General features: G+C 45.1%; 2 protein-coding genes and 1 non-coding gene across 6 annotated transcripts in view; 1 reads left to right on the top strand and 2 right to left on the bottom strand.

Annotated features, from left to right (window-relative positions):
• Positions 1-6,351: 6,351 nt before the first annotated feature.
• LOC142585122 (acetyl-CoA acetyltransferase A, mitochondrial-like) lies at positions 6,352-52,039 on the top strand. Of its 3 annotated transcripts, none has more exons than XM_075695639.1 (13): positions 6,352-6,482; positions 13,430-13,486; positions 13,990-14,107; positions 20,362-20,457; positions 24,278-24,378; positions 28,306-28,398; positions 29,039-29,089; positions 29,290-29,391; positions 34,290-34,437; positions 39,175-39,288; positions 41,222-41,286; positions 48,575-48,732; positions 51,677-52,039. In XM_075695639.1, the coding sequence occupies exons 1-13, from the start codon at positions 6,447-6,449 to the stop codon at positions 51,795-51,797; spliced, it is 1,260 nt and encodes a 419-aa protein (XP_075551754.1). In that variant the 5' UTR covers positions 6,352-6,446; the 3' UTR covers positions 51,798-52,039. The 3 variants fall into 3 exon arrangements, with proteins under 3 accessions (XP_075551754.1, XP_075551755.1, XP_075551756.1); XM_075695640.1 differs by having other exon boundaries at positions 34,290-34,434; XM_075695641.1 differs by lacking the exon at positions 6,352-6,482 and adding an exon at positions 11,501-11,705.
• A 4,585-nt stretch (positions 52,040-56,624) lies between these two features.
• Positions 56,625-56,697, bottom strand: TRNAS-UGA (transfer RNA serine (anticodon UGA)). Its single transcript has one exon. It is a non-coding gene; the product is annotated as a tRNA-Ser (tRNA).
• A 4,620-nt stretch (positions 56,698-61,317) lies between these two features.
• LOC142585124 (chitotriosidase-1-like) overlaps positions 61,318-71,901 on the bottom strand; it is a 139,737-nt gene continuing 129,153 nt past the window's right edge. For both annotated transcript variants that reach the window (XM_075695642.1, XM_075695643.1), the window contains 5 exons: positions 71,752-71,901; positions 68,635-68,990; positions 66,624-66,941; positions 65,151-65,326; positions 61,318-62,445 (listed from right to left, as the gene is read on the bottom strand). The exon at positions 71,752-71,901 is cut by the window's right edge and continues 103 nt beyond it. In XM_075695642.1, the coding sequence (XP_075551757.1) occupies positions 61,899-62,445; positions 65,151-65,326; positions 66,624-66,941; positions 68,635-68,990; positions 71,752-71,901 (1,547 nt within the window). In that variant the 3' untranslated portion in view covers positions 61,318-61,898. The remainder of the gene's footprint in view (positions 62,446-65,150; positions 65,327-66,623; positions 66,942-68,634; positions 68,991-71,751) is intronic.

Below are 71,901 nucleotides of genomic sequence, written 5' to 3' on the forward strand. Positions count from 1 at the left end.
CAGATTTGCCTAATTCAGGTCCTAGCGGGACGTCCAGACAAGTGAGTAGCTTGCAAATCAAAAATAACTGTGTTTTCAAGGTTGTCTGGTGCACCATGGCGATAACGCTGACTGAATAAGGAAATGTCGCTTTCACCAGATGCACGCATAGTAGTGTGTTCGTTGACAGAGAGAACCGTGACAATACAGTATCGCACTTTCTTTTGAGGAGATTCAAACACGGGGATACTAACCGAATAATAAATTGATACAAGAAATTCAAATCGAATCAAATATTTTATTTCCGTACGCTTGGCACAGACAGAGGATCCACGTATGAAGCCTAAAAGCGAGCCATTCTTATTGAATCTCTGAAAATTAGAAGTTACTTCCCCAGGGCGTTCGATGAGGAACTGGTGCCCCTGCTTGGCAACCGCAGTTCTTCTGCCATAGAATGATTCGGAAGAGTCCTCAATTCGATCGTTTCCTCTCCTTGGAGACTCCCAGTAATGGTTCTTGTATTAATACATTCGAAGGAAACAAATATTCAACAATGCTGAATAGTGACTTATTGAATCGATGATGAATCAAGTGGAAGAGGCAATTCGATTCGCATTACAAATTTCGAATATTTGCACACACCTTACATTATAGGTAGTGCTGTCTGAGTTTAGCATACGAGGGCATAATAATTTGCGCACTTTCTGCAAATATAGCTCTCAGTCTGATATATAAAACAAATGGAGCAAACTGCGTGAGATGACGGGGCACAAGGTAAAAGATGGGAATAGACGAGCGCAGACTGTTCCCATCGTCATACCGGTGTCACATGGGGCTCTTTCAGTCGCAATCGAGCCGGATAAGGATTGAACATCTCGAGCGCGATTGGTTCCCTTGACGCATCTCGTGCGAATGTTCGAGCCTGCCGCGACCGAGAAATGTTTTCCCAATCTAGTTAGATCGCGACCGAAAGTGTCACCGTGTGACACCCGCATTACCTTCGTGTCCCGTCTTGTCACACGGTTTATTATAACGCTTTAATTAGCTGATCCGCCACCTGCGCCTGGCGCGAGGTCATGGTAAATCCTCCGTACATGTGTCATCTGCAGAAGCTTCGTCCACGACTGACGAAGCTATGGATAGATGGTATGGATACCTGTCACATGTCTGCAGCGTGCGGTCGCCGCTAGCACGTTTGTGAAGTGAATGATATTGAACAAAAATAGGCCAAGTATATAATATATATCTATGTGCCAGTCCCAGCTAGGAAGAGGCGATCCCGCGCGCGCAGCAAGGGAGCCCGTATAGGCGAAGCTCTCCGGAAAGAACAAATAACAATTATTAAGCTGTGGTTCGAAACAGACACAAGTTTCAGCAACACGCCCGAACCTAAATATAATTGCGACGGTGGCCGCTAACGGAGCATCGTGACAGAGAAAATAAAGGAGAAAGAACCCAGCAGAAGGAGACCTCAGGACGTCGAGACAAAGGACATCCGGGGATAGAGCCCCTTTGAAAGTTTCTGGGGGCGGGGGCAGAGCTCCCGCCCCCTAAGGTGTCACTACCAGAGTGCTGTTACTCACATCATTTGAGGTTTGTTTTTGAGTTGCCTATGCCTTTTCACATAAAATTATGTTGTTTGTAGAGGCTTACTGCATCATTGTTGGCGCAGACGTGCACTGCCTTGAATTCATACTTTCGCTTTATATCTGCAAATTCTGGCAGCAGGAGTACAAACGCAACAGATGCACCAGTGGCGACTACTTCATTCATATTTTTCCACTTCAACATCTTGTTTAAATTCCCCCTGTGAACACCATGCACAGACACAATATATTTAAATATATACACAAGACAAAGTTATTACATTTTTTCAACAGGAGGTAGCCAACTAACGATTATTTCTCATGGTATGGATAGCCTATGCTTAGAGAATGAATATGTTGCTGTAGGTTCACCTTGCTTCAGATTGTTATGCGTGCTTGTTTGATCTTGAAAAAAAAAATTCCGAAGGGGCGACTTCAGTCAACCCTTCGTCACCCCCTCGGCAGAGTCTTTTATCAATGGCGTGTAAAAGGCTCGTGAATGAAATGGGTCTCAGTATTGCTTCTCTTTCCAGAAGATAATGCTGACAACTCACGAAAACAAAAATCCTCTAATAATTTACAACATTTATCAGGGTTGGAAACAATCGGCACTTGCGTGCAGAGGTCATAAATGTATATAATTCACTCAGTCACCGAAATGACGCATAGCCAGATTCACTCGAAATCAAAATCAATATCACCAATGCGCTGCAGTGATTATATTGGACTCAAATGTAAAAAGGAAAAAAAGAATAAATAAAGGCTCCAGTTTTGCCGGAAAGGCGAAGCAGTAGCAGTGATAGCGAAGTATAAGACAATTACACAAAAGAAGATTACACCACCGAGAGACGCCTGCAGATTTTCGGTGGTGCAAGAGGACTCGGACTGTGAAATTGAACTGTCGCCTACTATGAAGTCTTGTAAATACTCATTTAGGATCGTCACTTCAGTGAACATTCCTTCCAGGTCACACAAAGTACCTTTACGTGTGAATGTTATTAAAGCTTATTAAAGCCGGTCGCCGTATCTCACTCCCCCCCTCCTACCCCCTCCCCACCCGCCCCTCGGAAAAATGGCAACTTTCCGCCAATCCGTGCAAGGATATAAAAGCCTATACTGCAAAACCTTCAGAAATACTGTACGCTGTCTGGTACAGCAAAACAAATCAACTTAAATTATTACAGCATGCGTCACGCCAGTTTCGGTGCGTATTTGATGTCTACATACCGGTGACAGCGGGGAGACGTCGCTCAATATTGTCGCTCTTGTACGGTTTCACTAGTACAGGCGACGAGCCAACGATAGTCACCTTCATTGAGTCGCTTGCCGCCGTCGCGCGGAAGATTTCTTTCGTGGGGTTCATGGTTGAGGATGCAGCGGGATCAAATCCCGGCCGCAGAGGTCGCATTTCGATGTGGGCTAAGTGCAAAATCCTCCTTTTCCGGTGTACTCACTAGGGGGCATGTTAAACATCCCGAGGTGGTCCAAATTAATTCGGCGCCCCCCCTACGGCCTGCCTCATAACAAAATCGTAGTTTCGGAACGTAAAATCCCAGAATTCAATGTACTTCTCTCTACGGATGTCATTTTCATCTTTGGAGGGAACATGCATATTGGGACACGTCCTGGATGCCCCACAGACTGAGTAGGTGTTCGCGCAGAGAGCTCAGGGCACTAAGTGTTTCCGAAATTAGGCGTAATTTTCAAGGTTTAGGTTATGTCATTTTCCTCTCGGGGACATGGAAATTCGGGCATTCATTTATTGATCTCATTTTTATTCCGTTTCCTCGTCAGAAGGGGGCCGAGACAAAAAGTGAAGGTCTGCCGGAGAGGAAGGAATACCACGGCTCTATGAATTGAAAAGTGACCAAATGAGAACCCTATAATTTGTGTGTTTAATCTGTTTCGCTCTTTAAAATTAAGAAATCAAAAATTATGCAGATGAAACGCACGTGTTGGAATCTATGTGAAGTGAATCTTTTTTGAAGTAAATAATTAGACACCACACAACCAACGGCGATGCATACAATTATGTTTACTTTTAGCCTATGCAAGGTGTAACCTTATGCGATTATTTGCAGGATTTATGTGATTATTCATTGTTTGATTACGTAGGTGTGCTCACCGTCGGTCACTTTGTCGGTCAGTATAGAAAGATAATATAAGCCCGCTTGCTGGAGCTTGCATCAGGCGCACAAATAAAGTTTACGCATATCATCCACAAGTATATACGGCCAGATACGGACCGACACAGCTGCCAGCAGCATAGACACACCTAACCCTGAGATATTTAAAAAAAAAAAAACACATGTCCCTATAGTCGGATACAACTCAAGTCTGCAGTGAAGCGCCGCCCACGCCCTCATAACCGCCAGCCACTGTTCCAACGACAAAAAATAAAACTATAAGCGCGTAATTTTGTACGTTTTCATTCCTTTACTCTAGTGGAACGGTGAAAGCCTAATTGCTTATCGAACTGAAATAAAACGCTTGCTTCGCTGCAACTATTTATTGTCAAGTTTCACTTCAGTTGGAAGTGAAATTTCATGAGTAAAGCTGGTTCAGCAGTGAAGTGAACTGTACCGCGGACTTTTGTAGAGTGAAATGTTCCGACTCCACACACTTTGTCCATGTCTGTTGCACCTCAACGCTTCCGCCGATGAAAAGACTCTTCAAGAACAGAAGACGCTCTGGAGGTAGCAAGTACGACGCCATTTTGAAATGATCGCACGACGACGATGTTGTTTGCGTCCGTGATTGGCCAGCAGAGTAACAACCCCACGCGGTCCGTTTTGCCTTGGTTGCCAACTGCTATATTTTTTTATAGGGCAACTCCGGCGATTTTTCGATGTTCACTGATGTTCATAAAATTTTGCATATATGCTCTCTTTTGCATTCTGATTATTTGTACCAAACTATATGGCTGCAAGTCATTCAGTTTTCCGGAAAATGAATTTTAAAAATTGGTTGCGTTCCGGACTCGTGACTTTTTACACTCTTAAAAAAATGTACACCCGTTGGGGTGTCCATTTGCCACACAACGATACACTCTAAGAATAGTTTACACCCTTTGGCTTGCCCCTTCTGCCACACAAAAATAATCGTCATCTGCCTTGATGCGTTTCCTTTCTTTATCGCTACGAGCCCAGAACTTTCCAGTAACGAATGGCACGCGCGTTATCAGCACAGAACAGTTTACACCCTTTGGAGTGCCCCTTCTGATAACGCGCGTGCCGTTCGTCACTGGAAAGTTCCGGGCTTGCAGCGATAAAGAAAGGAAACGCATCAAGGCAGATGACGATTATCCTTGTGTGGCAGAAGGGGCAAGCCAAAGGGTGTAAACTGTTCTTAGAGGGTAATCGTTATCTGTCTTGCTTTCGTTTCCTTTCTTGAAAACGCTGCGCTAGCTGCTCTTGTCGAGAATGCTCTGTCGCGCTGACTACGCGGATGCCATTCGTGACTTGGAAGTACCGGGCTCGCAGCGATACGCAGCGATAAAGGAAATGCGGACAAGACAGATGACGATTATCGTTGTGTGGCAAGATACGACCCAAAGGATGTAATTTTGCTTAAGAGTGTACTGGCCACCCTGTCTTTGCGACGTCAGAGTCTGCACCCCACTCTCGCTGAGATCGTCGCTTAAATCGCCGCTGTTTAGTTCGGAAACTGTAAAAGCTCCCTGTGTCGTCAGGAAACATCATCAGCTTCGCTTCTTTGGTGTTAGCGCCACGTGTACTGCGTGTTCTGCACGCGTTCTACGTGGTTATACATTGTCGTAGTGTAGGACCTGACGTAATTCACTCCGTGACGTCACACGAAGCAGCTACCCGTTTCGGTGTCGTTGTCTCCGTTTATTGGTTACTTAGAATTATTGATGAAGTTCTAAGCAAATTGAACCACTATACAGGTTCTATCCTGGTGTTAACAGCGCAAAACGTAGACGGGACACGAGAAGAGAAGACGACACCACAAGCGCTGACTCGCGCCTCGTGTCCTGTCTATGTTTTGCGCAGTTAGCACAAGGATGGAAAACAAGCCTAAGCTGCTATTCTAGCGAAATACGCTGTACATGTGACAGGACCGTCAATACATTTAAAAATGACAATATCATAATATGGTTCAAAAAACGCCGGAGTTGCTTTTTAAGTTGTATCCTACTATAGCTATTGCTCTGCCCTTTATTTTTTACACCCTGCATGTAACCAAGGAGGTGTGCAACATGAGTGATAGACTCATCGACGAAAACGACACACACACGCACACACACACACACACACGCACGCACGCGCGAACCAACGTTTGCACGCTTGCACGCACACACAAATGTGTTTTCAAAATACGGCAGTAATTCATTGCAAATACAGAAATTTATGAATTTCGCGTTCGGCAAGATAGTGGGGGATATGCTCCGGACTAAATTATTGAAAAAAGTTAAACATGTACAATTTGTCTCGTACCCATAGCTTTAGCATGAAGGTTTGAAAAAAAAAAAAAGAAAAGGGGGAATATTTATTTTTGTAGTCACCATAAACGTATTCCGTGAGATCGGCATCTCATTGGTACTTTTGACCTTAAAAAAAATGTTCACGTACAATTTTTTTTGGCGGCTCTATCCAAATAGTTCGAAAATTAGCTCCTGATAAAATGCGTAGCCTACACAGCGTAGAGTTGATTACACGTTTTACACCACGGCTTTACACAGCCGCACCACTATCTTTGTATAATTGTGTTGGCTACTAGCGCCACAACGACAACACCCACCTATAATATAGTAGCGTGCTAGGCCTAGTGGAAAAGTGGCACCATCGGCTTATCGTCTTGCAGTGGCGAGTTCTTGTACATAATTGTGGCGTGATTTCTTTGTATTGTTTTGAATGCGTTATGGCTCTGTTCGTGACGGGGAGGTGTAGCAGAAAGGTGAGGAATTTGATGTTGTCTCTTGAGGTTTGCTTGCGTCTCTCAAATGAGATATCTCCATTTTTTTTTTCTTCTCCTGCACTTGCTCATCTCGGTCCATCGATGTCGGCATACGTTAGCTGCCTCTCCGCTACCGCCGTACATTTCGCCGTCGTTCTCGGCGTATGCCTGGGATCATTTGTCAACGACAAATTGTGCATCAGCATATGCATAGCGTATTACCTCCTCGTATGCGACAAACGTCTTCGCCGGCTGGCGTGGCCCTGCCGGGGAGCATGTGCTTCGTCGGGAGATCTGGGAGCACACGAGGAAACCGGTTTGCATCGGCGGTTGGGGTTTTGTATATCTTCCTCTCGCCCATGTGCCAGACAAACAAACATAAAAGAAATGCACAGTTTAGCTCTTCCTCGTTCCTTGGCTTTTTTTGCTCTCCACGCTTCTTCCTGTGTGCGACATCACTCGAACGGACGTCTCATCCTACCGCGCGCCGAAGAGAAAACGTTGCCTCTTTTTCAAGGTATGTCGGTGCCGTACTGTAGAGATAGAGCTAAGAAGAAAAAGAAAGGTTTCGTTGTGCGATTTCAGTGTCAAGTTCACCGGCGCTCGCGTCGTGCCAGGTCGGGGTCATTGGCATAATCAGAATGACCTCCTTGCAGAATATTCATGAATTTGCGACTGTATTTTGTGGAAATTCCAGGATACTTATGGTTCTGCGCAAGTCTTGCCATGCTGTGCGGACGAAACAGTTTCAATATTCTCTGTTGACGGTGCTCATTAGAAGGTGAGAGGACATTGACTTAAGGTGTGCGACCTGGTTAACTTGGTCGCTCGCTAGCGAAAATGTAAACGTCGTGATTTTATTTAGATCAGATAATGTAAGCTTCGGACACCGAGGCGACTTTGAGAGCATTGTTGAGAAACTGCGAATTACTACGTCAGCCTTGGTAGCTTATTGCTTGCCTCAGATGAGTCCTGCTACTTCTAGAGAAAACGTTCAGCACAAGCATTACTTTACTAACCTTACATGCAATGGAAGTTTTCTTTGCAATAGTGGGGCTTAGAAGCGTTTCGCGCAATATTAAAAAAAAATTTTGATGACATCACTTTCAGTTACTGTGCAACTTACAGGCACTTCAAAATATAGTTCTCTTTAATTGCTTATTTTAGGATATTATGACACCAGTTGCTTGGAATGCGTGGGACAGTTTAATTAATTAGCTGTGAAATGCATTAAAATCCGTAATAGGCTTTGACAAAGATAGGTCCTCCTATGGAAATGTTGGCCAGCTGTTCTGAGCCACTTCATCCCTGTTTAAGTAAACTTCTATCCCACAATAGGCTTCAACTTATTTCTATCTGGCGATAACACACCCGTGTGCTTTTACAGGTCATTTATGGATTGTTAAGATATAGGTTAGGTGACCCGCCGTGGTTGCTTAGTGGCTTTGGTGTTGCGCTGCTAAGCACGAGGTCACGCAGTGAAATCCCGACCACGGCAGTTGCATTTCAGTAGGGGCGAAATGCAAGAAACACCCATGTACTTAGATTTAGGTGCAATTTAAAGAACCCCAGGTGGTCAGAAATAATCCAGAATCCCCACTGCATAGTGCCTTATAATCCGATGGTGGTTTTGGTACATAAAGCCCCATAATCTAATTTTTTTTATATATGGTTAGGCAACACGGTGGTTGAAGGTTGCATTATACTAAAAAATAATTCTACTTTGCAATGCAAGTTCTGATTCGAAAATGGTAAAATCTTCAAATGGTATTTTTTTGTGCTAGAAAGACGGCGTTAGAGCATTTCACTCAGTGCCAACTGTTTGCTCTACTTCCAAAACCTTGGAAAAGAAAGGTATGAAGCATTTCAAAAGTCTGATGTATGTTCTTTGATTTAAGCAATGGTATTTGGATGGGAACGAACAAAAGAGAATAGCCAGTGCAGCTTGTGTGATCACTAAAGCGGCCATAGGGATTAAAAATAATATGTAGGTGGGCCATATCACTAAGTGCACACTGTGTGTTAGTTTTGTTGCATGCTAATGTAAGATTGAAAGCAAAAAGCAACTATGCTAACAGTTCAGATAATGGAAGTAAGGGTATTCGCCATACCATACATACATCAGTTTGGCCACATGAACGGGGCCAGCCAGGCTAGGAGAATAAAGCTTTTCTTGGTATTGTCAAAGAGGCCCTGAAATAGCTTGCTAACTAATCATAGAATGACATCACTATTAAATTACATCAGCTCACAAATCTCCTGCCATAAGAATTTTCTGAACCCTTCAAGGACAAGCGAAGTTAGACGTAGTTATTGAATGAATCAGTGGCTTTCTCTCTCCATTCATTTTCACTAACACATTGGAAGCTACACAGGGGAGATGGCAAGGGCACACAAGGGAGCAATGCCCTGCTGGCCCCACCCAAATACTGAGTGTGGGACTGTTCGCGCTGGCACCCCATAGCGACCACAGTATCTACACTATGCTTTTCATCTAGGAGACCACGTGCAGCAGATACCGCAATGCGTAACTGTCGCGTTTAGGCTGGCAGCGCAAAGATTAAATGGCTTTTTTGTCTTTTTGAGATCGCAGCCATATGTATTTCTCATTTAACTCAAGTGAGTGATAATTGTATTCTTGAGAATGTTCTTGCGATCACAAAATCAGCCATTAGCTGTTGTGGGTCCAGCTGCTTGCGATAACACTGCATGACGTCATTGCAGGAATGAGAGCAATTTTTCACAGCTTTTGACACCATATAGTAAATTTTCCCTGCTGGATGCAGTGCAGGAGTAGGTGGCTCACATTCACAGGATGGCAAAGTTTTATTGCTATGTTCAAAAATTGTTTCAGGGCCCCTTTATATCTGGGGAATCCTGAAATGAAGCATTCTTGTTTAATACCAGTGTCGCATGGCCACTTTCAATCGCAGTTGAGCCCAATGTGGACCAAAATGCTCAACCATGTTGGCTCCTTTGCGCAAGCTGCGGGAGGGAGCCAATCACGACTGGGAAATTTTATCGCGTTCGGGCTTCATTGCAATCAAAAGTGCACCGTGTGGCACTCGTAAAGTTGCCGCCAGTTATCGTTTTATGTACCAGTGCTTACTCCACATGTACACTCAGTAATTCGGGCCTTTCTGTAGAGACAATGCTTCTTGCAACAAATAATTTTTTGCTTAAGGAAAGATGGATTGCAGGCACAGTAAACTGTTTCTGGCTAGTTAAACATACAGTGCAGTTTATGGTTAAAGGGTACTCTCTGATGTTCATCTCCTACTTTTCTGACAGTTTAGCTGCAGTTTAGCTTAGCCATGTCAATGCACAAAGCTGGTGTGTAGAAAGGTGCCAGGGTCACCGTCTGAGAGTCATCTTCTGCGAAGTCTAACATTTTTACATTTTTTAAAGTAAAAGTTTACACATGCCCCACACTCATACCATAACAGGTGATCACACTGTATGTCACTCTTGCGGTAATTGTAAAACGATGGTACATTAAGGCAAAACTGTAGAATTGAACAGGAGAAGTGCAAACTTGTAATTGGTGCTTATTGGTGGTGCTTATTATTACTGGTGCTTAAGGCAGAAAAAGGTGAAGTGGAGGTAAGACCAAAGGCTAAGCTACAATTCTGATGACATGTCACTCCATATTCCGTGCATCCATAACATGTAGTACTGAAGGGGGCATTAATATAAGTAATGAAGTAATGATATAAGTAAGAAGTAATTAATAGAAGTAATGAAACATTCGATGCTGCATTACTGCAGCATCGAATGTTGCTCAGAAAATGCGCTTCTTTCTTTTTGTCTCGTTTGATCATGGTGCTCCCGTTAATTTTTAAGCAGCAGGTTAAGTGCTTTCCAGATTTACATGTTTAAGGATGAAGGTTCTAAAGCCATTTGAAATTCCAGTACTCGTTTCACCTTGCTCCCTGTTCACCATACCCCTTCTGAGCATGGCCACAGGGCAATCCCTCACTAAATAATATTTGTATTCATTCACTGCACCAACTGAAGAGAGTCGCGTGTGTGACCACGATTATAGCTTCATTACTGCTCTCGAGCTTTTCTGCCTTCGTTTTTCTAGACGGCCATAAATAGTATAGCACTAGTGACTTAGCCAGGGGGATCTAGTGTAAGAGAACTTTACCAGCACTTGCCCCACAGTTAGAATAGCAAAGGTTGTTAGAAATTGGGCACAAAAGTAACAAGAAAAATGGAGAAGCTGCTGAATTGTCAGCAACATTAATTTTTGTGACTCACATGATCTGCTACTGAAATAATTAATTCAACTAGAAAGTTGTATGTACTCTTGCAAGGTAGGCTTGCTCATTGTGAGTCTTGTTTAGCTAGGTGGCACAAGTCTATGCACATTAATGCCAATTTTTGGCAAACTCAGTGGTAGAGCAGTTTGACATCCTGTAAAATGAGCAATAATATGGGGAACCGAGGAGCTCAATTTTTTGTTAGTAAGAATCATACGAAATGTCAGTGAAGCCGTGGAAAGCATAGGGAAAGTTAATTGTTAGAATTAATTGAAATGTAGGATAAGGTAGATGGTCATTTACATTTCAATTAAACTATGAACTTCCATTATGCTTTATTAATTCATGTCAAATGTAAAAGTTGTTTTTGCTTTATTTATCTGGCGTTATTGTCATTTACTTTATTATTTATACATTTCAATTAAACATAATTGTTACCGTGCTTTTCCTGGCGTCACTGTCATTTCGTATGATTATGTCGACCGATTCACCTTTTATTTTCTCTTATTAAAGCCTTTCTTTGTTCCTGCTCTATTCAAGCGTAGGAGCCATTCTTGACAAATAAATGGTTTAATCTTTCATTAAAGCCCCATAAGTAATGTTCCAGTGCGCACTAGTACGGTGCGTACGGCCGTTAGCGGTTTCGAGGTCGCTGTCTGGCAACGGTAGACGGCGAACGCGAATCCAAAGCCACGAAAGAAGGCAGAGCGGAAGACGTCAAAAGACAGTTTGCGCTCAAATTTGGCTTGCGTTGCATTGCAAGGGATAGCACAGCGGGGAGTGGACGTCAGGCGGCGATTGTTTTTTTGGCTTTTTCCTAAATTTATGAATTGTAGGGAAATGCAGCTTGATGTGTCGGGGGCGGAAGGAGGTGCAGTACGTCGCTGTGTCTGCTTCAGACACGTGGCGTTTCCATTACCGAAAAATCTTGCTGAAGGTCCACTAGGTGCACCACGTGGTGAGTTCTGCACTTAGCCTAGGACTCTTGCCACATTATTATCGGTTTTCTATCGACACAGCTTGTTTCGTGATCGTAGCCCTGAATATATTGGAACTTTGCATTAGCGTGTCCTCAAGTGCTAAAAGCTGCATTTTTATTTTCATATGAGGGGGGTGGTAGAATTTTTTCCATGGTGTTGCCACGTGGTAACATTTCGCGTCGCACCTTTTTCGTTTGACTGTGCCCTCGATTAGATCGATCGCCCCTTCATCCGCTGTGTTCCACTGGCATGTGTCACTGCTTTTTAACATTTTGCCATGTTTGATGTGATAAGCGAACTTCTCGGGTTGCCGAGAGCTTTCTCGCCTTTGTTATGTCGTGCACAAAGTCTATTGTGGCCATTCGGTCGCCTCTTTGGCGTTAAGTTTCGTGCTAAAGAAATCCCGCCTTGTGAAGTGTCGCCTGCGCCACGGCGTTGATTTCATGACACTACGCCTTTGTGGTTAAGTGTCGGTTGAGCCTTGGCATATTAAGGTGGTTCGGTTGTCCAAAGGGCCAGTTATGGGTACAACCGCTGTGTCCTACCAAAGCCGAACGACATGATTTAAGCTGCAGATCGTCTTTACTTGCCCGAGAGTTGTGTGGTGCTGCAAATTTTAAGTGCAGTAATGTAATGCAGATCCTCATTTAAGCAGTGCCGTGACGGAACCACAGGGCAGCCTTATGCATAGTTGTGTTCTGCAGTAGGATTCTGGCTTGTTGGTTGTGTGATGCCTGTGTTCGGTAGGATATGTATAGGGAGGGTTAACCTGGCAGCAAGCAGATTTAGATTTAAACGAGCAAATCACTCTCTTCTTTGCGGCATAACGCTGCAATCGGCTTTTAATAATTGACCATTGCCTAGATGGGGATTTGTCTAGTACAGCCTGAACTGAGTAGACGCATCATTTGTGTGCCTGCACTTTCATGAAAACTGCCATATTCTAGTAACAGCTGCTTCTGGTCAGCGATAAGTCAAGAATGCAGCATATACCGAATCCACAAGAGGATGATGTGCCTCATTTTGGTCCGCTGCTGTACTCTAATATCATACCCTTATGAATTGCTTGGACACAGGGAAGCAGCCCCTTGATGATTGAACGCACGTGATAAGCAGATGTGACAATGATGGCTCGTAGAACTTGGAATTCAGGTTACCTGAGAAAGTGGTAATAAGGTTAACTGGACCTCCTGTACAAAGACTCGCCGTGGTAAGTCAGCAATGCGAGAGCAGATGTGTAGACAGACCATTGAAGGCTGACCAGCCAACTAAAGCTGGGTTGCCCATTAACAGGCCCTGGTGTTGCTTGCACCCAGGGCTTAGTCAGGGAGGGAGGGGGTCTCCTTGCCTGGCGATCAGCATTACATGGGTGTGCATAGATAACATATATACATACAAATAAGCCTCTCAGCATAGGGGAGACCTTTAAGCACTACTTGCACTTCTAATGTGGAAAGAGCAACCCACCTCACATGCACCTGCCAAGATGAGGGTTTAGTAAGGTTCCTGCTTGAATAAGAAGGGCTGATCAGATAAGGCTGGTTATCTGTACATGTTCACTTTCAAGATCTGTCATTAACCTTATTGAAGGTTTTTGTCTAAAACATCCAAAGGTAATGGTCATGTCTCAGATGTGTTTCTGAAAACATCCGCGGAACACATGTTTTGTGAATCTTCATGGTATATTTTCTGTCTTTTTCAGCTTCCTACTGTTCTGTTACATAGGATGTACAGCAACGGCACTACACATACATTAAATGTAAGTATTTAAGTCCTTGGAGGGCTAACATACATGGAAAGTCGCACTGGTATCCATGAAATTAAAGGAGCTTGAGTCTCTTGCTGCATATATTGAAAGAAAAAAAAATTACTTGACTGCAACCTCAGGCAGCCTCTTGCTTGGGTCACACTGGGCTTATAGATCTCTGTGCCCAGCACATGGTTCACCTTGGACCACATTTTTAAAACTGCATGCTAGCTGTATGTGCACAGATGTATAAAAGTGATTTCAAACTCTTATTGCATCGAAACAAAGTTGCAGTCAAATGAGAAGCAAGCTCTGCTAAATTAGTTTATAAAATGAGGTTGCTTGTTTGGCACTATATACGTGCATAAATAGCTGAAGTTGGCCTCTCTCATTTATAGGTCTACATGCACGTTCGCTTCTTCCAATGGAGTATTTCTTTAGGTGATATTTCTTTTTTTTTAAGAATACTCTACATACACGGGCTGAAGAACAAAGTGTTTTCTTTTTAATTGCAGGAAGTGGTTATAGCCTCCTTCGCTAGGACGCCAATTGGTTCATTTCGAAGTTCTTTGGCTTCCGTTGCGGCAACAAGGCTTGGTTCCGTAGCGATCAAAGGTGCAATCGAGAGAGCAGGTGAGGGGTGCACATCCTCTGTTGAACTCTACTGCCAAGTGTCTGGACAGTTAAGTAGAAAAGCACTGGTCTTGTGGCCCACCAGGGTTTGTTGGTGCCGAAGGTCATCTGCTGTTTTGCGAGAGAGCGGCTGCTGCCAAAACATGAGCACTGCTTGCCAGTGGCGATAATGCTGTACCAATCTACACCAACTGGAATTAGCTGCTCCGTACTGCTCCAAAGGTTTCTTTCTTTTTCCCTAGAATAGTACCATGGGCAGTTTCAGCAGTGCAAAATTTGAGAAGCTACCACATCATATAAAGCATGGTGCTGCTGCATTTGTTTACCACATTCATTCATTCATATCATTACAGCCAGAGGGACTGTTGTTATGGCATGTGGCAGATTACAATTCAACCCTATTTTTATGCGCCAACTGTGAATCTGCGAGGGTTAAGTGACCATGCTGGCACTCTGCGACTGCGGGATTAGTGCAGTAGTTTGCATATTGAGGGCTAGTGTGTGATGTTGCACTGTAGAATAAAAGGTAAGCAGTGTCCACTACTTATGTTGGTCGCTGCCAATTTTATTAGCTTGACCATATGACTGTTTTGAAGAGAATTTGAGGTCGTAGAGTTAAACCGTAGGCTTTATAATAAGCGTGCATGTTGATCGGGGGCCGGACTATGGTTTATGCTCTTTGCTTATGTCATTTGTTAAAGTTCGTAGTCAACAAGTTGAATGTGAATGGAGTGAGCAGCCTTTCCTTAACCTTATTCTGGGAGTGCACACACATCCATTATGGAACAGAGACTCGCGTCACTGATTACGATTCATGGAACAAAATTAGATTGTTCAGAATATTGAGTTTGCGAAATGGTTCTGCCTTAAAGGGACACTAAAGAAAAAAGACTTCGTAAGCCAAAAGATGCAAAACTGAATGATGGGTGGAAATGCCTGATGGCGACTGCTTGGACCTGGTTAACTGTTTCTTGGTAAAGTTGGCTTACAATGTATTCAAGAAGAGTTGGACTGAATTTAGCAAACTTCAAGAACTTATACTGAGCCGCAGCAGCCCAGATTGAATAAGTACACTGAACTACCGGTGCTGTGGTTTTGGCCCAAAATATAATAAGCTGTAACTGTGACCTTCATTTTCTCTTCGAATAATCCCCTTATTACAGCAAACAGAGAGTTCTGGAGGATTATTTTATCTGACTAAACTGATCTATTGTTTTGTTTTAGTGCCCCTTTAATGCTCGGTAACTTGCGCACGATAGGCAGCATGCCATTTTTGGTGTAGGCTCTCCACTATTGACGTCGTGGTGAATCATTTGTTCTTTGCTAGTTCTTATGATGAAATGGTTATGTAAAATAGAGCACAATTTTGTTTCTCTCTGTTCTTTTGGAAGCTTCACATGTGCTCCCAAACACAGGTTCAAGCCAAAAGAAGTCGCAGGAACACAGTTAATCACGAGCTGAGCCAGTATTTCAGTTAAGAGACTTTGTCTGGGTAGGCGACAAAATATTTGTTCAGTGCTGAAGCTTACATTATTTGCGCATTGGTTTTCGAAAGCTGCAGGTGACGTTCATCTCGGTATGGATAAAAAGTAGAATTTGGCATCTCTTTTTTTTTTTTTTTTTTTTTTTTTTTTAGTCTTCTGAGCTAAATGATCGGAAAGCTGGCCCTGCACCATTCCACCGCGCTGGCCTCCGGCACTTTTAACTCGACCAGCAAATTGTGTGCACTGTGTAGCCTACTCCGTTGTAAACGATGTTTGATGATGGTGATTGATAGTAAATGTTGTAAACTTTGTGCAAAGTTAAAGAAATTTAGCTTTCGTTTATGTTCTTTGTTATTCTGATCATCTACTTTTTGTGAAATTAACGAATATGGTTGTGAAAGAATACTTTGAGTCCAAACTGCTTTTCTCTTTAGTGTCATTATTTGCAGATACATTTTTCAAGCAAGAAGCATAATGCGCCATTTTGTTTACTGCTGTGTAATATATGTATATGTGAAGTGTAGAAGTGTGCACCACCTGCCACAGCGACAATATTGTTCTTGTCAAGCGCAAGGCTTCATGTTCAATATTTCAACATCATGGTTGAATGCTGTTTGCAACGGACAGCGAAATCCCTATGCATTGAGCTTTAGTGCATTTAAAAGAGCATCAGTGTCTCACGATCAGTTGTAAGCCCTCTGCTGTAGTATTCCTAATAGCTCAGGTATAGGTTAAGTACGTCACGACCATCCTGAAAAGTTTGGTTGCCAGAAGTGATGCATACTTGGGAGGCTGTGAACACGATTTGGTGTGCTATGCCTTTGCTAGATAGTATCTGATCTGGCATATATCTGGTCCTGTTTGTGTAAACATGTAAAGCATCGACAAACTTTTTGAAAATATTACCGATGTGCAATTTCATCGTAAAGAAGCCGTTTCTGCACTATGACAACGTATTTAGCTTTTTAGAGTTGACAGGTTATTTAGATAAAATTGGAATATTAACACTGTGCAGAACGCTGTAAACAACCTGCAGTTAGCAACCATATTGTGTATTTTACTACAGTGCAGCCTGAGCTAGCGTAGTTCTGGTAAAGCCAACATCCTGTCATCGTCAGCAACAGCAGCAGCTTATTTATCTCCACTGCAGGACAAAGACCTCTCCCAGTGATCTCCAATTACCCATTAATTTTAGATTTGGCCAGGTTCAAAAGCCCCGAAGTGCTATTGTCATGTTACGCTCGTTTTAATTGAAATGTTAAAATAATTTTGTCTCGCCAGTTTACATGTTTTTTTACAAAGAAAATTAACAAAATGAGTAAATCATTCTTGGAACAACCAGGAATTAAGACATACAGTCGACGACCGATAATTCGGACCCCACAGGGGGGAACATAAGTCCGAACTGTCGGATATCAGAAAAAGAGCAATATATCCAAAAATATATTACTTTATTTACATTTTAAGGCCCCTGTGCAAGGAAGAAGTAGTCTGTTCATTGCTGCATGCACTTCCACATACATGCAACCAAGTCCACCTGTATTTCTATGCGTTTTGTATTGTCTCTGTATGCCAATACAAGGACTGCAAAGGCTCGAGTCAGATCTGCATGTGAAGGCTCCGCACCACACTACACATCATCATTCGAGTTAGAGTTGCTGTTTGATGGTGGGAGAACTTACTAAATGGTTTCGTCATCGTTCAATTCAGCACACGACACCGCGCTGTTGACATCTGCAAAGTGTTCAAACGTAATGGCGGCAAGAATCTGCACACCACAGCCTAGCAGGTCATCAGTGAGGTCCACATTTGAGCTCATTCTGTTAGGTGGCAGTTCAGGCTCTTTGGCTGCAGAGTCGGGGTTGTTCGGAGTTGGACTACGAGGGCACTGTTGGTGTCATTTGAAGCGGACTGTCGATAACTTCATTAGAAGCGGACTGTCGATAACTTCATTAGAAGAATGTCTTGGAGCCAGCAGAGCACTTTCTGGAACGCAAACTAAACAGACAAGCACAGAATGGTGGAACGCTACACAAAGGCAAAATTGAACAAGCAAGAGCGGGCCATGCGCAGTGGTGTCGGAATAGGATGGGGTAATCACAATGTTGAAGCGACCTCTAAAGCCTCCGAGATTTTCATTTGCAGTTAAATCTGAGGCGTAGGGCTGTGACCAAGGCAAGGCCTCAGGGTTTGCCATCTAGTGTGTAATCTCTGAAGCCATAGTTGATGTCTAGTTGAGGTTACCAGAGGAGATAATGGCGGCAGAGTCAGGGTACGCTACAGCCATGGGCAGAGTCCAGATAATCGAATTTAGAGCTGGCGGCTGCCTGAAATATCGGTTGTCTCTACACAAGCCTGTAGGGCCATTGGCAGGGCTGCAAAGCTGGCCAGATTACCAAGCATGTCCGATTTATCGGTCGGACGGCTTATGGTCAGAACACATTAATAATTTTACATTGCATATTAAGGCATGTGTTGTCTGTCCTGGAATTCACATGTTGTGTGTGGGATCCTTTTCATGGTACATATTGATGCTCTTGAACGTATACAATCTTTTGTTGGAAGGTTTGTCTTGGGAAAATGCGACTGTATAGGAAAATTATGGAATGTCTTGGCTGGGTTTCTCTAGAGCGGTGACATAAGAATCTGCCTTAAGCTCTTTCATTCAGTATATGTGCCACAATAAATTTGGAATTCCTTCCAGAGTGGTATCTACCCCGGCTTTGTTTCAAAACACACGGATAATTAAGGTGAAAATGGGACATCCACCTAATCGTAGCAATTACTACAAAGAAAACCCATATGGGTTCCTCGAAAGAAAAGCCTCGCAGTTGAAGAAAAATTTGTCCTGGTCCGGGACTCCAACCTGGGAACCCACTGCCTTTTCGGGGCAGCCACTCTACCATCTGAGCTAAGCAGGCGGCTAGCACATGGCAGGGCGAAGTCGAATTTGTCAACAACTCGAAGCAAAGGCAAGAGGGACATAATAGTTCTGCGGATCCCACAAGGTAGAGAGAAGTAATTAAGGGGAAAATTGAGACATCCACCCAATCCTAGTAATTGCTACAAAGGAAACCCATACGGGTTCCTTGAAAGACAGCCTCGCAGTTGAAAAATTCGTCCTGGTCCGGGACTCGAACCCTGGGACCACCGCCTTTCCGCGGCAGCCTTTGTACCATCTGAGCTAGCCAGGCGGCTAGCATTACATCAAACTCTTGCCTTTGGTTAGAGTTGACAAATTCGACTTCGCCCTACCGTCTGCTAGCCGCCTGGTTGCCTCAGATAGCAGAGCGGCTGTCCCGGAAAGGCGACAATACCGGGTTCGAGTCCCGGACCAGGACGAATTTTTCTTGAACTGCGAGGCTTGTGTTTCAAGGAACCTGTATGGGTTTCCTTTGTAGCAGTTGCTAAGGTTGGGTGGATGTCTCATTTTTCCCTCAATTTCTTCTCTCCACCTTGCGGGTTCCCGCAGAACTGTTACGTCACAAGTATAATGTATGTAGAAGACTGGAATAATTTGTCAGTGGAATCGGTAGACTGCAAGAATGTTGACTTGTTTTATGAACAGTTGCCTGCAGCAATAATGCCTTACTTGGGTTTCTGGACTCAAAATAATGAATATTGACCATAGGCTGCAGTATGTTAAATGCATACTATCTCACTGGTAGAATTTGTCGCTGTTGAGGTGAGGCTTTGCTTTTCACCTGTGACCCTGTCAGTGAGCCAGGGCAAATGCGAGCACCAGCATTCTGAATAAAGAAAATATGCATTGGTACGTTGAAACGAGTAGAATGAGGAAAACAAGGGCACGATCTCTTGCGTTGTTGGTATATAGCACATGAAGCTAACTGCCTTTGACGTTGGGAAAGCTTAGGGAAAATAAATTTGGTTTTGAAATGAAAATACTCGATGAAAGGAAAACTTGCTGCGGGTTGGGAGCCTAACCTACATCACTACAAGTACAGTAAAACCTCATTAATTCGTATTTCACGGGAACAAGGAAAGATGACCCAATGTCAGGTTGTCGAGGGTATCAAGAAAACAAACAAATGCTTACTACGTCAACATGGTTTTATTTACTGAATGAATCTGCAAATCATGTTTCTATTTTGCTCAAAGGCAGTGAGGGAGCTGCAATCGTAGTCATCTAGGGACTGATTATAGCACTTGCAGTAGCGAATGCTTTGCAGCACAGCCATAATGTGTGGCGTCATCTGAGACATGCTTTTCACTATCGCTTGCACATCCCAATTTTTTCCGTCAGTGAGCTTACGTGAAGAGATCATCCTTCCATCACCATGTAGCTGCCATGGCGTATAGCATACGATGGTTTAGCGGCCAGTTACCTGCTCCTAAGTTAACATACGTGATCAAGGTTCGGTTGCCATCTTTGACTTTCGACCCTTGTCTGTATATTATTGGTAACTCACTCGCATCTGTACCGTATCCGCTCCGCCGTGTCCATAAATAGCACTGGCTAGTACATCCAGGGCTAGGTTTAGTACACAAATACGTATGTGCCATGTACAGTGTGGCAGCTCAGTGTTAGAGCATCACATACATATTGTGGAAAATGTGGTTTGGATCTCACTGACAGCAGGTTTTTTTTTTTTTTTTTTCATCTTTGTTTCCCTTTTCGTTGTTGGGCATTTATACATTTAATTAAGAATGAGTTCATTTTTCCTGGCTTCATGTAGTATACCTTAATGGCACCTCTTTTCTGCTAATGGCTGGCATTTCTTTTTTCTTATTTTGGATGGTTTATCGCAGGAATCAAGAGTGAAGATGTTCAGGAAGTCTTCATGGGCAATGTGGTCTCTGCGGGGGCCGGGCAGGCACCAGCAAGGCAAGCGGCGTTGGGAGCAGGCAAGTATTCTTTTGACACTGAGTAACTTGGATTCATAATGATGGTGGTATACCTGGTCAACAGACCTCGATGATAGTACTTGGTTTTGTGACATGAATTTAAATATTCATCTGCGAGTTGAGAAAGCTTAACATGTGTTACCCCCGTTTCAGGCATGGGGTTGCTGGTTTGATCCCTTGTAGCTCTGGCTGGTGTTCCGATGGGAAAGAAATGCACAAATATTTTGTTCAGGCACACATTATTGCCTTACTACATGCACTGAAAATTAATTAAATGGCATGCTGCCAAACATGAGGTCATGGGTTCAACTCCCAGCTTTTACAGCGGCATTCCAAAAGGTAAAATTAAAAAAAAAAAAATGTGCCATGCTTTTTGGTGTGTGTTAAGGTGGTCAAAACTAATCCGGAGCCCAGGAGCGGAGGGCTCCTGTGTCTCGGATAGTCCATTGTGCAGCTTGGAATGTAAAAAAACCATGCAGTTTTCATTTTACTTCCAGTGATTCCGTTCAGTAAGGATGTATTGTGACTGAGAACTTATAATACGGAACTACACCTTTATAAAAAAAATTCTATGCTCATTACACGTGTTTGAGGCTGGACAAGACTACAGTGACTTTGTTTAACCCCATCCAGGGTGTTGAGTACCCCAGGCCTAGCCTTTTTCTGACCTGGTGGTTATTAATCCCTGGAAGAGAAAGCTTGGTTCGGTTTCCACAGGAACAGTAAGGACGCCATCTGCTGTCTCCTACTAAGACCAAACTACATGCTGCATTTTAATGAAGCACCACAGTACTGATGCTATTCTGTAAAAGGAACCTCTGTGGCCTTGTTCTGTTGTATTTCAGACACACTATTTTCTTTGTGTCATTCGTAGTCACATGGCCCCCTGCCATGGTTGTCCATATGTAGCCCCATTGTGGCAGCTATTGCACATGGAGTTTACGTTAATAACGATACTATAAACACTGTTGACCCCACTTACAACAATACCAGTTTTAACAATATATTGGGTTATAACACTGAGAAGTTGCTGCACCGTCAACTTTTGTATGTTTTCCATGGTAAAATAACCTGCTTACTCCAATGCCCTGATGCTGCATTATTGGTTATAAGGATGAAGTCTGACTGCTGGGTGTTCGAGCCAAAAGGTAGTGAAATGTGAAATCGTTGAAAAGCTGCTGCATGATGGCCTGCTGCTCCAACAGTTGCGGTGCACTTGTTTTCCAGCCTTCCCTGCGCGCCTCTCTCCCATCGCCCTTCCACCCCTCTGAACACAAATGGGTTGTGCCCATAGCTCCACGCAGTGCCACCTCCCGAAACACTAATGAACTGCACCAACTGTGCTGCTCGCATGTTGCTCGCTAGCTTCTCATTCAGCGTAGTTCTGCAAACAGCACAATCGCTGGCGTTCATCTTTGTTGGTTGCGTTGAAATCGTTCATAGCCATGTTGTTTCTCAGCCTCATTTGACTTGCTGCCGAAACTGAAGTTGTCTGATCTGCCTGCTGATCATCGGCAGTGCACGATGTTGCCAGTGAAAAAAGAAAGCACAAGGCTATAGATTTGGAAACTAAGTACTTCTAGCTGATGAGGCAATCGTCGAGAACATGCCTGAGTTGAATAGCCACAGCAACGATGGCAGCGGTAATTTGGTAGGGCAAGCCACCTCAACGTGTTCCTCACGAGAGGCCCGGCAGATGAATCACTTCCTCCGGGGCTTTGTTTTCGAGAGGAACCTTCCGCTGCACTACGTGGAGCACCTGGATGCCTTGACGAAGGATGTCGGCAAGCTTCGCATAAAGCAAGCAAAGCTGACGTACGTGTGGTTTTCTCGTGCAAGCCAGTGGGAAGTAAGTGGAAAGATGCTTGTGGCGATCTCGCCTCAGCGTCTCTTCTGGATTTCTCAAGCTGACAGGCTGCTGCGGTAACCTTCTTGCATATTTAACAAGGTCACTTTTGGGGCCACCAAAGCGATGCCTCGGCAGTGCTTGCATATCGCTTGCCACCCGTCACCCGCTTTGTAGTTGTTATAGCAGTGCCGTTCCTTACGCCAACAGCTGCAGCTTATTACACACAATTGGAGCGCCCAGGAAGCTGTTAAACGAGTGAACAGAATCGGCAGCCGGATGGAGGAAGGTATAGTTTTCTGACATCAGCCCTGCCATCCTCCTATTTTTATTTTTTCATGCAGCCCAGTTGTAACAATGGAATTTTCGTGGCACTTGAATATTGTTATAAGTGGGTTCGACTGTAATAGTAATATAAGGCTTTTTCTTATGAGCACGAGGTGATGGATGTGATTTCTGGACTCATTTCAATGGGGTGAAATGCAAATATGCTCCTGTGCTCCTTTAATCCCTTAGCCGTTGCCTTTGGCAAGAAATTTTTTATCTAAAATGCTTACCGTGTTTATTCAAATATAGGTCGACCTTTCTTTTTTCTTTTTTTCTCCTTTTTCTTCAGAAATGTTACTCGTGATAGTTACCAGCCTGTATTCATGGCCGAAGAATTTCGACCTATATTCACGATGAAAGCTAGCAAAAGTACTGAGCTAATGTAGTTCCAAGGTAGAACAGAGCCGCCGCGGGAGCTGCGAGGGCCAAGTCCGCAAACCAAAACGCCCTGCCATGGTTGTTGATACCATATGTCGAAGCCACAGTTGCACAAATCACAAATACCTTATTTGCTAGATTCTAACGCATGTCGATTGGAATGCACATCTGTACGGTACAGTGCTAACTAAATTAACAAGCATGGTGTCACTCACTCTCCACAGAAACTCGCTGTCAGAAGTGCGGCAGCACCTGCGCCTCGCTTCAATGCAAACTATAAGCAGCAAAAACACAGCGTGCGGTGGACCCTGTCCCCGTTGCAGATTGCTTTCAAAATGGGGCCGAGGCAACCATATCGCCAAAGTGGTTTGTCGCAAGTACGTCCTGCTTCGGCCCGCTGTGTTGCTTTGCTGGCAAAAACGGTCTTCTGTTTGCACGCTGCACGCAAGTTTCGGGTAGTCCGAACTGCTGTGATGCGTCCAGATTTCTGTCCGTCTCCGCACACGGGATCACTTTCTCTTTAAATGTGGCATCATGATGAACTCTGCACTTCGTGCTGATAAAGCAATCAGAAAACGAGAAGACAGATGGTGGACCAATGCCTAAGCACACCTACTACAGCCGCATGGAGGAAGCTACGCCAGCTAGGCTCAAACCTTGTACGAGGCGGGTGGTCAAGAAATTAATTAGTCCTCTACTACGATGTTCCTCATAGCCTGCCGTGCAGCTTGAGCTGTTATGCCTTACAATTTCTTAGAAAGGTATTTGGAGCTGATGTCCTAAAAATGGAAAGAACTTAATTCTTGCAACCTGTGAGCCTCTGACTGAAACCACGTGGTAGCTTCTTCCTGGCAAAGCGTGACCTCCGAGATCACTGGTGCTGTTAGACTTAGTGATTAAAACTTTGTGTTGTGCATTATTTGAATTGTAGAATTGTGCAGTGCTTCAGTCTTGATTTTTCTTGGCGACAGTATGTTTATATAAACACAGTTTTGCATTCCACCCCCATTGGAATGTGACAGTTCTTTGGCAATTGAACCCGCTTCTTCGTACTCGGCAGAATGCTTCTGGCCTCTTCAGTAGTAGAGTATAAAGTAGCCAAAGCATTTTGGCCAGTTGTGCAGGCTCATTATGTCCATCTTATGACCACATGGTTGACTGTCTGTGTGCTTGAGTCGGTGCAGCGATTATGGTTAGGTTTTACTTCTGTAACCAACGCTATAGAGGTACTGTTTTTGGTCATTGTGTGCTGCATTGCATTCATTGCAGGTCTCTCACAGTCCACACCATGCACCACAGTTAACAAAGTCTGTGCATCTGGTATGAAGGCAATAATGCTGGCAGCCCAGAGCCTAATGTGTGGATCTCAGGTAATGTTCTTGCACATCTGATCAGCCTGCATACGTCAGTAGAAGCACTGCAGAGACATCGCTGCATGCTTTTAAACTTGTTTGCTCTGTAGTAGAGCAGTTCTATTCTACACTTCAATTTAACAAAACTTGTGCTTGTTGTATGCATTTGCAGTAGAACCTCGTTGATATGTTACTATATTACGTACGTTTCACTGGCACCAATTTTCGCGATCGAGAATACAAAAAATGACCTAGTAGTCACGCTCATTTTTTACTGGTTCATACGATGGAAAGCACAATTTTTTGGCACCAACGTTCACTACGTCGCCAGGCTGCAATCATATACGTTTTCTGACCGCTAGATCCCACGTAAACAAACAACTGCGCGAGGTGCAAGTGGTCAAGAACAGTATAGCTGATCGCCGCTGCTACTTATCTGCAATACTCGCCTACCCGTCTCTTGTGAAAATGCCGGCGCGCACTCAGTTTCTCATTTCAGTACCAGTAAATCTTATCCGGGGTCGTCACATGCGGCATTCACAGCTCTCACCGCCAATCCTATTGCAATAAGCATTTTCACCTATCTGTTTCACGGTGTATTGTGCCGTCGGAAGAGTAGCACATGGTTTTAATAGGCAATAACTGAATCGCGCCGCCGCTGTTCCATGCTGCAGACTGCGATAGTGTACGTTTCCCGACCAATGGATTCCATGTGAACAAGAAAAGGCACGAGGCGCACGATATCGACAACGTATGTAGCCACTCCTCTCACATGAAAACGACTGTTCGCACAGTTTCTTATTCCGGTACCAGCAAATCTCCGTCCAGGTTGTCACCTGCCGCATTCAGTTATCACTGCCAAACATGTTGCGATAAGCATCTGTTTTCTAGCACGCGGTGCATAGCGCCATATGTGGCCTACTGCACGCTTTTAGTAGGCGATCATCCAAACGCACCGCTGTTTTCTGCTGCATTCTCTGCTGCAGCGGTGCAATGTGGGCATCACATCTCGCTTTGCTTCCAGCATTACCCACCAGCTCGATTTTGTTTCGGTTTCCCATCACCCTCTTAAAACAAAAAAACGCGCCTTAAGACATGGGAGCACCACCAGATCAACATGCGTCGGCGACTCGTGCCTGCGGCAATAATCCACGCAAGGCTTCACATTGCGTAGAAACAATAGTTGAGTCTTTCAAATTTTTTATTTGCTCCTGATTGTGTGTTTTCCCAGTTAGTACAGGCTTTTTTCAAAACGTATGAATGAGGTTCTGCTGTACTTGTAGCATTTGTGGCGAAGAAAAAGAAACTTTCACCTAACATATTCTTCTGTGTGCAAATGTCAGTAGGCAGGCTCCTGCGTCTATTGATTAAATATTTTAAATTATTTTGGTATTCAATACTTTCTTCAGCTCAAATTTTAGTACATGGAAGTATTTGAAAAGAATGAATATAAATTTGAAAAACAACTAGAAACCATAGCTTTGGTTCGGTGAGCAAGTCACTTGACTCAGCCAAGATAAGCCATGCAAATTCGTTATAGGTCGACGAAACACTTTTGCACCTGCTTGATTATTCAAACATCCCTGTGGCACCACCGCCTTCTTTTATTCTTCCATCATTGAACCAGTATATAATGGCGACCGAAGTTTCGAATGCCATCATGGCATCTGGCCCTATTTCCTGAACATTGTATGTGCCCACAGTGCTAAGTGGTGGCTGTGTAAAGAATTGGCGCCATTCAGGTTGTCCCTGTACTCTTGCTTTCATTAGCAAGATGGTTTTTCAACATTCAGCATAGCCACTAAAAACTTAGCACCAAACCATAACTTTCGTCACTGACAACCAGGGAAGTGCTGTTGGTTGGGCTTAAGCATTTGGCCTAATGTTCAAGCTAGGTGGCAAACCATTGCAGCAAGCACAGGCTTGGTTGAGGGCCACAGAAGCAGCATTAGGGCCCATGAGCAACCAGCTGACAATTACAGCAGGTATGCCTGCCAAGTTTGTCTGTGTGCTTAATAGACAGAACAACTTAAGCTCGTGTGGATGGAAAGCACAGGGCTGAATTTTGCGCAGCCTGAACTACTGTAGCATCAGGCTGTTAGGTCACACATCATGGCATCACTTCGACAGACAAATGTGAAAAATTGTGGCCTTCAGTGTATTTTAGCTAAATTAAAGCACCACACTAAGCCAAAGTACAAAATTTGCTGCCCTGCTGGCATTGGAAAATATATTGAATTCACATTTTGGCATGAAAATGTCTTGAGTAACAGCACTTTGGAAAATAAACTAATTCCAGAGATGAAGCACTTCGCCTCTGTCCAAGAGGGGTCTTCTTCCTTCTTGTCTTTTTGGGAATGTCTGGCCCTTGTGGCAGCTTAATACAAATCCCACATTTCAGTGCAGTGCACTTATAACGATATCAAGAACAAAAAATCTGATAGTTATAACTAATCATCGCTATATCTGGACTGCCGTAAAAAAAAAGAAGCTGCCGAAAATAATTTTGTAGCTCTGAAACCAAATTTGCTACCTACGATAAATTGGCGAAGTATACATGCCACAGCTTGTTGAAATCCCAGTAGTTGAAAGCTGCAATTCGTTGATAGGCCTCTAGCTAGGTGTCTGTGTCTTCATAGGATGGTCCATGGAGGGTTGTTGGGTCCCGAGGTTGTTGTAGCAGAATGGGGGATACCGGGGAAGCCATTGCGGTTGCTGACTTTGGCTTGATCCCTTTGGTCTTCTTGGGAGGAGGTCCATATTCTGGTACCAGACCTTGCTGCCTACGGCTAGCTTGCTGGTCTTTAGCGACGTTGATGTTGTCCTCCAGTTTTGGGCTTGGATCACAGCTTTGCGGGGGCATTAGTTACATGAACGCACTAGCACCTCCACCAGATGTCGCGTAGTAATGACAGTGAAGAAAGCAGCAAAACTGGGAATGACGAAAATAGCGTTTTATTGGGCAAACCTGTGCCCTCAAAAATGGGCTACACTCAAAGGAATGGCAATAACATTGAACAGAGTCGGTGATCGTTGAAAATCTGATCTGCCAGTCAAGCTCATAGGCTTTAATACATGGGTCATCAAAGGTTCCAGAGTTATCGCTGGTGCACGCGTGTCTTCCAGAAAATCCTACACAGTTTGCATCGCACATGCAGTCAGATTACACAAGCTTCGGTGACAACATGCAACGGGTAGAAACATAGGTAACATTAGAGAAACTTAAGATACATGCGGGTGCGTCCCATGCTGAGCAGTAACATTTCTTACAGTGGAGAGCGGTCACCCGAAAAAGATGAACAAGTACACATGTCAATATTGGTTGAATAGTAGCAGTAGTGCCATTAAATGTTTATTCGAAAAAAGGTGTTTCAACTTAGATGTAAGGATTGTTTAGTTCCCTCACTTATTGTGCTATTCTGTACAACAGCGAATAACTTGCTGGGTTTCGCTATCGTAGTGAGTGGATGAGAGTTTGTTGATTCTGCTTAGATTTTGATACCTTAGCAGAGGCTCCGAAGACTGATTCTGGAGGACCTGTGAGTTTCGTAAGCAGCATTCTTTAGTTGTCCAAGCACCCCAGCCAATGGAGTATTACCTTGCTCCCCACCATTTACCCAGAAAGTGCCTTTTTGGCAATGTCTGGCCCTTTGGTTCCATAAAACCAAAGTTTGCTTAGATAGCCAGAGTTGTCACTTGGTTGCCTCCAGCAGGCCTGATCGGATGATTTGTCGCCAGGACGTTGAGTACACCAGGTTTGCTTTCACCTTGCCTGGTGGTAATAAATCGCTGGCAGAGAAACAAGAGTTTGGTTATCCACAGGATGAGCAACATCATTTGCTGTGTCCTACTAAAACCAAACAACATGTGCTGCTTGTCTTCAGCATTGCAGTAATGGGCAAGTTCCCCTTCTGTTGATCACCATCTGTATCTTCGTCTTTTCAGGAGGTCATGGTTGCTGGTGGCATGGAGAGCATGTCTAACGTTCCTTACTACATGGCTAGAGGGGAAACGCCATATGGAGGGGTTCACTTACAGGTGAGTTGTTGCAGTTACTGAAAACTGGATTACCCATTAGACTACCTGTGTAGTTAGGAAAATATTGAGTGCTGGGTGTAGGTATGGGAGGCTCATCAAGGCTGCATTTCTTGGTCAAGATGTTTTCCTGTATAGCCCACTACAAAAATATTAGTAAGGTAGTGAGGTTGCAATATGTCGAGTATAAAACCTGCTTCAGGCAGGACTACACAACAATACAAAAAGCGTGGCATTGAAGCTGTATCAGAAGGCAGTCTTTTCGTATGTCCTCATTATTACCATGCAATTACAACACAATTTGACTTAGAGCAGCATTGAAAGCAGTGATGAATAATTACACAATTGAGATTATATTTGGAGCTTTGCTTTATATTGACTTTGCTAGGTTGCCTTGATTAAATATTTCTGTCCACATTAACTTGTGCGTAGTATTTATTTCTTTACCAGGGATTGTACATTTAGGTGAGCTTTAGGCATGCAAAAATATGATGACTGACCATGGTGCACTGCGGCAGAACAGTGTTTTAGGGGAAAAGTTTATTGCTTGCATAATTATGACCATCCATTAATTCCTACAATTGGTTGAGTTCGTTAACCTCAACTAGGGATGGCATGTCTAACGATTTCGTTTTGATTTCAGGATGGCATTGTGTTTGATGGCCTGACAGACGCATATGACAAGATTCACATGGTGCGTAGTTTTCTTGGTCCTCAAAGCTGTTAAAAAGCATGCTTTGATATACAAGGAAGCCTGGTGTGATGTATAAATTGGGCAGTGATCTCTATGAGCAGTTGCCTTTGCTAGATAGTATCTGACTGTGCTGTTTTGCTGTTTGCATGCGAGATCCTGCCTTTACTTGTGGTACAAGTAGAAAGTTCTTGCCTTTTCAGGGAGCTTGTGCTGAACAAACTGCGAAAAAGTATGAGGTGTCACGACAAGATCAGGACAACTTTGCCATAGACAGCTATAAGAGGAGTGCAGCAGCTGCAAAGGTAATAGTAAAAACTGTTAACGTGATTTGTATTCAACAGGGAATTTGAAGCCAGGATGTTGAGTACACCAGGCTGTTTGTTACCTAGCCTGGTGGTAATAGATCGCTGGCAGAGCAACAGATGTTCGGTGATCCACAGGACCAGTGACATCATTCTCTGCGTCCTACTAAAACCGAACGACATGAGCTTGTCGCATTTCAGTGTTGCAGTTGTGGGAAAGTTCTCTTGGTCGTCACTTGGTATGATATTGTGCACTTGAAAGTGATTACAGTCCCCACTTGATTTTTTTGAACACGGGCACAAGAAGTCTGAAAAGACAAATATTAATGATGAAATGTTTTTTTTTTTCCAAGTGGCAGTGCATGGTAAACTAAGTTCATAGAATTATTTTTTTGGAATTTCAGCATCTACAGTTGCTGTCTTATTACAATGAAATTTGAATAATTAAAATCTCATTTGAATTGACTGATAATTTGGACTGCTCTGTCGCTCCCTGCAAAGTTCTATGTATTTGAATAGAGAAAAACTACAGTTAATTCAAACTCCAAAAACCATGCGACAGTTATTTCGAACAAGATCTCACACCCATGCAACACATTTCAGACAAACCCAAGGGAAAGGCAAAGGTTCGATGTATCACTACGTACTAGCTACCCTAATGTACCTGCTGCTTTCCTCTCCCATCCACCGTCTTGATCGTGTTAAGGCGTGCTCAGTCACCGAGCAAGTGGCAAGATAGTTGGCAAAACCTTGAATTCTGGAATCTCATTGGCTATGGTCGTAAAGTCATTCAAAAATGTGGCATTTCAGACGCGGTGGACTGCACTGATGCTGTAGTCCAGAAAGTGAAAGGGAGCTATCCAAGCGCAATGGTGAATGAAGTACAGGCATAGTAAAGAGGTTGTTCACTGGGGAATATATATACCGTATTTAATGACTATAGGTCGACCTTCTTTTTTCCAGAAATGTTACCCCGTAATTAGCTGTCGACTTATATTCCTGATCAAAGCTAGCAAAAGCACCAAACTAATCAAGTTCAAATGTGGAACAGAGCCGCTGCCGGAGCCACTAGGGCTAAGGCTGCAGACCAAAATGCCCTGCCATACACGTCGATACTATACGTTGAAGCCGCAGTCGTGCAAACACAAATACCCTATTTACTCAACTCTTACACACATCCATACAGTACAGTACTGACTAAATTGACAAGCATGGTGTCACACATGCACAAGCAAACGTGAACACATCTCACTCAATGACCGCGGAAATTCGCTGTCAAAATGCTGGAGTGAGGAAGTGCGGCAGCAGCTGCCTCTGGCTTCAATGCGAACTATACACAGCAAAACCCAGCACGCGGCTTGACTCTTATCCCTGTCGCAGATCACTTTCAAGATAGGACCAAGGCGATCGTATCGCCGAAGTGGATCATCGCAAATACGTCCTACTTCAGTCTGTCCTTCTGCTTGCACCCGTCCCACACGCAAGTTTCGGGTACTCTGAACGCCCATGGTGCAGCCAGATTTCCGTCCATCTCTGCACACGTGGTCACTTTCCTTTTAAATGCGACATCATGATGAGCTCGACACTTCATGCTGATAGAGCAAATGTCGAAAATTGGAAGCCAGACGGTGGACTAATGCTCAAGCATACATACTACAGCACATAGAGGAAGCTGCAGCAGCTAGGCTCGAAGTGCGTTCGAGGCGGCCATCTTGAAATGCCGATGGTGATATGGCAACGCATATTTTGAGTTTTACTTGATTCTAATGGGTCGACGCATATTCAAATAATTCTTTATTTCTCAGACAGCACAATATATTGGAGCCGACCTATATTTGTGCTCGACCTATTTTTGAATAAGTACGGTAATTGTTCTGACTTTTTTCTTTCAGTCACGTGCGCATTAGAAGCTGCTTTTTTCTTTCCCCGCAGAAATTGGATGTGTGCGTGTTAGACGCGGGTAACTTCACTCTAAGCAAAGCCAGTGCAGTTAAACCTCGATGTAACAAACCTTTCTGTATCGAACGCCTGGATTTTCTCAATTTTTTTCAATCTCCAATGCCACCCCATAGAAGCTCATGTGTTTGTGGACCTCCATGTAACGAAGGGTTTGGGACATTGATCATTATCTTGAGCCGTAATTTTACTGAAAATTTCTATGCACAATGTGTACGCTTAGTAATTAAAAAAGTATAAGATAACAGGCGGCTGCAAGACGAACGCATGCGATTGCAACAAGAAACTACACACTGTGATGAGGATACGAGAGCTGCTGGAACAGCTAACGCCGCTTCGCAGCAAATGGAGCAACCTTCTCAAATGGTCTTCAAGATTGAGAGCCAGCACACTGTTGCTGCATCATACGGCCGGACCAGCGAGCCAACTCGAAGGTCATGCTCTGCAGCTTATGTAATTGACATCAAGTGGCACTGCTTTGCCTGCTCGGTTTGGCTGGTTTGATGCTTGTCTGTGTTAGGCTTACTCCTGTCTCGGCACGGCGACGGGCATGCTCTCAAAGATGGCGGGGTCGGTTCACTGTGAATTCCGTGAGTTCCGCAATTGGGAAGCACAAAGTTGTCTCTTGAAGGCAAGCTTGCAATTGTGGATGCGGTTTCCGTAGGCGAGAAGGTTGTTGCTGCCTGGTTAAGTATCCTAGCCAGCTCCCTATTGACAATTTTGAGTTCAAGAGAAAGTATCGGCAATGCAGTGGAGTCGGGCCCAAGTTGCAAGAAAAAAAATGGCTGAATACTTCTACGTACGCTGATGTAGACAAGGCTGTTTTTATGCATTTTCTGGACGCACGGGCGCGAAACGTGTCAATAAGTGGCGCAATCTTGCAGCAACAAGCTAAGGATTTTGCGTGCATCCTTGGCAACGACGACTTCAAGGCAAGTAACTGCTGCTTACAAGGTTTCAAGAGCTGGAATGGTGTCGTCAGTATAGTTATTAGCGGCGAGTCTGCCTCTGCTTCGTGGGCAGCCTAGAAGCTGCCCGACACTACCAGCCGCTATGAGGCAGCGGGCTTGTATAACGCCGATTAGATGGCTTTATTCTATGCTGGTCCTCAGAGATGATTGTCGTGGCGGAAAACAAAGCAAACTCTGGGTGACTGTTTTGCTTTGTGCCAACAGTGATGTTAGCGATAAGAGAATTCCATTTGTTATTGGGAGAAATGCCCGACCAAGATGTTTCAAAGGAACCAAGCGAATGCCACTGATACATGGGGCCAATTCGGAAGCCTGGATGACACAGGAAATCTCCGTCTGGTTGAAGCAGTTCAACGAAGTCGTCAAGCAACAAGGGTGCCAAATCTGGCTGTCGCTTGGCAATTGCTCTGCGTATCACGTCAAAGGCCTTCAGCGCTCGAATATCGAGCTGCATTATTTTCCTGCAAATTGCACATTGCTGATTCAGCCCTTAGATGAAGGGGTCATTAACAGCTTTAAGTGCTGCTATTGCCACACTTGATAGACAAGATTCTCCTGGATATCAGCTTTGAATGCCAGACAAAGATTGAAATCTATTAACCGATCAAGATGCTTGCTCCGTCCTGGCAGGACATAAAGCAGACACAGTCGCTAATTGCTTTGCGAAGGCCAAGATATCTAAGGTCACCCGAGGTGGAGTCTGTGGAGACGAAGAGGTACCCTCAAACCTACCTGATGTCACCGTAGCAAGGGATGCACTATGTGCGAATGGGGATGTGCCCAGCGACACCATACTTGGTGTAACTATTCAAGATTGCAGTGACAGTTTGTCAGAGGGAGGTTATAGACGTGTTGGATGTTTTGAGTCAGCTCAAAGGATTATGAGGTAGCCTTGGATGATTTAGCTTTATTGGAGTGCCGCATAACGTAACCCTTGTGCTGAAACAGTAAGCAAAAATTTCGCAGTTTTTTTTTTCTGCTAAATAAACGTTTACGAGTTGGGTTAACTAGGATTGGTGCATGGTCTCTGCTAATATTTATTCAGAAACTGCATATAACTAAAAATTGCAAACATTTTTCAGTTCCGTTATCCAGGTTTAACTGTATTTGCTGACCAAGCCATTAAGCTTTTAAGGCTGCATTTGCATGTTTGCTTTCTTGCACACTCATATTTGACAATGAAGTTGTGCTTCTTGGGCTGTCGTTGGACCATATAATGGTGTGGGCGTACACCTGCATTGGTAGCTGTGGCTGTTGCATTCTACAGCCGAGCACCAAGTTGCAGGCTGAATGGCTGGATGCAAATTATAGCTTTGAACAAAAATTGCAGGGAACCATGCTGCTGCATTCGTTAAACAAGTGGGAGCAACGTTTAGTAAACTGATGTGTCTAATCTCCGTGCTTATGACTTCGAGCATTTTGTGACATTACTTATTGAGCTTTATTCTTCTATATTTCAGTCATATTTTTATAAGCGCATCAGTTAGCCTTTGCACACATGCATAATGTGTCACAATTTGTTGCATTTATAAAGTTATATTTTGTTGAAAATGATGAGTCGTTTGAATCCAGCAGGACGAAGTTGAGAAAATTGTTCCGTACTGGCTGAAGCAAGTTGAAAATTGAATGTTGTTTAGGAACCAGCATGTGATCCTTGCTGTTTGCATGAAGGAAACCGTGTGGGTTCTGAAACGTCTAATAACTTGAGACTTGCTCAGTGACCTATCTCCTTTCTTTTTTTTTTTTTTTTTTTAATGTGTTGTGTTCTATTTTCTTTTTTTTTTTTCCTGTCTTCCATGTGTATGTTTGTCTGCTCTGCTTTCTATATCTTTCAATTTTATATTTTTAAACCAAATATATGTTGCGTGACCTGTTCAGCACCTTCTTAACGTATCAATCCTGTGTTGCTATGCGCTGGAGCAGTCATCACGAGAGAAAGCTGTGTAACGTTGTGCGATTTATTGTTTACAGGAAGGCATCCTAGCCAAGGAAATAGTGCCAGTGACAATCCAGGGCAAGCGTGGCAAGCCAGATGTCGTCGTAGCAGAAGATGAGGAGTACACGAGGGCCAACTTTGAAAAATTTGGCACCGTGCCGACAGTCTTCCTCAAGGATGGTGGTGCGTAACTGTTGCCTGTTTTATTCCAAGCACATTCATACATGTCACTGTTCCTAGTGACCACGTGTTACTGGACTGCTAAGGTGGTAGTGTAATGCCGTGGGGGAACGGCATTAGGGGCTGACCAACAATTCGCACTCGACGGTGACTGCCAAAAAGTCTGAATAATCGGGAGCTTGAAATACCAGATTACCCAGAAAAAAGCAAGTGCCTTTTCAGAAAAGGCCAATAAAGGTGTGCCATATTCTCAGATCATTGCTTCCAGGGATACATTCAATTTCAAACAAGTGGCACAAGACGCACCGACATATAAGAGCGAAGGCATTCTTGTCGCAGTACCAAGCATACCGTCTTTTCACAGTGGCGCGAATGCTGTTGCTTGTTTACTCGTCCGGTGATAACAGTGCGAAATATTGCTTGCCACTGTGGTTAGGCAGTCCGCAGCCGCTATTTTGTAGCTATGCCTTTTCTGATGCTCTTTTTTTTTTAACGGTTCGTCAGTCTGTGGTCAAGGCAATGCTCTGCCTTTGTTATCCGGTGGGATTACCTTGCCGTGAACGATGGATGATCAGAGTAACATAGAATCAAGCAGAAAGCGTCACTGCAAGATAGTGGCCCGCATCCCACCATTGTCATACTGTCGCTACAAAGTACAGCCAACGCATCCGCCGACTGGCAACACAGCATAACAAAACTGTGGTGTGATAGCCAAATGATTGCGTTTTTGTTCACAACAGTCAAAATGTTCGGCATAGCATCTTGTACTCCCCAGAAGTGCACTCTGCTTGTGTCTTCTGGAATAAAGACGATGCTACACTAAACATGGCACATCATTTGGCACAGTTGAGTAGCTGCAAACAAGTTCTACTTAGCTGACATGATAGTGCAACATGCTTGCTTCTCTCTCTCTCTCTCTCTCTCGTCTACATGAGCACATGAGATGCAAATTTCTTATTACTGCACTCCCTACCCACCCCCACACACACGCCCTTGTCAGCATGGACATTAGGGGGTGGGGTGGTTGAGTTGGTGTCACTTGAATGTGCTAACCAGGAAAACGTACAATCCAAATCCATTTAAAAAATTCGGCAGGCTCAACTGTAGTTGACATCTACAAAAGTGCTGAGTGAATTGTTGCAGCACAGTACGCTGATGCATGTTGATCTGGTGGGTGCCTGAGCGGCCACAGGCACACGTTGTCATTTTTGCAGCTTCAGCAAGCTTATATATGTGCTCCTCGAATTCACGCTTATCGGCAGCTTTATTGGGCGGGGAATTTTGGCGGGAAGCTTTGATGGTGTCCACTCGTCGAGTATCGTTGCAGCACGAGATGCCGACACGTGTTGAGCTCTTAATCCAAGTGACTTGACCTGAGACGCACATTGTTGTTTTAATAGGGTGATATGAAACCAAAACAAAATTGTGCTAGTCTAGGTAAAATTTAGAAGAGTACAAATTTGCTGACCAAACTTCAGAACCAAATTTTTTGTACTGACTTGATTATTAGTGCTTACTGGGAGAACTAAGCCTACTCCATAAGACCAGCATACAATGGCAACTGAAATTTTATTCGTTCGATGAATATATTATGAACGAATTTAAAATTTCCTCTTGCAGTGTTCCATTCTAGCTGAAGCTACCGAGTATCTTTTTTTCAACAGAACATCGTCAGTGTATTGCAGTGTATTGTAGTAAACAGCGAAGGTTTTATAGCATTGAAGCTGTGATATTATTAAACAAAATTTACCGTTTTCTGGCTTTCTCATATGCTTCAAATCTGAAAATGTTAATAGGTCTGATCCAGGGTAGCTTTTTTGCTGGGCCAGTGTCTAGCACAAATGATTTGCCCAATTTGCTTGTCGTAATGTGCAGATAAAGTCTAGTAATTGCAGTTGCCTTTTGTTTATTTTGCAGAGTGTCTCAACAGATTTGTGTTATTGTGGTGGACGGCTAATCTTTGGTCATTCATGGAGCATGCGAGAGAGTCCGAAAGCCTTTGCTTGCATCATGTGCCATGTCAGAGATTCTATGGGCCTTTCTTTATCCTCAACGGAATGATAACAAGTGTTACCTTCATTGGAACGTCAAACCTGAAGCTTATTTTGCATTTGGCTTAGAAGGTGCAAAACTCTGGATTGGGTAGGACGTGACCTGCGATGAGTATCTTCATTTACTGCTTTCCTTTTTGCTTATTAGTAAAATCTTGTAAGAGGAGATGTGGCGATGGAAAATAATTTATTATGCTGATATCAGTTCTGAGCTATCTGCTATAGTTTTTATTTACAATTGGCATTCTCTAAATGTCGTCCCCCAACAAATTAATTAAAATCCCAGAAATTGCTCTGGATTTTGTGATAATGCTCACGAAACTTTATTTTGTGCACTGTAAGCATTAGAAATAAAATGGTTAAACTTTAGTATTCTTTTGCCTTACAAATGACTTTCATAAGAGTTGAATTATATAAATATTTAAGACATGCAGATAAAAATGGACAGTTTCATAGCACTTCTGAATGGTTCAAGACATACATGCAAAAACCATGATTCCACCTTCATCAGTTGCAAAATGGCAAAGAAATGAGTGACAGCAACTGCCCCAAAAATTAAACGCTGTGAAAATGTTTTGCCCAGTGTTTTGTTTATCAGAATCACTGCAAGGAAGCTTTAGAGCGCCTAATGTATAGGTTTGTGCATGGTAACGTAATTAAACATGTGCCGGGGGTTCCTTCTTGCTCCATTTAAGAGGGGACATGGCTTTCACATCGCAAAAAAATGGCCAAAAATTCGATTTTAAAAAAATTCATTTTCAGTTTCTATAACTTTTTCTATCTGATTCCGAAATATCATCACTGTAAACCACATAGAAGTGCTCTAAAAGCTTTTATCGGCCAAGGTGACGAAAAATTTCGCGGAAATCAAGAAAGAATGCCATTTTTCGAGCCACACCATCTCCGGAACGGCGTAACCAAGCATCGCCATCTTGGTCTCGTTGCAAAGCGCATTTCTGTCTTCAAATTTGCCACTTCAGCTACCTCCTGCATACAAAAACAAGCACACAAAGAGCAAATGATTGAGGGTCGTGCCGGAGTCTACGATTGGCCGCGCCCGCCATGTGACTCCAGCACTGTTTTCCATTAGTCCGGCGCTCGCATTGGCTGCTCGGCTCCTTGCGCCTCGAGAGTCTGGAAGTCTCCACTCGCCGTAATCTCGGCGTGTCAAAACGGGCGCTACGCGGACATCGTAGTAGCGTGGCCGATCCCTACATTTATGGATGTCTCAGACCCGCGGCTAAGTATGCCGAGCATCGGCAACGCGGACATTGCGACCAATATTTGTGCATGCAATGCTCGGATACGCGGCTAAGCCTTTCAGCACTTGGTGTTTCGGAATTCATGACCAAGCACATCGCGCATGCAATCCCCGAACCCGTGGCTAAGCATTTCGCGCATATGAGTCTCCGACTGTGATCAAGCACATTGCGCGCAGACATCTCGGACCCTCGCCTAAGCATGTTGTGCATCAGCGCCTCCAACTGCAACTACGTACATCGAGCGTAGTCTTCGAGCCTGTGTCTAGACATATTGCGGGTCGGCACCTCAGGCTGTGCGACTAAGCACATTGAGTGTTGACTCCTTGAGCCCGCGGCTAGCAATTTCATGTGTCGGCACCTCGGACAGCATGGCTAGGTACTTCACACGTCGGCGCCTTGCACTGCAACTAAGCAAATCGAGCGTCGACCGTCAGCAAGCCAGAAAATCGTCCTGTGTGCACGACATCAAAGGGCAAAGACCCAAAAAACCACCTGCAAGCCAAGACAGCAAAAACTGAAATCCTGGTGCATTTTAAAAGATGTGAACTGCCCCAAAAAGGTTGAGAGACGTTTTCTCAAAAGTGTGTTTTGGGCATTCTGCATTGTCTGAAAGGGTAGCATGGGAAAGCCTGGACCAATTTTGATCCTGTTTGTTTTTATGTATTCCCTGAAGTGTGCTTGAGGGTATGAGTCTTCAATAACTTGCTGAGGGCTGAGTTTTTTTTTTTTTTTTTTTTTGCATGTTAATTTGTGAATAACAAGTGCTGGTACAATTAGTGAAGGTGAACATGTTTTGTGTAAAAAAACAAAGCGGTTAAAAAAAGTTTTGGACTGTTGTACCCTGCAGTGCTCTTTTGAGCAAAGATTGAAACTACAGGCGTACAAAACAGTAACGAAACTGTTTCGTTACAGTGCCAGGTTTTCCACTAGTGGAACACATGTAACATTTTGTAACTTGAAAACTAGTCAAGACAGCGTAATGAAACTGTATTTAAGACACTTTCGAGTGTGGCTGCCAAATTTCGTTGCTCTAGGTCAAAGAACAAAAACGTTAACTCTGATCCTCACCTCCCCCCTTAGCTTAAATGAGAAAGGAGGTTGTGAACCACTCCACTTGCTCCGGATCGTTATTGGCTTCCTGCTTATTCATTTTTTACCATAGCTAATGATGCATTGAACCTTTCTTTGGCTTGGGCTTATCCGAAAAGCAGTCCACTGGAGTGAGAAATAGTGTTTGAAATAACCATTGCGTCGTTTTGTCCGTCCAATTGCATTGGACTTTTGCCGAGACCAATAGAGCAGTTTGAATTATCCTTCAATTCGAATGAAGTGATTTTGAATACATTTTGAATTGGGCCAAGAAAGCTTCAGTCAGCTGTTTGGAGCTTCTACTTATACTCATGATTATTACCGTCTCATTTTTCTAGGCACCATCACTGCCGCAAATGCAAGCACTCTGAATGATGGGGCTGCGGCCTGTGTCTTGATGACCCGTCAGGCTGCTGACCGGCTTGGAGTGAAGCCCATTGCACGCATTGTTGGTAAGTTGCAGTACAGCACGTCCATTGAACTTGTTTATGTGGCCATAGCTGTAGGTGCTCAGGAGCACTGTTATAGCAATCAAACCTCTTTAGTACTTACACCATTTGCAGTGGCTATAGGGATGTGCTGATGAGGTCGAGGTTCAAGGTGTAATCCCTGCGGCATACCAGTGAAGGCGAAATACAAAAAAAAAAAAAAAGAAAGAAAGAAAGCTCGTGTGCTGAGATGGCGCATGAAAGAATTTCAGGTGGTGAAAATTGTTTCAGAGCCCTCCGCTGTGGTGCTCCTTATAAGCTACCACGCAGTTTTGTATCATTAAAACCCACAATCTAATTTTTAATTTAGTGCAGTTGAGCCTACAGTCCAACCGATTTACAATAAACTCAATGATACTGTGAAAAATAGTTGCTGTATCAGTAGTTTATGTGGACTCTCCTTTGGTTACCTTAGCATTCGGATTCTAAAAGCCATGCACTGCACTCATCACGGCAGGCTTATTTTTGTCGCTGTTGGATTGGAGCAAGGGGCGCGCTGCAGCGTGCGCGCTGTCGTGCCTCAGGAACATTGCATGGTCACTCCTTTTACTGCGACTGGTTTTTAAGTGTTGTAAGTTATGCTGCTGTTGAAAATGTTTGTTATATTCGGCCGCAGTTTCAATAGGCAGTGTCGGAAAGTCATAAATGCAGCAAGATGTGGTAAACAATAAATTGTTATATCTGGGATTGTGATAAGTCAGCTCGACAGTACATGCGAGCATGTGCCATCCCCAATCGCAGTGCGAGCGCCAAGACACCTAATAACTGTACCGGCAGCCGTTCAGAGCAGTTTATGACGTCGCTGTGATGATTTGCTGCCTTCCTCGCGGTTGCGCGTTCCCGACTGTTCTCTCTCTTTTTTTTTGTGCAGTTCCCCTGAAAAACGTATCAGTGGGGATGTACTGTATTCGTTATAAGCATATATGCTGATATTAGCACAAAAAGATTGCAATCGAGTCTATGCAAAATAAACGTAAGCGGGGTGCCTCAAAGGGGCAGCGAAAGGTATCTTGTGGCGTTTCATGGCCCATTGACGATATTCTATGCCAATACAAGGCATGGCAGCAAAAGTTAATACCATATTTTCCTGTGTAATGCACGTCCTGGTATAACTCTCGCCCCCAATTACAACATCTCGTAAAGAAAAAATTCTTGCATATGACTGTCAGCAATAACTGCACAAAACAGCATTAACTCTTCCACGCTATATCTTTGGCTAGCAGCTGTGTCCCCCACATCTCCAATGATACTGATAATCTGCTACACTTTAAAGGAATGCCATCGAGTGCAGCTCTCGTGATTAGAGTTTTGGTTTGCCAGTGCCGTGTGCACTGTTAGCCAGCTGCTCACTCTGCCAAAACGCAAAGTGCTAATCCAAAAAGAATAAGTGACCACGAAAAGGGGGAGAGGGAGCTTCAGCATGAACCCCTAGGAGATAACGAAACTTGAGATGAACAGTTTGCTTTGTGGTGTGGCTTCACGTCAGTGCCACTTGCGCTGCCATGAAGCCACACCTCAAGGTGAAATTTTCATTTAATTTGCTCGTGGGTTGTACATGTGTGTGTTCTGCATCGCTGATAAGGGTAGGATGCAAAATGCCCACATATGGAGATTCCTGTGGCTTCACGACAAAAAAAAAAAAAAAATCAAATACCGATCATTGTTGCTCCTTTGCAACGTGGTCACATGCCCTGCCACAGTCAGATTGTGCCTGTGGTTTATCGTGGCTGTTGCTACAGAAGCAGAATGCCAGAAAGAAACACCTTCCTAGACTGTCTTCTCTGGGAGGGTTCTAAGGAGCTGGCACAGTATTTGACATGCTTCGATCACATTTTGTGGTGTCTGTACCCTCCTTGTGAACATCTTTGCATTTCTTTTCTCTCTGTTTTCTTCATAGCCTTTGGTGACGCAGCTGTGGAGCCAGTGCACTTTTCCATTGCACCTGCGTATGCAATGCCAAAGGTATGAAATGTTATGTGCTGATGGGTTCTAAGCATTCTAGTTTTTGCAGTTTTCTTGTGCACTTCTAATTGGTTTGGTTTTTTAAAAAGTTATATAAGTGTTCTCTCTAGCAAAGTTGTCATGTCAATTTTTATGTGCTATGTTGGTGTTTGGCACAATGCTGCTGCTCAAGTACAAAATAACAGGAAAATTGCCTGCTGCAGATTCCTAGCATTGCTTAAATGCAGCAGGACCCAAAATAAGTGCACCTGTGCTTCAGTGATGCACAGGTTTGCAAAAGATACTGAAGTCGATAGCAGTTCGTACTTTTGCTGCCTTCACTAACATTTGTGAGTGTTATGGTAGACAATTATTAATGCTTGAAATACCTTTCAATTGCTTAACGTTGAATTTCTGAAGCACTATTCGTTATGGGTGTGCAAACAGAGTAGGTTTTCACTCGAACCAAGAAAAAAGAAACTAATATCGAATCGAATAGCAGAAAATTTGCATTAAATGAGAAAGAGATGAGGCTGTCCGGCAAAGTAAAACATAATACGAAGGATATATGTCAGTTCCCGTGTGCTGAACTCCACCTCTGTGCCTTCATCAACCTGATTGCTCGTTATCATTTTTTGAACTGCATCCTAATGCTTATAGTACACGTCATATGTCATCACCATAATTTTATTATACAGATTTTACTCACTTTGGAGCAACTATTTTTTAGGCCCCTTTACAGCCACGTCACTTCAACTTCATAGAATCCATCACTACACTGCAAAGTCACTAAAACTGGCATGGTGCTTCTTTGGCCATGCCCTTGCGCTAATAAAAACCACACATTCATTCATTCACATTACTTAAGGGGGGACACGGGTCTTTGGCACTAAAAAATCGCAAAAAAATCGAATTTTGGAAAATACTATATTCGGAATCTACGTTCATTATTCTACTAATCTGCAAAGTTTCATATCTGAAACATATCTATTTCAACCGCAATATCATTTTTTTGCATTAAAGGTAGCTCAATTTGTTTAGATGTAGAACCGAAAACGGTGCAATTTCAACGACGCGCAGCTTCCGCGCTATAGCTCCGCTCGCGGCCATGTTGGTATCATTTGAAAGAGCAGTTTTTCGTCTTCAATTTTCGCGCGCCAGCGCTTCTCTCCAGTCACTGGTAACAGTAGAGAAACGCCGCGAAAAAATGATGAAATGCCAGTCGCTATTGGCTGTTCAGGGCACGTGATGAAAAGCGGCTATGCGATTGGCTTAGAGCATCGTCTGCAGCTCGTCTAGAGCGCTTACACGGACGCCATCTTGTCCTGTCGTCGGACGCGAAAGCAACTTACCGCGATGTCAACGAGAAAGTTTGTGTGCCGACATAAGTACGGCAAGAAAAGAAGGTCGTCACTAATTCAGAACATCAGAAGAGTGGCTGAAAGATCGAGAGGCACCGAGGGCGAACTGCAAATCGAAGATGAGCGACTGCAGGCATCGAGCGACGGAGCCGCCGAGCTGCGTACACCAGGATTAGGCTTAGCGGTCCCGTCAACGAGTGACCCTGACGTCGGCCGCGTTCGTCGTGATACAGTGCTCCGGACGCCTTCAGATATTGATGAAGGTAGGAAAAGAGCAGATGCCAAAGTTCGAGAGCTTGCATCGACTGCAGCAACGCAAAGAAAATCGGACTTGTTGGCCCCGAGCGATTCCGGTGGCTGCCCGGCTGACGAGACCAGTTTCACCGTGGTGTGTTTGGAATTGGTGAACACGCTTCTTGAACACCTACAGTGCAAGATATGTGGCGGAAACGCGAAAATATGCCAAGAGGAGCGAGAATACGGCCTTGCCGTAAAACTGTTACTTGTTTGCTCCAACTGCGGTGACAAAGCTACGGTTTGGAGCTCGCCGCGCGTGAACGGTGATAAAAAAGTGAATCCGTTTACAATAAACATTCTGGCTGCGCGTGCCATGCAAGCTACTGGCAACAGACAAACGGCCCTCAACGATATTTTCGCCATCATGAATATTTCTCACCGCGGACTGCACACGAAAACATGGCAAGCCTACCAAAAGACAAAGTTGACGCCCGCCGCGGCTCGTGCAGCCGAGCGACAAGAAAAGGAGAGCGCAGAAGCCGTACGGAAATTGTACAGCGAGCTTAGGCTGGACAATCCCGGGAACATCGCCGTGTCCTACGACGGGTCTTGGATGACCCGCGGGCATTCGTCCCACATCGGAGTCGGCGCGGTTATTGAACTTTTTTCGGGGCTCGTTTTGGACCACGTCGTACTGAGCAACTTTTGTGCTGGTTGCGAACGCGGACCACAAGCTCATGACCCTCTCTATGAAGAATGGAAGGCCAGTCACGTATGCCAAAAAAATACGGACAAGAAATCTGGCGAAATGGAGGTTGAGGCTGGCCTTATTCTATTCAAAAGGTCTTGGGAGAAGCACCAGCTCAGATATACGACTGTTTTGTCAGATGGGGACAGCAGGACGTTCCTTGCTCTAAAGGAGGCTCAAGTCTATGGGTATATAGATATCCAAAAAGAGGAATGTGTCAACCATGTTCAGAAGCGCATGGGGACAGCCCTCCGCAATCTGCTGGCAAAACACAAGGGCTCGAAACCACTAGGTGGAAAAGGGAGGTTGACTGGTGACCTTGTGAACAAACTCAGCTCGTACTATGGCTGGGCAATCAAGTCGCACAGTGATGACATCGAGGCTATGCAAAAGGCTGTGATGGCGACATATCACCACGTAACATCAAATGATAGTCTCGCCAATCACAGCCTTTGCCCCACTGGTCCCAATTCTTGGTGCCGGCAAAATGCTGCGAAAGCTAAAGAAGAGCCAGCACCAAAACATCGTTATAGCCTTCCCGATCGTGTGGCCAAAGCTCTACTGCCTATCTACGAGCGGCTATCTGATAAGAAGCTTCTTGAGCGGTGTGTGCGTGGCAAAACGCAGAATAGTAATGAGAGCCTGCACTCACTAATATGGGCACTCGCCCCAAAAGAGAAGCATGCATCTTTATTCGCCATTGAAGCAGCTGTGGCAGAAGCTGTAATGAACTTTAATGCAGGCCGTGAAAGAACCTCAGCTGGAATTTTACATGAGCTTAGCATGAATCCTGGCCAGCGAAGCACTAAACGCATGAGAGAAAAGGATCGGCAGCGATCAGTCTCATCTGCACACAAACGTGCATCTGCAGACACTGTGCAACAAACACTGAAGAAGCGCCATAAAGGTGGCAGCGATCAAAGTGATTATGCCCCGGGAGCATATTAGTGCTTTGAGAGTGCAAATGTCTTTACATTTCTCCATTTTTTCTAAATAAAGCTTTTTTGTTTGTTTTTTTCACTTTACTCAAAATGCAAATTTTGGCCTCTCAGTGCATCCATAAATGCGATATCTCAGCTCCAATTGCAGATATCGTAATAATTCTTTTTGAAGTGCATAGCTGAATGAATGGAGCACACATTGATGCAAACCATTTTTTTAATTTCCTTTTGACAAATATTTTATATGGTGCATTTTCTCAGTGGGTAATTATCTGTTATGAGACACTCATATTCAATGGGCTTTAATATGGGACATAATTTCACAAACTAAAATCTGCTTGCATTATTGTGTCCCTTATGGTTTACTGAGTCCACAGACACGTACCGTATTTACCCGCGTATAACCCGCCCCTGCGTATAACCCGCACCCCTAACTTTGAACTCGGCAGAAAAAAAAAAAAAAAAACTCGCGTATAACCCGCACGTTTACCTGAAAAAAAAAAAAAAAATGAGCGCTAGAAAGATGCAACTCACACTCAGTGATCATTTCGTTTTCAGAACATTTATTCAAACGACCGCCACCACGTCACTGGTTATCCGATTCTTAATCGACGCCGCTCTCACGACTGCCATCCGAGGCTTCATCGCCACTCTCAAAGACGTAGTCGTGCTCGGAACCATCCAGACTATTACTGATCGCACATTTTTTAAAGCTTTTGCGCACCAAATCGGCCGGTATCGCTTTCCACGCATCCACGATCCACTGGCACAGCAATGGAATATCAGGCCTTCGCACGCGTGCCGTCGGTGTGAGGGCGTACATGCCGTCGGCCATCCACTGGGCATACAGCCGCTTCACGTGTGCCTTGAACGGCTTGTTCAGGCACACGTCGAGTGGCTGTAGCATGGACGTCATGCCGCCAGGTATTATGACGAGGTCGGTGCTGGTCTCGGCAAGGCGAGCCTTCACCGCATCAGTGCAGTGGCCTCTGAAGGAATCTAGTACGAGCATCGACCGGCGTGCCAGCAAGGCACCTGGTCTTCGCTCCCAGATTACTCGAAGCCAGTCACCGACTAGGCCACTGTTCATCCACGAATTTTCTTCCGCACGCACAACGATTCCTGGGGGCAGTGGAATGCTAAGTAGCGTCTTGCGTTTGAAAATCACATACGGGCGCAGTTTCGTGCCGTCAGCCAAAGCGCATAGCATGACTGTGCAGCGCAGCTTGGCATTTCCGCCGGTCAGCACGCTGACTGATTTGGAGCCCTTTTTTTCCATGGTCGTGTCCATCGGCATCTCAAAGTACACAGGTGTTTGATCAGCATTTCCCACCTGAGACAGCAAATAGCTGTGCTCCTTCCGAAGTGCGATCACATATCGTTGAAAGTTCAACAACTTTTCCTCGTAGGCTTCAGGAAGCCGCTGGCACATGGTTGTTCGCCGCCGCATAGAAAATCCATGTCTTCGCATGAAGCGCTGAAGCCATCCACGGCTTGCACGAAACTCACGTGGAATGTTCAATTCCCGGGCCAACTTCAGGGCTTCCATTTGCGCCATCTCAGTCGAAACAGCGTGGCCACGACTTCTCTGCTCCTCAATGAACTTCGCAAGCTGCCTCTCGAGGTGGGGGTACGCGCCAGTCTTCGGACCCCGAAACGCTCGCCTGTTCCGGTTCGTTGCTTCGAGACTCTCTTTTTTCTTCCTCCAGTCGCGAATGCACGACTCGTCGACGTCATGCTGTCTTGCAGCAGCTCTGTTGCCGATTTCTTCGGCAGCGGCTATAATCTTTAGCTTCTCTTTCGCTGTGAAACACTGCCGTCGAGTCGCACTCATGATGCCAAAACAAAGCAGGCAAACAGTGCAAACTGGGGTAAGTACACTAAACAGCGCCTAACGCGAGGCTCAACAATGCTGGCCTTTCGTTGGCCCTTCATCGGCTTGACAAGCGTCGATGACGATGGGGATGGCGGACTACACGGGGAGGCCGCCGCACATTGCGGTGAAGCCGACCCCCCCCTCCCAAGGAAAAAATTCGCAGATAACCCGCACCCCCACTTTTTAAACGCGTTTTTTCACATTTTGGTGCGGGTTATACGCGAATAAATACGGTATATAAAAAATTTTTAACGAGTGATTATTTTTTAATTACTTTCACGCATAATGCCAACTGATTTTTAATTATCTGACGAACTAAGCAAGCTAGAAGGAATGTAATTGCATTTTTGGAATCTGCAAAAGAAACTGAACAAGTTTGCCAAGTTTAACCAAGTTTCATAAAGAAATAAGAGAGTTGTATTTTGATGCAGCATCCCCCCTTAAAGGGCCCCTGCAACGGTTCGGACAAGTTTTGTAGACATGTAGGGTACAGCTAAAGTTAATCATTCACACCACGTCCCACCTCATTAAGGAGGGACGTGGCCCTCAAGAACCGAAAAATCGCGAAAAGGATTTTTGAAAAACAATATTTTTGGGTTGTATGTCTCATAAACTACCTGTTCTGTAATTATCAGCACCTAATTAAATCACAATGTACAAAAAAATGCTGCCTTTTAGGCCATCGCGGCCCACAAAACACGCGCAAATGCCGAAATGAAGTTAAACTTTGTGCACACGCCATTCCCGGCCCATGCGGCCTGCCCGCGCTATCTTGGGGTGGTTTTGACCGTGAATTCATTCTCTGTTTTGCTGCCTTGCAAAATGGCATCGTCGGCGCGGTTGAGGCACGATTGGCGTTTTCCTGCGATGCGATGCGGAGCACTGATTGGCCGGAGCAGCGCATTCAAATCCCGCGGGCTAAAGCGCGCCTGCCAGTGGCGGCGGCTCCTTTGATACCGCACCCGCCACGCTCGTGTCGTTGTTGCCCATTGCTCCATCCGCCTCAACAGACGCCTGCTTGCGAGCTGCTGCTCATCGCCTTGCGTTATCTTTTAGATGATTTTCTCAACCTTTTTCTTTTTTCCGCTAGTTTGCTGCACGCGATGCCGGCAACGAAGCCGAAGACGGTGGAGAGGTTCAGTGGGCGGAAGTGCATTATGCGATTTGTACGAGCATCGAACTTCCGATCTTCCGCAGCGAGTGCCAACTGCATAGACACTTTCAGCAGCAGAACTGTGCTATCAGCTGTCACCAGTCGAAAATCCGACACATTCAGCGTGCCTGGAGCCGCAAGAGCTTTCTAATAAAAAAGAAACATGTTTTCAACTTTAGGGCCTGTTTTCTCGGAATGGATTTTTTCGCTAGTAGTGGAGCTGGGGAAGGCGATATCTCAAGAACCGCTCTTCAGATTTGTGTGCCCTCTTGTTTATTCTCTTCCTGAATGACTTTTCCTGGGGCTAACAGGCTTCTTATTTTTTGAAAGCTGGTGCAGTTAACTTATAATAAGGAATTAATTCTTGATAAATGTGGTCATTACTGGCTACATCAAATTCAAAGTTGTGTTAAAATTTCTTGGAGGGGAAATAAAGAAAAGGGCTTTGTAGCCCCTGGGATATCTATCAAGGGATCATCACAGTGAATTTCAGCTTCCTACAATGTCCTGGCATTTCTCCAGGCTCTTCCTCAGGCATGTACATGAACCACCTAGTTAGACCTCAATAACTCTGGAACTAACACATCTTCCTGAAACACTGCAGTTCCTCATAGTTCGGTGGTGTGAACGCACCCTGAAAGTTTCAACCGGATATATTAAAAAACAAAGTTCAGTCTCCGGGTTAGCCTCCCCCTTTATCGTTTCGATCTGTCTGGTCGGCCTGGTTGAGCTTTGTACCGATAAAGATGCACCAACTACGGCTGGGTCATTCACCGAGGGTACCGGTATTTGAGATATCAAATATTAGATATTCCATCCGCGAACGGAATTATTTGAACTTTCACTATTCGATTTCAACATCAGCGTATTCGCACACCCCTAGTATTTGTCCAATGTTCTTCACATGTTCTTTGATTCTGACATAGTGTCTGGTGGGTGCACTTGCAACACTGCAGTCCTGAGCTGTGTGGTTCTATTTCACCCTCATTCTAGGTTTTGAAGGCAGCTGGCTTGAAGGCTGAAGACGTCTCCATGTTCGAAATCAACGAAGCCTTCAGTTCTGTCGTACTGTGCAACATAAAGCACCTCAAGCTGGACCAATCAAAGGTGAACATTCACGGTGGAGCAGTGAGCCTAGGACACCCGATTGGGTGAGTGTGCTTTTATTTTTGCCTTCTGTAGTTGTCCCATATACATGCAGCATGTGTTGCTATGTTGAACACACCTGCACTCACTGTAGGCGGGCTATGAACTAATAACCGACCGATAAATCAGACACCAATATGCAGACATGCTTGGTAATTCGGACAGCTTCGCGGCACCGCCAATGGCCCCATACACCTGTAAAGATAAGACGACAGATATTTCAGACCGCCACCAGCTCTACATTCAATTATCCAGACTCCATTCGTGGCTGTTAGCGTACACCAACTCTGCTGCCATTATCTCCTCTGGCAACCTCAACAAGTCATCAAGTATTGCCTCAGAGATTACCCGCTAGATTGTGATCCTTGAGGGCTTGCCTTGGTTGCAGCACTGTGCCTCATAGATTTAACTGCAAATGCTGATCTTGAAGGCTTTGCCCGAGTTGTGAGGTTGCAACATCGCGATCATCACATCCATTCAGGCCCCACCGTGCAAGGTCCGCTCCTGTTTGCTGAATTTGCCTTCCAGACAGCTTTGCGTCATTCTTTGCTTGTTTGTTTAGTATGCGTTCCAGACAGTGCTCTGCTGGCTCCAAGAAGTCTTTTTCGTGAAGTTGTTGACAGTCTGCGTCAAATGGCACCATCGGTGCTCTTGCAGTCGGACTCTGAATGAATCTTGAGTTGCAGTCCAAATGAGCCAGGCTTCGCAACTGAAGAGCCTACCACAACAAGCTCAAATGAAGGCATCATTGATGACCTGCTAGGCTACAGTGTGCCGATTGCTGCCACCATTAAATGAAGACTTTGCAGACATCGACAGTGCGGTGTTGTCGTGTGCCGAACTGAATGACGATGAAACAATTGAGCAAGTTCTCCCGCCATCAAACTGACTCTAACCTGAATGATGGTGATGTGCCGTGTGCTCTGGAGCCTGCACATGCGGATCTGACTAGCTTTTGGAGTACTTGCTTCGGCGTACAGAGACAACACAAAACTGGCATAAATACAGGTGAACTTAATTGCAAGTAAGCTCAAGTGCATGCAGCAATCAACCACTTCTTCCTTTCACAGAAGCCTTGAAACGTAAACAGAAACTTTTTTTGGATACTTTTTTTTTTTTTAGTGGACATTCGATAGTTTGGACTTGCTTACGTTCCCCGTGGACTCTGAATTATCGGTCGTCAATTGTAGACACATGATGGCTTTCGTAGCTGATGTAGCCTCCAGCTCACGGCTGTGTGCACTTTCAGCCAGCTACAGCCTAGTTGCTTTCATAGCAGGGGTATATATGCAGTGTCATGGAGAGAGTTTCAATTTCTTTTTTTATACAGTACATACAGCATGCAAGAATGTTGGTTCCGGTTCGTGTGGTAATCAAGCTGCTGGCAGTGGTTGCTTCATTTAGTGCCATTTCATAGCTGCAATCACAGCAGAAAGTAAAAAATTGGATGGGAAAGGATTTCAGCCACTGAAATTTCAGACATTGGCTTTCTGTGGGTACATGGCAGTGCTCCAAATATGTCCGAATGGTTGGGCTTGTCCGAAAAATTGATCTTGGTCATACAGAAATGTATTGTGGCTGAGCTGCTGTGTATAGTAGGTGTCACTTGGGCTCGTGGCACAAGTAACATATGCTAAAAAGTGTTTAGTTCTCCACTGTTTAGCAAATGCCAATCTGTTCGTCTTCAAAGAAATAAGATTTCCTCTGCATGAATGTGCTAGGCCAGTACCTACTAAAACATTGAAGTCCATCTGCATGGCCAGCTCGATAGCTCATTGGTCATCGGTCACAACTTAAATGCAAAGCTTCCAGCACGTGCACAAAGCCTAGAGAACTTGTGTGCCAGTTGCCAACAGTGCGAAGACTGTTGAAGTGAGAAGATTTCGACTCAAATACAGTAGAACCCCGCTGTTGCGTTCCTCACTGCTGCGTTTTCCCGGCTGCTACGTCGTTTTCATCCGGCCCCGGCATAGCTTCCATAGGATCCAATGTATAAGGAACCCCGCTGTTACGTAGTAGCTGTGAAAACATTCCCGCATGATACGTCGCAACTTAGCACCCCGAACCCGCCTGGGCTAAAGTAGGCACCGCGCTCCAACCGCCATTTTGGCTTTTGACGAGTTTTGGCCGGGCTTGGCTATAGAACTGGCTGCAAGAAGCCGCACGCCAGTTCGAGAGGTCACCACTAAGTGGCCATTCGGGAAAAATGCTCTCACTATCATCACTGTGATTACGGTCACCGCATGGTTTTTTGGATGGGTTGACTCGCAGAGGAAGGAAATTCGGGAGAGGCCCTGACGTCACTCTGTGTGAAGCTAAAGTGAAGCCGGAAGTTGGCGTTGCTCCGCCTATTGGGCCAGCTCTCCTCTCTTGTTTACATTTTTCGCGAAACCGCGCCGTGCGCAACCGGGCTGCTCGGACACGCGCGCTCCGCAGCAATACTAAACAATCGTTCGTGCGTTAGCATGATCACTCCAAAGAGGGCAAAATTTCCCGCGGATATTCCTTCGTCCGTTGCCTTTGCCGTGGCGCGGTGACGAGGAGCAGGAGCCGCATGATGCCGGGGAGTTGCCAAATCCTAGCTTTGGAGAAGCCGTCGCGGCTATGGACCTCCTCCGCAGGTACATCGCACCTCACAGCGACGCTGACAGCAATGCGGCCTGCCAGGCTATTGAGAAACGTGTGGCGATATCTAGCGAGCGAAAGAAACGGCAAGCCACCATTCTAGACTTCTTTAAGTCCTGAGCGCACTCTGTGGAAATAAATTGTCTATAGTTGAAGCTGCACTTTTTTTCATTCATTTTCGGAGCTTTCCTCGCTGTTGCGTTTTCCCGGCTGTTACGTTTTTTTTCCCCGGTCCAGTGAAAAACGTATGAACGGGGTTCCACTGTATAATGAAGTCTTCCAACATGCAGATATGGACTAACTGTTATGTGGCCTCTGTTTCAGGATGTCTGGTGCTCGGATAACTGGGCGCATGGCGCTGCACCTGAAGCCGGGACAGTATGGATTGGCTGGGATCTGCAATGGTGGCGGTGGTGCTTCTGCCATACTCATTGAGAAGTTGTAAGTCTGCCTCCGTTTGCATGAGGGCAGATGTATCCACTGCAATTGGCTGGAACCTATGTGCCATTGTGGGACCTCCACTTGCCAGATATCTGGACCATACCTTTTTATAATGGCAGCGTTTAGTATATGCGTCATCACAAATTCGTTCCATATAGCTAAAGCTTCGAAAATATAGGCACGCTAATATATTGTTTTTTTGTACAGATTTTATTGGAAGAAATAAATATAGCACTTTCTTACGCAGCTCTGGTCTCCTTGTTTGATGTTCTTGGTGCACGCAAGAAAATGTTTTGCGAGTATCAAGTCGTGCTGCAGCATGGCCATGGAGCTAGCAGGCTTTCATAACCCTTGTCAATAGGGGTCGTCGGAAAGTATGCTGCCATGAGCATGTGGTGATTTGCTTAAACAGTCATTAGCGGAGATACAATCACTATCGCGAGATTCAACTCTGAACCAGGCACATCTACGGGAAACAGCATTCACTGTAGGAACTGTCACCCATAGATGCGTACAGTACAAGCAACAGCACTCTTCCTGTCATTCGTAAATGATGGTTCGGCGGTACTGAAACCAGCGTTCTTGAAACATGGGACACACATTCTCGGATGACCACTTTAAGAGTCAATAAGGTTCTCAATCACTGCCGAAGGCGTGCCAGCTCACTCTGTGGCCGCCATCTCAAGCATCCCAAGTCCAGATCAGCATTTCTTCATTTATAGAGGGACATGGCCATGCCATTTGAAATGAAACAAGCAATCTGTGAACAAGGTGGCCATGTTTTTCTGGTGCATGCAAACGCTTCTGGCAATTTGCCATTTTTGTAAACAAATATGGTGAAGGGGTTGTATGTGATTTAAGTGGGGAGAACGAAAAGAAAGGTGGTTAACCGAGGGGCCCGATTTTTATTAACGATATAATAAGCCAACAAACAAAAATGCCAATGACAACAGGAAATTACTTGTAATCACTAATTGAAAGAAATTATAAATTAATGGAATTGAAAGTGGATGAAAAAAAACTTGCTGCAGGTGTGGAACGATCCCACATCTCGCATTGCGCATGCAATGCTCTACCAATTGAGCTACCGTGGTGCTGTTTCCCCATCCACTTTCCGTGGTATTTGTGTGTTGCTACTAGAACTAACACTGGGCTTGTACAGTATCATAGGGGCAGTTGACTTTACGGTAAGGCTGAATACCTCCTTGAACCGTAAGTATCCCAAGGAAGGCTGCAAAGATTGTCGTCCTAGAATCAACTTTGCAATGACTAAACAACTAGGAAAACGATTTATAACGTAAAATTGATCCCCATAACTTCCTGTGTCTATCAACTGCTAAAGGCCTGCGGGTAACCATACGTTCAACAATCCAACTTTAAAAGTACGTGTTAGAGAAGTGTGGTTTTATATATGTACTAACTGCTAAATTCAATCAAGATGGTCCTGAAAAAAATTTTCGTGTCATACGCCAAGCAAACAAGACGACCACCCTTGCTTGCTTACATTCTTACTGTTAAATAATATGCTTTCAGTATATAGTCTTGTGAAAGTGCCAGTTTGACAATTGCCAGGTGCAAACTACTGAAGAGCCACGTCTTTTAACTCTCTCTGACCGGGAATCTGTTCCCATGGTGTCACGTCTGGAGGAACTGAAGCAGAAGCTAAATGGCTTAGTGGAAGAAGCTGAGTGTGAAAATATATTTTCAGATATATCCTCATCAGATGATGTGGCTGACTGCACAAGTTATTATCTAGTATGATTCTTGTGCCGAAAGATACGGAAGCACACCAGCTGTCAACAATGCCGCACTGGCTTGACGGCTACAAATAATGCAACATCAAGGCCGGAAGCAGCATTAGTACCGTGCAAGACACGGCGATGAGGATGAGTGCACCCAGACACTTCTCTGTGCATGCTTTTAAAGGAAGTAGAAAAAATATTTCGCAAACAGGCTCGTGAAAGGCACGCATAGGCATAACAATATACAGGGTAGTGGAAAATTAGTTTATCTTCTCCCTATTATCAGCACAAGGTTGATGTTATGTCGCCAGTGCTTCATTATTATGTGGAAATCGGACAGGTAGTTTTGCAAGCAGCTGCGAAACCAAAGAAAAGACAGAAGCTGCGGAAGCTTGTCTAGTATTGTTTCTTGTTTTAAAATGCTGATTGTAATTCATTGTTCCAACACCTTTATGTTGTGTTATGTGCTGTGCTGGTATAAATAATGCACCATCCAAAAAACAAATTGAGTTTTTCTTTTCCTGGTCTATTGTATTGAGCACCATTCTGCTTTCTTTCGCATTATTTAGCATCCCCATGCGATGTGGTTTTCCACAGGGCAGATAGTAGTGTAATTAATCTTCGAGCTATAACTGCTCTTATGGCAAAATTGTTTATTGCATAGGTAATGTCAACACTGTGAATGAAATTATTATGGATTTGTTCCTATTAATTTGTTTAAAAACACAGAAGCATGTCACCTGCTTCAGAGAACAGCTTCATAGTCATCCGTTGCAAGCTGTCGTCCACTTGACTGCATTGTCCCTTAACCCACGTGCATCTTAAAGCAGTCTGCTTCCCGTGTACAGGATTACCGAATATATTAGCGGTGCATGGCAAATATTCTGTTCGGTCAGTTGACCTCAGGTGCAAGGTTGATGTAAACAATATGATACCTTTGCTACGTTCTGATAAATATTTAAGCTTTAATTGGATCACTTAGCTGGTCTTTGTATGCTCTTCAAATGTTCCTGCGCAGACCATCTTTGGTGCTGCACAAAAGGAGTGGCGGTTTCCCACAGAACCCGTTTGTTTATGCTATGGAGTGGAAGTATGTCTTGGCGCACTTTCACTTTCAGCAGTGGTGCACTTTCGCTCTTTATACAACGCTGGCTATAAAATATGTAGAAGTGATCTTGCGAAAACAAATACAGAGCAAATACAATACACTCAACGCATTCATAGATTTACTAGAATGCGGTCACAGCATCGGCTGCCCATCCATTACCCAGGGAGGCGCATCGCCAAGGCCAGGGGTGACTGAGCTTTTTAATGCTGCATACTGAGCCCTTATGCATAAGACTTTTCGAAGAATTCATCTTTAACGTATGCGCACGATATAGCACGACCACACTTTCTTCACAAGCCCCTATGATTGCTTTAATCACGCTCAAGAACCGTACTGCGTAAGCCTCTGGGCGTAGCCAGGCGAGCCCCCGGACACGTGGCGCCACCTTTCGGCACAGTGCAGGATTCTCACATTTTTGATGTGTCGTCACTCCATCTATTTCTAACACCGTGATTTGAGCACTTCGGCAAATTTTGTTGACTCGTGATTTGTGACATTGCCTGTCGAGAGATGCGTAGCAATAATTCTATGAGCATTCCCCAGGGATACTAAAATACTGTATTTAGTCGATTGTAAGGAGGTTTTTTTTTTTCTTTCTTTTTTTTTAACGATTTTCATTTGAATTCAACCCTCTCGTTTCATTCGGGTAACACCAAAATTGACAAGCCTAATGTTTCTACATCCCCTGCTTTTCTGTGTTGCGTTAGCAACTTGTGAAGTCTATTTAAACTTTTTTTTTTTCTATGGAATTGACACCATTTTCACTGTGCTTGTGACCGGTAATACAGTTATGGTGGTGCAGTACTCTGCGGCCTTTCATGCTTTGACTCCATTCATCCGTGGCATTATGGCGACACAGGGCATTTGGTATAAATCAAGTCATAGGTGCTGTCGAGCTCAAACCTGACGACTTGATTCTCCGGTGATAACTTTTGGAGACGTTTCACTTTTGTGAGGCTGAGCTCGTCTGCACACTGAAACCCCTGAAGTATACAGCCGATAGCACTCTTGGGAGCTTGGCAGAGTGCTAGAAATACTTGTCACGGATGCTTTTGGTGCAGTCACGTGAAATTTGACAGAAGTGAACCTTCGAAAGTGATCACCCGAGAGTGCCACTCAAGTAAAGCTCCCGTCTCGTCCTCGGATGATAAGTGAACAGAACCCTCTTCCAAATTGATTCTTTGAATTAAGGTACTATTTCTCTTTCTGTTTATCTTGCGTTAAATTTTCCGGTATTATTAATTTTCTTTCTTTTTTTTTTTCTTTTGATTTCACGGACAGGAAAGTCAGCCCTCACCTTACAATCCCGTTGGAGTTACATTAGCACAAATGCGGTATTTTGTTGTCCTAGGGTTTCATTATTGTGGGGTTTGACCGTATTTCCTCCAAATTTCTTATGTTTTTTTTTTTTTTTTACTGCTGTTTTCGATGGCTCCTCAATGAAGTAATTCAGCTGAGGTATTGGTACCATTTCTCTTTCCATTTATATTGCATTACATTTGGGGTTTTAATAATTTGGGTTTCTTTATTTTAATTTCACATACAGGAAATTCACCCATTGCCTTACAATTGCATTTGAGTTACATTCAAGTAAATACGGCATTTTGTCTTGGGGTTTCATTGTCGCGGGGTTTGACTGTTTCCTCCAAATTTCCTGCATAGTTTACTGCTGTTTTCGACGGCTGCTCAATGAAGTAATTCAGCTGAGGTGCTGATTGAACACTTGGATCAAGTCACACTTGTTGATGATCTTTAACATTTATTTATTGTATAGCTGCCAACTCCATAATTGCACTGTGGAGCCTCAGTTTCCCACGAGTGAAACAATTGCACTACTTCATGTGACCAGTTCAAAGTGTCATATCATAAGAAGCCAACAAACACTGATACCAAGGACAACATAGGGGAAATTACTTGTGCTTAATAAATGAAGTAATGAAACGATAAATTAATGGAAATTAAAGTGGATGAAAAAACAACTTGCCGCAGGTGGGAACCGAACCCACAACCTTCGCATTTCACGTGCGATGCTCTACCAATTGAGCTACCGCGGCGCTGTTTTCCCATCCACTTTCTTGGGTATTTATGTGTCCTAGTAGAACCCTGGGAGTGTTGGCCAGCGCCGCCACTCACAGACCTTGGCGGACGTCCTTCATGCCGCAGGCGTCACGAGAACGTGATCTTTTCGGGTGAAGGCAACTGGTCAATAAACCCACATATGCTACCTAAAAGCATCAATGTTGCCGGATTCGGGACTCTCGTTATATGTAATCAACGAGAAGAAAGGGGGTTAACCGAGGGGCCCGATTTTTATTAGTCATATCATAAGAAGCCAACAAACACTGACACCAAGGACAACATAGGGGAAATTACTTGTGCTTAATAAATGAAGTAATGAAACGATAAATTAATGGAAATTAAAGTGGATGAAAAAACAACTTGCCGCAGGTGGGAACCGAACCCACAACCTTCGCATTCGCGAATTTCTTCCGGTTCAAAGTGTGTAAACATGCGACATCAGAGAAACCTGGTGTGGCAGACTCGTGGTACAAGACACTATAGATGCGTACACATCACTGGGCTACCCAAAGCAGTCCATTCAGCACTCGAGGCTTTAAGGGGAATTGCATTTTCCTGCATCACCAAAAGGTGCATTTTGATGACAGGGTGAACGTATGGCTTTCAGCCACCACACCAGACTGACTGGAGGGCTCTTGTGACCCCACGTGAATAGTCTCCCTTTTTATGTTCAAAGCTCCGCTCTGCTTGACGTGCATTTTGGACAGGTGGTATAAAAGGTGCTGTTATTTTTTGTGGTGGTGCTTGAAGAACTGAGGTTTTGTATTGTAATAATGGGGTGGACAGCTACCTAAAAAAAAAAGCTGGCCTAAGTTTTACTTCCAGTACTCTAACTATATGAGAAGGTAGGATACCTACTGGTATGGCTTCAGGAGTTTACAGCCAGCCAATACGGTTATGTGGGGCTCTATGCCAAGAAGCAATTCCATCATTTAACGCCTGGTGCATAGTGTCCCTCTGCTTGAAAAAGTCTGACACTGTTGACTGTCGTCTAAAGCTGACCAGCAGTGGTCATCTTTGGCTTTACAGTGTTTTTAATAACGATGTCCTCCACTTGCTGGAGCAACTCAAAACCACATGAAAGACTTCTGACCACTGGTAGTGCAGTTTCTCTTTGTCAGAGGTACAATTGGCAGATAGGAACCATAAGCTCTTTTCCGAATCTCAATTCAAGAAGGTAGTGACATTCAGTTTGGTGTGACTGTCACATTGAGTAACTAGGACTGCATGTGGTTTCGTATCCTGTTTCAAATGTAAACTGCTACCCTGGAATCAAAGTTCTGGATAGGTGATACAGGGTTTGCTGAAGACAAAAGTTAATTCTGTGCTGGTAGAATGGTAATGTTCATGGTAATCCAAAGCTACATTCTGAAATATCTAATGCACTCGGTATATGAATAATTAAAGGCCCCATTAAGCAGCGATGTCAATATTCATTGCAGATTTTGTGAATTGCTGCCTCATTGTAGCACGAAGTTGAGTTTCATAAAGCAAAAAAAAAAAAAAAAAAAGAATATTTGTGCCAGTACTCCATTAAGTCAGGCAATCTGAAACAGGTTTGGTGCAGCATCTCTGTGCCAAGGCTTGCCATGCTGCAGTTTGATGTTCTGATCACATGATGTCACAATCTAATATGGTGTCAAAACGCTGCAGATAGGTGGCATGGTAACTTGTCTGCAAAGTTAATTTTCACACGACAGTTGCAATGGGTCTTCCCTGCAGTTGGGCATTACAGACAGCATGTCCTATTCACATGAAACACAGGGCAGATGTGTGCTAGGCGGAGATATTAGTCTGAGACCCCTTTTTTTGCTAAGTGTTGTGCAATGAAATTTTGTGCTTGTAAGGCTCTTTCTGCCCATTCCATTATGCCAATTGAATTTTCTGTAGCTTCAATAGTTTTTCTTCAGTGTTGCCAAAGAAAAGGGAAAAGCCGAAGCGCAGGGCACTCAATAAAGTTATTTGAATTAATGAAGAATGGGCTTCATAGCAGTCGTTGAAAGGCATCCCAAAAACCTTTAAATCTTATCAAGTGCTTGATTCCACAATGCAAACTTGATATCCAAAACTTGTATTTTACTAGTATTGCAATTCAACTCTAATAATTCAGCAATCAACATCTTTGCATTCTATATGGTTCATAGCAATTCTTGAGAAACATTCAAAGCCCTTAAATCTTGTCAAGTGCTTGAAAATATTTTCATTGGGTTTGACTGCTTAGAAAGCTGCCTTTAGCTAAATGTCATTGACATGAAGTTTTGCATTAGAGGAGAAATATGCCAACATACTGGCTCCCCCCTTTCTGCACAGGCATCCTAGTGAAAGCAAACACAGTCTTCCTGTTCTTACGCTATACACTAAGCACCCATGTCCCCTGTGTGACGTCGCAAAGGACCAGCTCAGGGAGCTACTGCCCAGAGTCCATCTGGTTGAAGTTGACATAGAGAAACCGGGAAATGAAGCTTGGCAACGGTGCTATCGTCACGACATCCCAGTCTTCCACCTCGATGGGAAATTCCTCATGAAGCACAAGGCAGACCCACGTCTCTTGGAGGAGCGCCTTGCTGCTTTGGCTTCATCTCACTAAACATTGAATGAGCGCTTGACCTTTGTAAATAAACATTGTCATGTTTGATTAGTGTAGCTATTATTTGACTATCATGTTCGAGCAATTTTTACCACTGGGTACCTCTTGAAGGAGTACTGACGTGGCAGATGTAGATGCAATAAATGACGTCCGATAGTTAAGTGTCGGAATGCTGTAAATAATTAACTCTGATACTTCATGTACGGACCAGTTCGGGTACCAAAGAGCTGGATACGTCTTGCTACATTGGCTGGCTTTGTCCATGTGATCATTGCGGATGCTGCATGCCAACGTACCCGGAAAGGACGCACTTTATTGACATTCACTGATGGAGTCCTTGGAGGTCCTCAGTCCAGGGCTAGAAAAACGTGTACGCAGCACTCGTAACTCTTCACCAGAAATGTCATACCCACTGATCTCAATTATGTTCCCCCTAAAGTACAGATCAGTGGTCATATCCAGCCTTAAGCCCAAACCCCACGAGTGCGCTTTCTTGCGCGACAGCGAGGAGCGGCGGCTTTCGAGCGACGAAATGTGCCGTCGCGCTAACAGATCGCTCGGTTCTGGAAATCGAGAATTCGCCGCCCCAAAGAGCTTGAGCGACTAGCCAATAGCGCGAAGCCGGAACTGGATGTACATCAGTCAAGTACTATGATTGTCGTCGCACGGAACGAGCAAGCGACCAAATTTTGGTACGTGCAAGGATAAAACCTACAGAAAGGCCTTCAGAAATGCTGCTGCTCTTTATAGTAAAAAACATAAAATTAAATTAATAAAGCAGGCGCCACGCCGGTTTCGGCACTTATTTGCTGCTGTCGTAACGGCAACACGGCGATACGTCGCTGAATGTCTCTCGCGTTGGGTTCGACTTGTAGGTAATGAGCGAAAGCAACAGCCATCATGTGGTTTGTCGCCGTTGCGCGCAAGATTGCTTGCATGGGGTGTATACTTTACTGCTACGGAATGTCGACAATCTTTTTCTTTTTTTTTTGTCCTGCTGGTACCCGGAGAATGTCAGTGGCACCAGATAAGGAATCTTGAGACCAGAGCGTTTGAAATAGTGAAGTTTCGGAATCGAATAAGAGAAATGCGTATATACAAAAAAAAAAAGAATGTTTATAGGCTGCATACAATTTAGCTGAGAATTCTTATTGAGTTATTAAAAATTATTGAGCGGAGAAATCATTGCACCCTGCATTGGCTCGAAATCGCGCGTCTATGTGGCAGCTCTCGCGCTGCATAATTCGGAGCAGTCCTCGCTCATTGTTCTCACCCCTTCAGAATTGAAATGCATGTTGTTGTAAATTATTTTCGAAGTAAATGTTGGATAATTTCAAAAGTTCAATCTGTATTTACCTAAATCTTGATTTCCAACTTGCATATTTGCAGATGCGCCTTTAACCCCACAAAGTTCAACGTGTAATTTTGATGTACAACTCTTCAAAATACAAATAGAAACGTGGTACTACGGTGGCGTTCTTGGTATGCTGTAGTGAAGTTTTATTAGCGACAGTTCAGAAAAGTAATTGCTAATTATTTTATAGAGTATACTTACGCTTCAACAGTGCACCTAATGGCTAGAAATAAAGGAATTTTTATTGTGGGATGGTGTTTGGGGTCTGTGGGACAGGCCAACTGCAACGAAATTTCACTTTGGCTAAATTGGTAATAAGCATGTAGCATATACCACTGAAGCATTCTTGGCGAAGCTGCAGGGCTGGAAATTGCCAAATTTTCTTATTAGCAGCCTTGAAGTAGCGCATAAGCGGACGAAGCGTGCGCCTGGTGGTTAGTGGTTATGACGTTGCCTCCGAGATCTTTTCGTGCACCGTGGCATGCGCCTAATCTCTCTGGTCATCACGCCTGACAAGTGCCACCTGTCCGCACTGAAATTTCAGTATGTGGCCTCCCTGACCCCGTCCCCGGTCAAGTACGCGACCCCTCACACCTTCTTCCCCCCTCCCCCCCCCCCCTAAAAATAAGAAGAGAAGGATCTGGCTACGCGGCTATCCCCAGCTGCACGAAATACTGCTAATTAGCGTTTTCTACGCACGCTGCATATGGTTATGGGCACAACTGTGATTGGCAAAAAGAAAGAAAAAGGTCCGAGCGCCCATGTTGATCTCTAAGACGTGGCCCTGCACGAGATAACTAGCGCCAGTCGATTCCCCCCGTGGGTTCGATCGGCGACCAAAGCGCTCGCATTGAGCGGTGATGGTGTGCGAAAAAACACAGTGCTTGCTCTTTGGGTCGTGATGAATTTCTAGTGGTTCAATAATGCGATGTGATCTGATAAGTTCCTTATAGGCCTCTTGTAGTGCTGCTGCTAGTTTAAATCCCTCTGTAATGGTACCGCTTTGAGGAGAATGCAAAAACATTCATATCGACATCGTTTTATTACTGCCGTCATCACAGGTCCATGTGCAGCGTTGGGACGCTGAATAAAAATATTTGGTACTGGGTAAGTGTAGTTCCATACCTCTGGAGGCATGACTTCATTAGCGACTACAACTGCGTGTGCTGTCCAGTCCTTGAAGTTGGTGCGCAAAGGTGAATTTGCTCGCCAGTATACGAGGGCGAGCCGAGACGTCACTTCGAAATGCGATTCCCGTAGTCGTCGGTGCGAGGCTGCGGTCGTCTCCTCCCGCCCGCCCGCTTCGGTATGATCCAGACCTTTTTCGAGCTGAGCGCCCGGTGTATGGCCCGGAGCAGGGGCGACCGCGATTCGCCGCAGTCGCCCCGAAAGTCGTCGAAGGCCAGGTCCCAGACGGCGACGCAGAGGCCCGGCGTGCCCATGTCCCGGCGCATGCGCGACAGCTTGATCGGCAGCGACTGCACGCCCTCGTAGGCGACCCAGTCGCGGAAGTGCACCGCGTAGCTGCACATGCCGTCCGGGTCGACGCTGTCGCGCAGCAGGTACTGGCACACGAGCGGGTACTCGAGCACGCCACGGGCCTGGCTGTCCCCCGTGGCCGGACCCGCCCGCCTGGCCGCGCTGCCCGCGTGGAAGGCGCCCGACGAGCGCAGCGTCCATCGGTGGCCCATGAGCGACACGCTGAAGCACAGCCGCTGCCGGTGCTCGCGAGGCACCTCGTGCTTGAGCATGCGCATCACGTCGCGCATGGTAGGGCCGTTCCTGTGTGCGGGCAGTTCGTGAATATCTTAGCTAGGTTAGATTTGGGGGGGATGCTGCTCTACATATACAGACAGGCTTCACATCTGTGAACAAGAAACCTGTGACGTCGATAGCGCGCCGATGCGTGGAAGGAACAATGATTAAAAATCGAATCGCCTTTTGCGAGTTCCCGTCGCGTTCACTTCAATTTCGTATTCGCCGTAATCTGCGGCTTAGCTTGTTCTCCATGAGTGGCGATAAAACGCTCAGCGCGCCAATCAAATCACACGCGCCTGCCAGAATCGGCAGGTTCTCGGTAGGCAGCCATCTGTATGGCGTGATAGCCTGGAGCGGGTCTATAAATTCTGTAGAATTCAGTCGTGCTGTCAAATTCGCGATGTGGTCAGTTCTTGTTGGCCCGCATTGCTTGCGGCAACATGGCGGAATTTCACAGTGGGCGGAAGAGCACCCGGTCTCCGACTTGAGTGGCCCAAATGGGATATATTAGGAAGAACTGCGTCAGTGGATTTGCCCCTTAAAGTCAAGAAAGTATAACATAGCGCCACCGTGCTCCGTTACCTCTCTGATTGCGCCTCTGGCGGCCTTTCTGCTCAAAACGGCAACCTGGCGGAATATATCAGTGAAGAGTAGCATTCATGCAGGAAGGAAAGACTTTGGTGAGCGTCACGTGACAATTTTGAAGCTTGCAGTGCTATAAAAATATAAAGGCAATGAGGCTAGTGGGAAATTGGCACTCATTGATTGATAAGTGCGCGTGGCGATCGCGACGAGGGCGTCACTTAAATATATAAACCGAACAATGACGAGAATTTTGGCAACCATGGAGGGTCTGTTTCTCAAGAGTCAACTTGCAGATAGGTATATAGGCCCCGAAGGGAGGGAAGAGCGTCGTCGGAGGAAATTGCCATGCCGAAGCTGGCTGCCTGACGTCACGCTCCCTCATGTAGCCTTTCTCCTTTCCTCTATGATGTAGCGACCAAGGTGGGGTATAAGGAGCAACAGCGTCAATGGGTTCCCCCATTCACCCTCCTCATTGTCTATAGAGTTAAGCATGCTGCCATCATGGACCGTTACCGCTATACTGTCACGGTCACCTGCCAGGTGCGTATCAGCTAGCACGCGTGCGAAGGCTGGCACGTTGTCGTAATGGTAGCGGACAAAGCACTTGGTAGCGGTATGATGAAATGTCTATATTTACTGAAGTGAAAAAGTCGACTGGTGACATTATTCCTATAATTTCGCCGGGGGCACTGAAATACCATTGGAACTAGAGCCTATCGTCGCCGCACCTGAATCAATGATTGTGACTGAGAGAAGTCTTGAACGGCATGAACAGGCGATGTCGGTCGTGCATGCGGATGAAAAGCAACCTATTGCTTTTTTCAACCGTCGTATCCCATTATTCTGCGCTCTGGTCTCTCTGGAACAAGGCCAACCTTAGTAGTAGTCGCATCACAAGCTATATCCGGTTGGTTGCACTGTTCAGGCCATTCCTACTGCGGCATTGCACAGAATGGTGCCAAGGCAAAGAAAATGCAGTCGAGCGCAGGAGAGGATATGTGTAGCGTTCTAACACAATGTAATGCTTGCGGGAATATGATTAAAGATAGCAAAAATTGTAGATTGATGAAAGGCGCGGGGCCTTCGTCCTGTAGTGATCATAATATAGGCCGATTTCATTCATCACGTCACGGGGAACTGGTGCGGGTACATCGCGCCACCCGTTATGTCATGTTTGCCTCTTTTCGAGCTTACCAAGCCTCCCTTCGCGGCCGCGATCATAGTATTGGTGATGTTACTCTTTAGAGGGAGTAAAAACGCTCCACTAAGTGATATACTATTTCAACTAGATTCCGCTTCGACGCGCAATTAAACCATCGGCAGATGGCTCGACAGAATTTTTTATGACGCTGCTATCATTGCGAAAAGTTGGGCGCCAGGCCCTCACTACTGTGATCACTGCACTGACCCTCCCTGGGTGGCTCGCATTCACACTTCAGTTCTGCGCATTTCTACGTGCCTCAACCGCGATTTCGTTGGCCCGCAGCAGCAGTGACCCATTATCGATGCCAGGTAAAGCGCGCCCAGAGTCATCTTGCAGCGGTGTCCTAAAAAACGTTATCGCGTTATTGCCAGCCCATAACAGAAATGTACCAAAAATTTGGAGGACGCTTAAGCTTCGCCTTTAAGAGTAGAACGCGATAACATTCAAAGACCGCTGATTGCTTTTCATGCATTCCGGCAACTGCAGCTTATGTATTCGCAACATTTACTGGGAAGCACTGACGGCGAACGCTACGCACGAAGGGCAAGCTTTCTGGTAGAAACTCGGCCTCTTGCGTGGGTCGATCTCCTGTTATTGTTTAGCACTTTTAATATTTCAGCCTGAGAGGAGATAACATCGAAGATATGCGCTGTCGGTGTTTTTTCTTCATTACATTTGTTTGTGGGCTGCCGTTCTCAAAATCCCGAGTAATCACTTCGTAAAGAATGAAAGACAAAGTCTGAGCAACCTTGTTGGTATAAGAGTGGTTGGGTATGCGTGGTTCGGAATTTGGTTCGAACTGCTTTTTGCCGAAGCGACGACCGACGCGGGACGCCGGATTTCCTGCTGCACGGGGCTCTTAACGCTGTAGCGTTAGTATCGCGTCTTTGAACTGAAAACAGCGCATTATGCACGAGAGCAAGCGGCGTTTATGCGATACCTGGGCGCTTTGTTCTTGGAGCGGCCGGCCGTGGAATTGGCAGAGGGTGCGGTGTACGGGCTGGGGCACTGCGCATATTTCTCGCTGGCGTCGTGGAAGCCGTGCGTGGTGGCCAGCAGGAAGTCCGCCTGGTCCGCTATTCCTGGCAGGTGATATCCGCGGTGGCGGTAGTCCTCCTGCCCAAAAACTCTCACAATTAGGGTCTCAGGTGCATGACGCGCAAAAGGTAATCGAACTGCAGGACAATCCAAGCAACCTAGTCACTACGCCAACCATGGAGGAAGGATGGTGCCCAGTGAACTGCTCTTTCAGACTGGAATCTTTTCACGCCCGCACCCGCGATTGCAGCAAGCGCACTTGAACCTCGACCCAGTCAGCATTTGTCGGCGCCCGCCGCGCAGGGACTGCTGGTTGGATGGCGGGGCAGATGGCGGCAAACCCACGGCATTGCGAGCACTGGCGGCAAACATGTACGAGAAGGACGGGCTGATCGCCATCGTGGCCGTTCATTCTACGTTCTTGCAGTCCCCGGCAATATATGGCTGCCACCTACTAGCCCAGAGAATGTTGGTCTTATTTCCGTAATTTCGACTCCGGCGAGACGTTAAAAAAAACGGAGTTTTGTAATCGAAATGCATGTGCACACAGTAACAGATTTTGTACCCATAAGGTCCCATGGCTAACACGGCCAGTCTCGAATGGTGAGATCAAATCGTTCATGGGGAAAAAATAATGTTATCCTTTTTGGCGACCTTTTGTGGCAAGCGGTGGCAAGAGATATTTGCAGTGCGTATAAAAAGTGCCCGCTCCTTGTACTCAGTGCCCAGCCATGGACACGACCTCCAAATGGGCATGCCACAATAAAGAGAAAATATGGCATTCGTTGGTATGCGGCCGCCAAGCCGACATCTATACCTAACTGCATCCCGTCCCTCTCTACTCTCTGCGCGGCGCGGCGCTCCGCTCGCCTTAGCAGGGACTCTCCGTGCAAAGCCTTGTGATGAAGCATACGATAAAAGAACGTGTACCGTGGGAGCAAATGGGGAAAATAATACACAGATGTATACAGAAGAGACGCGCCTCCGTTGCTAGGCGACACCTGGCTGGGCGGAGCATGTGCAGAGCGGGCCCTTCTGGAACACAAAGAACCGTTCCCAAGTAAACATGATGGTGGCCTGCGGTATACGATACAACAACTGCATGGAATAAAATTTCGCAGAGCTCTGTCGCTGTTATACTCTGGTGTCGGATATTTCGGTCCGCATCAAATGGTCAGAATTAAGGCACAGTTTTCAAGCACTGTTTCTCCCATCAGAGGATGTAGTTTGAGCTCTCTGTCGGGGTTCTTTTTTCTTTTTTTTTTGTAACAATAAGGGTAAGGACGTTAGCCGTGGGACACACCAGCACACTTAAGGGTGTAGCGCTTTATACTGTGTGGGCGTTTTTCCTTGCAAAGAGATGAAGCGCCCGTGCCTGGTAAGGCACGCCGACGGTGATGATGTAGCGCAGCCCGAAGCGCTCGCGCAGCGTCTCGACCAGCACGAGAAAGTTCTGCTTGTCGTCGCGAGAGCCGCAGTGACCGCCGGGCTGACGCCAGTCCAGGTGGAGGCCGTCGAAGCCCCGGTTGACGAGCCACCAGAACGCCTTGTCGGCAAACGCGCGCGTCCGGTTCAGCTGGCCGGCCATGCTGGAAAACTGGAAGGTGTCCCGCTCGTCCGGCCCGCCGCCCAACGACAGCAGCACCTTCAGGTGCGGGTAGACGCCCTTCAGCTCGGAGGCCTGCCGGAAGCCCTGTGCCGTGAAAACGGAACTGCTGTCGACAAGGGCGAAAGTGCGCGGTACTGTAGATTTGATATTCGAAACCCATATACTTTTCGGTATTTGTTTTCGAATCGATTCATTGATCGTTCATTTTTTATATTCACAGTAAACGTTGGAGGAAGTGTAAACATTTGTCGGACCAATACCCGAAGGTTATTTAATAGTCCAATCACAAGAGAACGCAGGAAACCGCGCGCTAAGAAGTTATAGCGAAGCTATAAAAAATTGCATGAATAAAATAGCGTGTGCATTCGCAAATTTCACCTCCATTTCAAACACCAATTTCCAACACCCACAATCATGCGAGAGTGGTTCGAAAAGTACGGTAACAAGACCATTCAGCGACAGAATAGGTGTGCCGATAACTCTGATAAACCATATGTCTGGTGAGACATTGGTATACCAATGTCTCTAGCATTTTCACGTAGTCACTTGGAGTGTTCAGGCATTTATTCAGTATGTGCACGAAAGCAACTATGCCGGAATAGAGCAAACAATCAACTTTCTGAAGCCGCGTCTCGACACCCATAATAAGTGAATCCCGACCATCCAGTTGCTTTTCCCATTGGCTGCGTCTGCACGGTTCGATGAGCCGAAGATAAATTTTTCCTGGTGAGCTCTGCTCCATGTGCAGAAACCTCATCACACCGCACTCCTCACTTCAACCTCCGACCAAGTACGCCCTAAGTGCAGTCATCTTGAGAACTGCTATGTCGCTGCGATGACGCAATGGCTGCTCCATGGACCTAGCGGTGGCATTGGCTAACGGTGGTCATTTTGCTGTCCTCTGCCTGCAGCTTCGAAAACGTGGCTAAAAGCGGAAGTATTGCCACCATGAGGTATTTTGTTACTTTACGTTAACCACTTACGTTTAAAATTTACCTTACGTTAACCCTTACGTTAACGCTTACGTTACGCAGACCCGAGCAACTCGCGCATCGAAGACAGCGAAGCTGTATTATGCAGAGTGCTCACACCGTTCGGGAGGTTCTATAGAGGTCTTGTTTGCCACTATCTGGAAACTACCCCATTCTTAGTAGCTGGTTCGCTCTATTCGGTTCATTTCCTTCGTTATACCTGTGTCCTTTCAGATTATTCGAATGTGTCCGTGCTTTTACTACATCGACACTAGCCGCTATATGCGGCGTATGCGCCAGGTCAACCGATGTGTTCCGACGGCCAGCTGTCATAACACCGATTCGTGGATGCGTTGCCGGCCTGTTCTCTGGCTTCGATTTTACATCGGGCATGCGGCGGCACGAAAACCGCCTTGGAACTCCCTTTTGCTGTGACAACACTTTCCATCGCGCACAATGCTTCGCGAGACACGGGCTGCGCAAACTCAGGGCACATAACCATAGGTGGCGGTAAAATGAACGCATCAGCGCGTGTCTCTTCTCATCGTATGGCGAGGCTGAATACCGCCTGCCGAGTGCACTCCGACATAGACATAAATGCTACTGTAAGGTGCACGGGCGCTGTGATGTATACGTCACAACGGCTCGTACACCTAATAGTAACACTTAATAGAACTAGACAACTATCCCACCTCAACGGCATCTCGGCAGGTCTACCTGGAAGTGAATTTGACGATCTTCCACAGATAGTTTATGCTAGACTACATCTTAGCAACAGTAAGACTATAGCCTATAACGCCCCCTGCCTGGTAGGTCTCGTCGAACGTGGGGTCCTTGCTGTAGATGGAGCCATCGGCCGTGACCCCGGCCGCGTGGTAGATGAGGTGGGTGCAGAAGGCGCCCGGCACGTCCACGACGCGGTAGTGCAGGTTGGGAAAGCGCAGGAACACGTCGTGTTGGTACACGCAGAAGATGGGGTTCGTGCTCACGACCTTAGTGCGGTAGGGCACGAAGTCCTCCGTCTCGACGACGTGTGTCACGGCGTGCACGGGGCTGCTGTCCACCAGCGGGTGGAAGTCCTTGCAGGTGGCCGCGTCGAAGCCCAGCTGGACAGCGAAGCCGTGGCCGTCGTCGCGGAAAAATATTCCCTTCCGATGCATGCCTGCCACGAAACGGCGCACATTCACGAATGGGCGACCGCGTGGCCTTTCTATATAGAAATCCATCTTCACTTACTGTTTTTAGAAAGCGCTCGGAAATCGTTTTTCTTTCCACGAGTTCTGCTATTTATTAAACATTTGTCGTTGCTGTTACTTGTGATAAAAGCTAGCATTAATGTTTTGTTTTTAGGAAGAACTGTTTTACTGTCCCTGCAGCGCTTGTATGTATTTACCTATGTAGTATTTATTGTGGAAATGGCATTGCAATGCATCCTATACCCTTATTGTTAATGGTCACTTTGTTTTTAGAGCGCAGCTGGCGCCCGTTCCTGCGGCGAGCGTCGGCGTTGGCGTAACTGAGTGAACGTGCACAGCGAAATATGAAAAAGCGAACGCGGAGCGCAGCAGTGGATGAAAGACGCGAGGAGGAACGCGGATGAGAGTGTAGCGGAAACATGAGAAGAAAAGCGAAGTGTGGTGACGATGGCTACGAGATGGCGCCAAAGTAGCGCGCGTACGTTGGCTGCTATGAATCGCGCCTACAGGTCACTCACGCGTTGGTTCTCGCGATCTCCAGAATAGCGAGGCAGTTGGGCCAGGCTTCGCTCAGTTTGCAACGTGCCGCACGAGAAAGATTGTCCGCGCCAGCCAACATATAGAGAAATGAAAAGACGTATAGAGCTGCGCTAAAATTTCGCATTAGGGAGTATCGTAATCGTCGGTGAAATTTTATTGCACTATGAGTTAGCCTACCTTTTAGTGGTTTCTTTGTAGAACTTATTATTGAACACACATTTATAGTATATGGTATTCGTGCGTCAATATCTATCTTATAGATATTGTCTCGTTTCTCTGCTGAAAGCTATCCTGTAAAATGCTGTCCTCTCGTCAATATCCTGATGGTTTTACTCTGTCTGTATTCAAGCGGCACATGGTGCTATAAAGGCCTAGTCAGGTGACTCGTGTCGTCCCGTTTAGCCTCAGTGCCTTGATAGCCATGCATTGTTAAACAAACGGAAATCAGCAAAACTATATATAAAGAAATAAACGGCCGACAGTGAGCTTAACTACAAACGTACACGCACTCACGCACACGATATCTTAAAGTAACACTAAAAAACAACACTAAGTCTTTTCGGACTGATAAAGTACTGTTTCAAAGCATTACTTTCATGGTTGTTGCTTTAAGTTAATTGTTCCTTGCTTGCCGAATTCAGTAAGAGTGGCCGTTTTGCTATAGTGCCAAAGCGTAATTCATTGGTGTATATTACTTTGACATTCGCGTTTAGTTTCCCTCTAATTTTTCTAATGGTGATATCAACTCCTAAATTTTGTTAAGGTGTATGAGTAAGATTCTGTAGCATCATGTGATCAGGAAAGATTTACCGGTGAATCTGCACGCGTTGGAGAGAGCGATCTTGTTGCAAGGGTACGTAATAATAAAGTACTAATAAAAGTTTCCCGGTTTAGTCAGCATTCTAAAACTCATACCGACGCAACGACACTTGTATTCAAGCACGCAGGGTGCTTATGCTTACAAAAAATTACTAGAGAGAACTCGTACGATCATTCTTATATTATGGGAATGATGGTCAGAGCGCGGATTTGTCCGATATTCGTGCTTGGGGCTTCAGCTGTTCCTTTAGCGTTATTTATTACGTTATGAAATCATATTTCTCTAAGCGCATGAAGGCTATAAGGGCCTGCGCACATGCGTAATTAATGCGCGAAGTGTTGATTTCACAGCGCAGTAGTTTCTCGAAGAGGATAAGTTTGGAAAGACCGGACACTGCTAAGGTCCAAGTTTGGGCAAATTAACAAATTAAATCAAATCAATTGAAACCTTTATTTTATCTCCGCGAAAGAGAGGGGGAGTCGGGAAAACCTGTTTAGGAAGCGCTTTACGAAGGCCAGTCCCATTAGTACAGTTCGACGGCATTTAATAAAGACATTGACATGAATGGCTAGTCCTACATATCATAAGATGTCAACAAACGAAGTCCTCAAGGACAGCATAGGGGAAATTGCTTGTACTTAATAATTGAATCAAAGAAATGACAAATTAATGCAAATGAAAGTGGATGAAAGAACAACTGGCCGCCGGTGGGATAGGAACCCAGGTCTTCGCATTACGCGTACGTGCGATGCTCTTATCAAATGAGTTACCGCGGCGCCGTTTTCCCGTCCACTTTCTGTGGTATTTATGATGTACTGCTAGAACTCTGAGAGTGTTAGCCAGCGCCACCACTCACAAGCCTTGGCGGTGGATGTGGAACATCCTCTCTGCTGCCGGCGCATCACATGTGCGTGATCTTTTTTGGGTGAAAACTGTTCAATGTACCCACACATGCTATATGAAGGCATGAATACTGCCGGATTGATAAAAACATCACACGCGTAATGTGAAGACGAGAGTTCATGCCCCAGCTGCGGCCAGTTGCTTTTTCATCCACTTTCATTTCCATTAATTTACCATTTCTTTAATACAATTATTAAGCACAAGTAATTTCCCCTATGTTGTCCTCGGTGTCTTTGTTTGCTGACATCACATCACAAATAAATATCGGGCCCCTCGCTTTCTTCTAGTCCTACATAAAGTATTCTGGAGAAACATATCAGTGGCAGAAAGAAATCCACCTATTATGCATCATTCGCACGCTGGATGAACTGTCACACTTGCCTCCCGTAGACACTAGCGCCAGGATCCCCTTTATAGTTAACGCTTGTAGGAAACTCTGTTATGGGACTCCGTAGTGCTCTTACCTGCGGCCATGGTTCCGACCTTGTAGTAGAGCACGCACAGGGGTAACAGTAGGAACACCGTCGACACGGCCACGAACGTCGTGAACATGTTGGTGTTGTTGCGGCGCGCGAACGAGATCAGCTGGTCTCCCCAGGCCCGAATAGTCGGGC

This window comes from Dermacentor variabilis, chromosome 6 (assembly GCF_050947875.1).
Source record: "Dermacentor variabilis isolate Ectoservices chromosome 6, ASM5094787v1, whole genome shotgun sequence".
Lineage (NCBI taxonomy): Eukaryota > Metazoa > Arthropoda > Arachnida > Ixodida > Ixodidae > Dermacentor > Dermacentor variabilis.

What these genes read in the sequence shown, in the direction of transcription:
- LOC142585122 (XM_075695639.1), top strand. Translation starts at nt 6,447, where the DNA reads ATGGCTCTGTTCGTGACGGGGAGGTGTAGCAGAAAG. An exon ending in ATGGAGGGGTTCACTTACAG is followed by an intron (nt 28,399 to 29,038) that starts GTGAGTTGTTGC and finishes TTTTGATTTCAG; the next exon opens with GATGGCATTGTGTTTGATGG. An exon ending in CTGCGTATGCAATGCCAAAG is followed by an intron (nt 41,287 to 48,574) that starts GTATGAAATGTT and finishes CCCTCATTCTAG; the next exon opens with GTTTTGAAGGCAGCTGGCTT.